General features: G+C 41.0%; 2 protein-coding genes across 3 annotated transcripts; one reads left to right on the plus strand and one right to left on the minus strand.

The window, feature by feature from the left end:
- Positions 1 to 17,650: 17,650 nt before the first annotated feature.
- Positions 17,651 to 42,808, minus strand: LOC100488596 (ras-like protein family member 11A-like). Of its 2 annotated transcripts, none has more exons than XM_031892397.1 (4): positions 42,508 to 42,808; positions 39,440 to 39,517; positions 33,360 to 33,442; positions 17,651 to 21,106 (listed from the first exon to the last, which is right to left on the minus strand). In XM_031892397.1, exons 1-4 carry the CDS (start codon positions 42,626 to 42,628, stop codon positions 20,639 to 20,641), a joined length of 750 nt encoding a protein of 249 aa, XP_031748257.1. In that variant the 5' UTR covers positions 42,629 to 42,808; the 3' UTR covers positions 17,651 to 20,638. The 2 variants fall into 2 exon arrangements, with proteins under 2 accessions (XP_031748257.1, XP_002931839.1); XM_002931793.5 differs by having other exon boundaries at positions 39,440 to 39,496; positions 42,508 to 42,805.
- A 4,120-nt stretch (positions 42,809 to 46,928) lies between these two features.
- On the plus strand, positions 46,929 to 65,525 carry usp12b (ubiquitin specific peptidase 12b). Its single transcript, NM_001113166.1, is given in 9 exon segments — positions 46,929 to 46,980; positions 53,627 to 53,707; positions 57,329 to 57,542; positions 58,569 to 58,795; positions 59,639 to 59,715; positions 60,775 to 60,858; positions 63,376 to 63,573; positions 64,516 to 64,594; positions 64,673 to 65,525. Coding segments are annotated over 9 exon segments (1,110 nt in total). The 5' UTR covers positions 46,929 to 46,932; the 3' UTR covers positions 64,775 to 65,525.
- The last annotated feature ends 6,564 nt before the right edge of the window (positions 65,526 to 72,089 follow it).

Consider the following 72,089-nt stretch of genomic DNA (forward strand, 5'->3'; position numbering starts at 1 on the left):
TTGACGGATACTGAACATTCAATGCAAATAAAATACAAAAAAGTGGCTAAAATAAATAACTATTTTAAACTAGCACTACAGTAAAAAAGAAAAATCTTCCCCATGAAAAAAAATCAAGGAAATGTTTATGGGTCCATCCACTTCAAAGGCCCGCTGTATACCTTGTGAGTAGATGCACACATTCACCCCCTGCTAAGCCTTTGGCATTACAGTGGTCTGCAGCACTGTACATATAAAGGGTGGGCTGATTAAACTTGCAGGGACGGTCAGACTTGGGACTAACTGAACCTTCTCGGGCCAGTCATGACCTTGCAGTGACCCGCTAGAGGAAACAGGAGTGTTCTGTTATACAATACCAAGGGAGAATCTACCCCCCTTATTTCTATGCACATTCATGTGAATAACAATTGGTACTGAGAGTGTGCAATCCCTCCCAGACACATAACAGACACCCGATCAGCAGGGTTCTCTCCATCCCATAGACTCTGTCCCTATGACATCATGGCTGATACCTCATACACCACAGGCCTTCCTGTGCCATTTGGTTGGTGTTTTACTGGCCTTTCTATCCCTGGAATGTTGGTAGAATACCCCGAAACGGTGCCAACCTTACCTATTTATCCTATCTTTTATATCGTGCTTCTGAGCCTTTCCTCCTAAAGTGTTATTTAGTACACTTACCAGTTTATGGATTTCTACGATTACATGACTGGGTAGGTTGCAGAGAAAGTTACTTTCCAAACCTCAGTCTCTCCATCATTTTCTTATAAACACTGTTGCTGCAATATTAATAAATCTATGCCTTAAAGGAGAAGGAAAGGTTAAGTCACTTGGGGGTGCCAAAATGTTAGGCACCCCAAAGTGACTTAAATCGCATACTTTTTACCCCGGGCTGGTGCCCCTGTTCAGAGAAAACAGCACCAGCCCGGGGTACCTGCGAGCGCTTCCTCTTCCGTATTTGCTGCGCGCGCATGCGCAGTAGAGTGAAAAAGCCGAAATTAAACATAGAAGTCGGCTTTTCACTCTACTGCGCATGTGCCGACCCAGGGATTTTGCTGGCAGTGCGAAGACGGAAGGAGGAAGGCTCGCTGCAGGTACCCCGGACTGGTGCTGTTTTCTCCTAACAGGGGCACCAGCCCGGGGTACAAGGTAAGCGATTTAAGTCACTTGGGGGTGCCTAACATTTTGGCACCCCCAAGTGACTTAGCCTTTCCTTCTCCTTTAAGTACAGGCCTGGACTGGGATTTAAAATAATCTCTGGCATTCCAAGTACACATAGACCCAAACAACCCCCCACCAGCCCAATAAATAGTGACTGTATATGGAATCTTACAGCAGCCCCTCTAGCTTTTCCAGAATACACAGCTTGTCAGTTTGGGCCTGCTTTAGTACTTAAAAAACTGCCAACTTGGTCCCATCAGACTGAGTTGGCATCTTATTGGACTGTTTATGGGGCTCTTAACGACAGACTGCCCTAGTGATATCTGGACCTACAGTTTTAAATATGTATATCTAAAGAGGTCAAAACACACGTGATATTAGCCTTAACCTGAATTTGCAGAACAGCCCTCCAGTAGACAGTCCCACAATTGCATTAGAAGGAAGCTGAATATCAAAAAGGCCAATGACCTTTTGATCTGGTCAGTGGGTGCAGCTTTAATGGCCACCCCTCAGGTTGCAGACCAAAGTCTGTCTTCTTTCAATGCTATCCCCCACATGTTAACCAAATACCCTTCATACATAAATATGACTGTAACTGACTGGATTGGATTGAATTATGATTCACCTTAATCAGAGCAGTCTCTTTAAAAGTTGTACTTAGCTGTCTCTTTATTTTGAAATATATTGTCCACAGTTTGGTTGAATCCCACCACTATTAGCACAGTTTTGATTTGCCTGAATACTTTGAATTCAGCTGAAGCAAATCTGGTTTTCTGGTCATCTGTGTAAAATTCAATAGAATCAAATTCATTCATGGTGTCTAATTCTAATATATTCATATAATAAACAAAAGCAGTGAATATCCTGTAAATGATATCCTTATAAATGGTGCTTAGTAATGTGATTTGTTACATGACTCACTAAAATGTGTGTATTATAATAAAAAAAGTATCCCCTGTTGAAAAATATGAGGATATTAGAAGTCACCTTGGAGTTTCATGACCTGTATAAAAGCACTCGGCCTTCAACCTTGTGTTTTTATATGATCATGGAACTCCTTAGTGACTCTTAATATCCTTACATTTTACAATAGGGGGTACTTTATACACTGTATATTTTGAGTTTTACTCAATAGGCAGTACAATATGCAGTTACAGAGGCTAGTGAACATTTTCCATATGTATCTTGTAACTTTGTTTTCAGCAGATGGGAAAGGTCTTAAAATAATGGAGAATCTCCGGATTAAAGAGTAACTTCAAGATTGCATACAGTTGCTGGCCTATACAGAACACCATGCTCTGAAGGCGCAATCTTACAATTTATGGTATCAGTCACTTAGAGGAAACAATGTGACAGTCTTATTGCTTGTGGCTGTATCCTGCCCGCCATTGTTTTGTTGCACTTTGCTCCCTTTCCCATCTGTACGCTCTGTAATTAACTGTAAACCCAAATAATGAAGGGAGAAGTTTATTGCCCCTTGTTCTAAAATCTGCCCCAGGTCAGTAGAGAAAGGTCTTTGCAAACAAGAGACAGGAAATGTATAGGAAGAATTCAGTCCGAAACCCATATGTCACCCATTATGACACACAGGAGATCAAAGGGTTAACCCCTTCCCTGCCAGGACAGCCTAGTATTTATTGGTGGCTCTGTGTTCTTTAGTCCAAAAGAGCCTATTCCCTTGTAACTAATTTATCTAAATTAAATGCAAGAATCAATATTACATCTGTCTAAACCATTGCTTTTTATTTATACAGGCCTAAAGAAATCACTTACAAATAATTAATGCTGACACTATAAATCCAGTGTAGAGCTATAATTTTTGTGTAATACTCTTTCAGCTGCATTGCAGAACTAGTACAAAAAACCCATGAGATTTATTTGGCTCATTAAATTAGACATGCCAGCAATTAAAACTGAGAAACTTGTTACATAGCAAGAAGACTGCAAACGTTTGTGTATCCTATTATTTGTAGATATATGGCCATGTAATATGCAGATTGTAAGCCTGTATTATGTTTGTTTAACTTGTAGACAGCAAGCCTTTGGTTATGTTATGAAATTAGTAACTGCAATAGGGCAGGAACTAGAGCCTAGGGCACAAGCATTTTTCTAGACAAGTATTCAAGAAATATTGTATTGCTGTTTTATTTGTATTTTATTTTCCAGATTCAATTAAAGGTAAATAATAGTGCCAGGCACCTATTCCTATTTTTTTTTATTATTCTTATACAGCACTGACTTATTCACTTATGTGGCTCATAAAATATGTACTACTGCATTTAAAGCCTTATATGTCCTGCATGCACCTGTACCCTGTGGAATCTCTTTGCGTGGACTTCTGCTTCTTATAAATGTAAAGTGTTGAGAGCAGTCGATTGTGAAGAAGGGAAGCAAAGATGAATTGCATTGAAGGCAGGAAACAGGTCTAAATTAAATTTCAAGCACACAGAGGCCCCCACAGGCCCAATAAATAGTGACTGTATATGGCATTTTACAGCAGCCATCTGACATTTATCAGAATCTACATATTGCCAGTCGAGGCCCGGCTGGCAGCCAGCCAGCTGGACACAGCACTCCTGGCTGTAAACCCTACAGCATGCTATCTGAGGGGTTTATCATTTGACCAGCTCCTTGTCTCTCAACTTTCTCACCACTAAGGCCTGTGGTACACATCAGGTGTGTGTGCACCTGTCACTGTACTCTTGGGACAAATTTGGACAGAAAATGCAAACTCAAGTGTTTTCTGGCCACAGTATACCACTTGCGCACAGTGCCATGCAGATCACAATCATTCCTGTCACTACACACACAGGAAGGGTGCCGGGGGCATTGGTGGAGAAAATGTGTTGTGTGCCAAAGGCACAATAATGCTGATGGGTCTCTGCAGCAAGTCTTTGTAGACTTTTATAATAAGCATATTGCAAGGCTATTAGTATTATTCTGTACTATGGATATTGTAATACCAGTATGTTTTGTAGTAATTTAAGCCTTTAGAATGTTGTGTTATAATTACACTGCAAGCCTTTAATATGTTTGTGTAATTGTAGTAGATTGCAAGCCTAGAGTATGTTGATGCAGTGTTCTAATAGCAAGACCGTGCTGTGTATGTTCATGTAATGGGTAACTTGCAGGCCTTTTGTGGGTTTATGTTATGCACATCAGGGGTCTTTTGAAGAAAGAATTCCTTTTTAATTTATGAAAGGGTAAGTGGTGGTTTTGCCTTGGGTATTAACAGGATATTATTTAGAAGTCAGTCTATTCATTTAAATACACATAACCACTGTTCTTTTATTAGGTATTTACCAAATGCCAATTCTTACTGTTTTCAACCACATGGAGTAAATCTCTGCAGATAAACACTTGCAAAAAAAGAGGTGGATTTTTTTTAATGTTTGCTTGTTTGTGCTGAAGCCCCGATCATCTAACCAGAAACAAATCCCTATGTTTATAACTTTTAACAAAATATATTGCAGTTATTTTATGTCTTATCCTTACAGTATTAAAGTTCACATTCACAGACTGATCTATTCAAAGCAACTGATTTCTGTCTTGAATAGCCAGCCATATCAAAACCCGTGTACTTCAATCGATTTGTAGCTGGTTTGTCCACATAAAGGTCCGATCTCCTGATATTTCCCATAAGTACTTGGAGGGGTAGCAGCAGACCGAGATATGACAGGGACTCTACTTCTGTTTTAGTCTGCTCATTGCTGAAAACACTGGTATTTTACAGTGATTACTGGCAGACCAGCTTGGTAACCCAAACATAAACCTGTGTGTGGCCGCCTTTAGTTTGACTTGGGGACTCTTACTTTCCATATGTTCCAGTTTGTATTTGCATATCACTTGCTTGTTTTCCGTACCCTGCTTGAGAACTTTTAAAAATGTGCTAAGAATAGACTAATCATCTAAGTTCTTATACTGTACATAATGAAATCCATTATTATTGTTTATTTTTTTATAGTTTATTATCATTGTCCCTACCCATTCAGCCAAGCTAGAGTGACGTTAGGCAAACAGTATATGTAGTGGATCCTGTGATTTTTGTAAGTTTACCTATTATAGTTTTAGGTTGAGCACTTGGTCCACTGCTCTTAGCCTGCATTTTTTTGAAGGCTGCTTTTCATGTTTTGAGCCAATCCCTGCTTGGCTTCGCTTCATGTAGCCGAACAGAGGCAGAAGCTCTATTTTTCAAAGCAGCTTTACTGAAGTGCGTAAAGGACCGGATCTGCTTGTCTTGGCCTGCAAAAGAAATGCAGACTGAGAGCATTGGACCAAACACTCTGTGTGCCCTCAGCCTAAATTGTGAAGACACACAAAGCTACTTAATAGCGGCTACTTGTCATGGCTACTAAATGCCAGAAAACACCCTGCCAGAGACAATACTGAGAATTGCCTCTGCTAAAACACACATAGAGACAATTATCAGTAAATGATCAGCATTGCCTATTTTAGCAGCCGTGACAAGTAGCTACTACTAGTAGCTCTATGTGTTCTCACCCTAAGATGTATTCTGGACAGCAAAAAATAATGGATTTACCCAAAACTGGCGTTTAGCTGGGGCAGCCACCCTAGGGGCAGGGGGGTAGACCCTAAAGTTTGACTTCATCTTTACAGATGTTTTTATGGCTACCTGATGATGGCATCAAATTTTGTGGCCTATTACCACATTTTAAATGCAGGAGGGTATTAAAAAAGGAAAATGTCTAGCCTGCACTAGATGCTGAAAAACACATCATGTACTTGAGTTTAGCAGTTGATTCTTTGGGAGCCAACAATTGAACTTAGTAATTTGAGAATTCAGTCTTTAGTTCAGCATCTTTAAAGCTGCTAAAAAGTGGAGAACAAAGTGAAATGTTTGTAGGCAGTTTGTAGCAGTAAGAGTTGCAGGAACTTTGTTTCTAATTCTTATATTAAACACTGTGGAGGTTATTTAACAATGTTCACGATGCAAGTGCAGGATTCAAAATCTGACAGAAGGTGCGGAGTTTTGGCAGGTGCAAGGTAGGCCTGTCCCTCTAGCAAGTCGCTAAGGACAGGGCTTGTTAGCACATTGTGCCTGTTGCACATGTGAAAGATGCATAAGTTAAGTTGTGGGAAGGATGGGGAACATCGCTGTTCCACTGCTAAAAGCTGCCAGTACTGTATTCAAGGGAAGGTACTTATTCTTTATTTTGGAACTCAAATGCCTGCACTGCCAGTGCAAAGTGCGAGGCAGAGAGCATATGTGCCAAAAACCTTGTTTTTTGCGCTTTGCACTCTGGCCTGCACTTGGTAAGTGCCCCATTGTGACTCTGTAAGAGAACAGTGGAGCAAAAAGCCTGGTACTGGTATGGGATCTGTTATCCGGAAACCTATTACCCAGAAAGGCCATTCCCTTAGACTCCATTATAAGCAAATAATTATGATTTCTAAAAATGATTTCCTTTTTCTGTGTAATAATAAAACAGTACCTTGTACTTGATCCCAGCTAAGATACAATTAATCCTGATTGGAGGCAAAACAATCCTATTGGGTTTAACTAATGCTTAAATGATTTTTTAGTAGACTTTTAAGCAAGGAGATCCAAATTACAGATAGATCTCTTATCCAGAAAACCCCAGGTCCTGAGCATTTTGGATAACAGGTCCCATACCTGTAATATCTCAGAAGCCACTAAAAATAAAAAAATGAATTGAAATTAAGGTGGGTTTCTTTCCTTTTGTATTTAGGTTTAGATCCCCTTTACTTAAACCTATTGGTTATTGATATATTGATGCCCCTGTTTTAATCTTGCTGTAAAACAAAATGTATGTAATGCATTGCACTTTTTTTGTTTTTTAAGACTGACAGCGACTCCACATGTTTAACATCAAAAGGTGTAATTTGCTTTTTTTCACTCCTGATCTGCTCTCTGTAGTCTGTAGTTTTTGATCCTATGCGACAGTGGCCTGCCATCTCTGTGGCTGTTTGATGCATCAGTACCAAATGAGGCACAGTGTGACACCAACGCTGGGGCCGCTCAAGGGGGTTGCACTGAGAAGACGCTGAGGGTGTTAAAAGTGTCAAAGGTCCCTTATCAGTGGAGTTCTATCTCATACAGGAACTGTCATGGTGTCCTTGAGATTGTCCTTTCAACCCCAGAATAGAGCAGCTCATTATGGCCATCCAGCTGAGGCCCCAAATTGATATTTGTATGTCATGATTTCACTAAAATCAGGCCTGCACAAATGTAGTTTACCAGATAGGTTGCCTATATGTGCAACAGGTTGGATTGTGCTGTTGTAATGAAATAGGAAGAGGCTGATCAGCAATGGATACCATTTGAGATGGTGTATGAGACATTGCAAATACTCATACAGCTAAAAAAGCAATATATATTTATATACCCTTGAAGCAATGTTTCTTATACTTGGGTACCCAGATGTTACTGACTAAAATTCTCAGCATCCTTCTACTTATAATCAAGCATCAAAGCATTATGTGAACTGTCCTCACATCTGGGGACCCTGAGTTCAGAAGCAGGGCGCAAGAGGGAATTTTGAGGGTATGATGTGTTCCAGTTCCTTTCGTATTTCTATTTGCATTCATAGAAAAAGCTGGAAGCTTTTATTTTACTTGCCATATTATGAGGCCTTCCTATTTAAGGGCTATGACACATGCAACTACTTGTACTTGTCATGGTTACAAAACGCCAGAAAATGCCCTAGCAATACTGCTAAAACACATTTAGAGACAAATATCAGTATTGTCTATTTTGTAGCCGCGACATGTAGTTGGCTACAAGTAGCTCTGTGTGTCATTGCCCTTAAAGCTAAAGTACTATCAACTACTGGTCTGTTGCATTGGTGTTGATGGATAAATCTATGTTTTGCCAAATAACATGGCAGCTTCCACTAACATCTTACTGTCTTCAGAAATAAATCAAAGCTGTTAGCTACAAATAAGAGATATTTTGCCTTAGTTATGTAATTTGTGGGCTTATATCACTGCACTACACTGGTCAAAAATGACTGATAAAAGTTACCCCATGTTCATTATACTATTTAGAATTCTGGTTTCTTTTGTGGTTCCCTTTAGCCTGTCTCATTGTAACCTTGTTGCTTATACTGTCTGACCATTCTGGTGACCAACTCCTGGTCTGTATATCTGCAGCAAATAATAGCAGCGCTGCTCAGTCTGTCTCTTCCTGTGTCCTTTCCCTGTTTGTTTTGTACCTGTGTCTGCCCAGCAGGGTAATCTCCTACCCCTGCTGTGCCAACAACTGTACCATCCTCCTCCCAAACAACTCTCCCTCTGTAGTGTGCATAACAATCCCTGTTTAGAGAAGCTACTGTTTGCACAGTCATGGGAATACAGGCACAGTGCTGCATTGCATACAATATTTACATATCACCCGTATAAATCTAGTACATACCCATATGTCTGAATACACGACAAGTTACTACTTGTCTAACTGAAAAGATTTGACAATAAGGTGAATTATATGGTACAATAGGTAAGAGTGTCAGTTATGAATGGATAACAATTTAAAAACTGTCCTTAAAAAAGCACTGATATTCAAGCGAAGGAGTATATTATGAAGATTTAAAGGTTTCTTGTCTATAAGATGGGACCTGCCGACTGGATATTGGCCATTCAAATGACTTATAACCCATAACTTGCTCAATGACTCCATGGTCTTATAGTCTGATTTAGAATGCAGACTTTGCGCCTTCCTATAATGTCTAGTTGTAAGACTGCCCCAAACGTAACAGTTGCTACAGCAGTAATAGCAAGTAGTAGTTTTTAATTGCAGTGTAATATATATCCAGTCGTAATATTGTAGAACATTACTCCACTTAAGATTCATTGATTTATGCCTGTCACTGGTTTCTAGGGTAAACAAGACCCTAGCAACCAGATAGCTGTTGAAATTCCAAACTGGAGAGTTGCTAAACAAAAAGCTAAATAACTGGAAAAAAACACAAAAAATTAAAACAAATTGCAGATTGGCTCAGAATATGAACGTGTGTGTCATGCTAAAAGTAAATTTAAAGGTGAACAACCCTTTTAATCTATTCAGCACTGGAATATCTTACATTATATTCACTTGCTTAATTATACACCTTAATATTATAGAATTAGCCCAAATGTTATTGTTCTTTGTAATGTATCTTGGCTCAGTGCTCTATAAACAAATACATCTGGTGACATTTTAGCACCGCTCCTTCTGCACAAATAGCAATTTGCACTTATTCATGGAAGCTGTCATAGTGGGATACAATAAAACCTTGTATGTAGAAACTAATGGAACAGTTCCCCCCAGTGGTCAGATTGAAAAATGTTAGTGTGCAAAATATGTGGGTAAAGTAGTAACTGAATCATGCTTTTTATTGTACACTGGTCTATATGTGATCAGGACTGAACCCTCAGAAACAAAAGCAGTTGCTGTTGAGTTATTAATTGCCCCTGTTCTGTACAATGAATTGTATCGATCATGTATTCAGCCCCTGAACAATAAACTATGAAGACTGGGCTCAACATGGAACTGGAAAGAATCACAGGAAATATAAACATAATTTAGATCTGCAAATGTAAATGCTTGTCCAATTGTACTACAGTCTGTGAGCGCCCCCTGCTGGCATTTTTTCTGTGAGTCCATTCAGTCTGGTTGTAAAATAAACCAGAGTATAAACAAACAGGGTTTGAGACTTTTTGGGTTTAAGCCCCCCTTTGCAGTAGGGGTGAACATCCTCTTTAATTTACTTTTGACTGGCTCTAAAATAAACAAAAACTAGGACTTTTGTTCCAGATTCATTGCATTAGTACAGGTATGGGGTCACTTATCTGGAAACCCATTATCCAGAAATCTCTGAATTATGGGAAATCCATGGAGTCCATTTAAGGCAAATATTTTTTTCCACTCAAATCATAGCAACTTTCAGAAATCACCCCCACTACACTGTTGCTGCCAGTAGGAATTAAGTCTGTGCAGGAGCTTTTCACATGATTCTCCATGCAGGAAATGGGGATAATTTGGAGTAGTAATTCGGCGCAAAACAGCTGACAGTGTGTGGTCTAATTAGACGACCAAAACTGGGGCACACTTTTACTTAGATGGCAGGGTTTACACCCCGGGGTCCTGGATGCCACTGCCATGTTTATGAGGAGCAACCAGACGGCATATTTATGTGCCCTTTAACTACTGATTCCCAAATGGTTTAATAAGAAACCAATATAGGGATTCCTAGATCTGACCTAGTATGTGGAACCCAGATGCGCACCATAGGAACATGCATGCAGTTCTATACCATATATAGTACTAAGCGTCTCACTACCCTCATTCATACACTGCCAATAGTGACAAAGTTATGAATGGGGAACCTCTCGGCAACCAGGGAGCCATATTTACTTATTTTACAGCTGAGTAGCAATCAACTATTCCCACAGGTGGGGTGCACACCTTGCCTCAGTTGGCAGTGTTCAATCATAGCTTTATTGATTTAATGAACTGGGCTTTTTGATTCCAAGGAAAGTGAAAAACTCCTTAGTTCATCTGGCATTTGCTTCATGAGAAAAAAAAATGACATCATAATAGCAGCATATTATGTAAAATTAATCTGATTTTAAGATGACCTAATTTTTTAAATTTTGCTTTTTTGCAGATGTCAGACATGAAATTTAAACTTTAATTTGATTGCTTAGGCTTGATAACCCTAGCAACCAGGCAGCAACTGGGAAGTCAGAATATTATAGTAAGAATAAGAAAGATTAGAAAGCGTAATAATCTGAAAAGCATTTTAAGAATGAAGCAAGAATGAAAATTGCTTAGAATATGCAGTGAACATATTCACAGTAGTGTGTTGCACCAGACACAGGTAAATCTCATTTGTAAAAATTAATGCAACTGTGGGTGCACTTTGTCGCAAATCCAAGTCATTTTGGGTGTTCAGTGTGCGAGTGGCTTCTGCACCTTATTCTTTAGGAGCAAGTGTACTACACCTATTGTGAAGGGAACCCTGAAGCTATGTGTAGTGTGTGGGCTAAAGTTTGTATTGGAATTACTGTTATTTTTTGATTCAGCCACCAGGTGGCACTGTGTAGAAGGGAAGTACCTATATAGGGGGAAGTACAGTGAGCCACCTCCAGACAAGGAGAAAAGGGGAATCAGGCAGGAGGCTGGGGTCTGTGGAACCCTAAAGCTGGCCATACACGCACCGATAATATCGGACGGAACCTCGTTTCCTACGATATTCGGTGCGTGTATGGCAAGTCGGCGAGTCGACCGATATCGCAGGAGGCTGCTGATATCGGTTGACTCGCCAATCGGCCAGGTTAAAAGATTTTGATTTTTTGCAAATCGCCACGTGTGTGGCCACCTTAACTGTCAAGAGTGTGGGGTGAAGGGATTAATGTGCAAGTAATGATGCTATATCACACTGGTGACTGATAATAAATCTTTTCTTGAGTTCATTGGAAGTGCGTCATGGACCTCCAGTTTATTTGTGCTATGGTGCGTGTTACTCAACCAAGTATCCCAAGGGGGCACGGGACACCACGCTGTATACTGTCTGATCCAGAGGTGGCAGTAACTGCAGGTTTCTCAGAAGTTGACTCGAAAGTGGCACCAATTGCAACTATATGGAAGTGCAAAGAGTGAAATTTGTACCTTTAACACACAACTGACTGCGGGGAAACTTGCAGAAGTTCAACTGCATGTATGGTTGTAAATGACTACTTAAGCATTGAGTCTGAGTAAGTGGGTTCTTATGTATGAAATGTGCACCACAATACTTACATTTTCTGTCTGCTGTGTCTGACCCCATCACTTTTCTAAATCCCAGCTCTTCGGACCACTGCTTGCCTGGATGAGCGGGTGGCCTCTGCTGTTGACTCTGCTTTCTGCTCTTCTTTATGCTCCTCCTCAATAGGAGCTCCCAAGATAAGAAACAGTTTCTTATAGTTGTAACATTACAAAATGTATATTGTTGCTGATCTTTAGAACAGAGTTTGTTACAAGCCACATGGTTTAGGTAATCATAGGTCAAAAGACCTGAGGCATTTATGTTTACAAATGATATTTAAGATTTCCAAGAGCATGTTGCAGATAAGATGCTGGGACGTTGAAGTAAATATTACTTATTTTTCTTATACCTTTTACATTTTCCAGAAACAGTATTTTCTATATACAGTATATACTGTATATATGTACGTATATATATGTGAGGACCCCTTACTATTAGGGGCTTTTGTGAAGCATAAATATGCATCCAGTGAGTTTTGTTGCAGGGCTATATTGTCATCTATGAATATTGTGCTGTTCATTTAATCAGGTTTATATGTTATATAGTAATAGTCTGTAATCTTATGCATATGTGATATCAAACTACTTTTAGCTTTATTTTCCAGCAAAAAAAAAAGGTTGGCATATTTTAGATTTTACCATGTCCTAAAGCAGGGGTGGGCAAACTACGGCCCGCGGGCCACATCCGGCCTGTTTGCCTTTTTAATCTGGCCCGCCGACGCCTGATTGGTTGCGCCCCGTGCGCGTGACGTCAGAACGCACGGGGCGCAACCGTATAAAACTTCAGATGCAGCGGGAGCCGAGGGACTGACACAGCCGAGGGAGGCAGGAGGTCGCTGGAGGATGGAGCCAAAGGAAGCTGTAGGTCGCTGTGGGGGGGGGGGGGAGCTGGTGGGAGGATGTTGAGGAGGAGGATGGGAAGGACGCTGGGGGGAACTGCAGGATGCTGGGTGGGATGCTGGGGGGGAGCTGAAGGATGCTGGGGGGAACTGCAGGATGCTGAGGAATAGAGCTGGAGGATGCTGGGTGGGATGCTGAGGGGGGAGCTGGAGGATGCTGGGGGTGAGCTGAAGGATGCTGGGGAGGATGCTGGGGTGGGGAGCTGCAGGATGCTCGGTGGGAGCTGACAGGCCCTATGATTTCTAATGGTGGCCCTGGGCGTAGCGCTGGTCCGGCCCGGGCCATCTGTAAGTCAATGTGGCCCCTGAGCCAAAAAGTTTGCCCACCCCTGTCCTAAAGTGTAAGTCCAAATGTCAGGCCTCAAAAGGGTTACACTGGACAAATTCTAGGCACTCGGTTTGAAGGGAGTGTACCTAATGCATTCATTAATTCAGTACATCGAGAAGAGAACAAAACAGAGCTCATAAGGGCACATCCCTCACAGATTGAAATTTAAAACCTTTATTAATAATGTGTTAAAGTTTAGGTCAAAGTATTTCTTACTTTAATTCATTCTTAGCACTTAGGGAGTTACATTTCCCATAATAGTTAATGAAAACTTATATAATGAAAAGCATCAATTAGCCTAGAATCATTCTCTAGACATCTGATAGGGATTTTGCCCTTATTTGCGCTGTCACAACACCTTCTAATTTCCTACTAGTTTCAAGGTTAGAAAGAGTTTTTCTGAAAGCTGTCATTACATTTAGGGGCAGATTAATTATACGGACAAAATTCACCACACATCGCCAGGCTTCACCACGTAAAACTGGTGTTCAGACGACGTAAAATAAAACACCTTTATAAATATTCCATTTATTTAACACAGCTTTTTACACCAAATTTTGTTTTACTCAGCATAATAAATAGGCCCCATATTCCATCCAAAATAATCACAGGAACTCATAGTTAAACCAGATGACTCAAATTTCCCACCTGCTCTGTCATAAATCATCCGTCGGTTCCCTCCTAGGTGTTCTGCTGGTGACCTGCTTATAAATGATGAAATCGTGCATTTAAGTAAACTCACAGAGGATGTGCATGCTGGGAGTCTTGTATAAATAACAGACTCACAAGCAATATATACGGGTGTTAGACATACCACCCAATGTTGTGACAGCGCAAAGCCCTTAAGTACAAAATCCTTTTCAGATGCCTAGGAAATGATGCTAAGCTATTCGATACTTTTAACTATATAAGTTTTCATTAAATTCTATGGGAAATTTAACTCCTTAAGTGAATTAATCAGTTAGAAGTACTTGGACCTAAATTTGAATGTGTTGGTTTTAATGCAGTGTTAATAAAGGTTAAATTATAAATCCCAGTCTGTGAGGGATGTGCCCTTACGAGATGTGTTTTGTTCTATTCTCGATGTATAGGGCTTGAACCTAAAAAAGACCAATACCACTGCTTTAGGGTAAGTTTTAGATTGAGTGTCAAATGTAACTTCTGTAATAGGATATGTAGCATTATATACATGAAAATAAAAAATATTTTATACAAACATGGATTCTGTACCCATTTAGAATAAGCTGTATGTCCTACTACCACTTGGGGTCGCTATATCTGTTCTTTAGATTTGGCTTCTTGGTCACAGTGACTTTAGTTTCCATGGTAGTTACAGTGAATATTTTTGTTTATTTTGTTTTGAGAAATGTCTGACTTTAACCCTTTCAGTGCTGGTGGTTTCACAGGAGAATCACAGACCAGACTAGAATATATATATTTTACATCATTCCAGACCCCCACAATATACTCTTTTCTCTTGCCCCCAACAACCTCTGTATTTCATCATGCTGTTTTATTTGCTTTTTTTGTATAACATATTGCTTACATTGTACTTCCAATCTAAATGCAGTGTTTTTTTTTACATTACATTTCATAGTTTACATTTTTGCATAATTTCCCAGTGATGCTATCAGAGTTTTGCCTGATCTCTGCTACTGATTTATGGGAATATGGCATGGGCAGGAAATGATGTGTTTTGCTCATTTCTGCCTTCTAGCTAATGTACGTCTGTTCCCAAGTGCAGAAGAGATGTATTAAAGAGATACTGACACCTGAAATTAAACTGTTCTTTTTTAAATATATCATAATATTGTCTTTGCATTTTGTTTACAATTTTGCCACACAAGTACTTCTTGATGCTTTTATTTTATATGTTAGCTATCTGATCCCCCATATTCAGCGGTAGTCCGTTAGTATTAGAAGCTATAACTGACAGACTGAGAAGGGACAATCAGGTTGGCTGTGTCCTCCCGCTCCCCCCCTGCATCCTCCCACTGCTTCCTAATGCTCTCCCCTGCTTCCGTCCGGCTCCCCCGTGTCCTCCTGCTTCCCTCTGCTTCCTCTGGCTCTCCCCTGCATCCTCTTTCTTTCCCCCCTGTGTCCTCTGGCTCCCCGTTGCTTCTTCTGGCTCCCCCCTGCGTCTTCCCGCTCCCCGTTATGCCCTTGTGTCAGATCATAGTGGGGGCCGGGTAAATTACCTTGGGGGACCATAGTCTCAGACATCTTACAGTAGTCCCTCTGGAGTTTGCCAGAATCTACAGATTGCCAGCCCAGGCCTGCATGGACCAGTTGGGCAGAGGGTGCACTGGGTTGGCCAGAAGGCTGAGCCGGAAGTTACAGTTTGTTCCCAGAGCTCTTCGGTTAGTTGTTGTGCATGTGTGTATGTATTATGGAACAGTGATCAAAAAAAAAAAAACATGATGAAAACAGATGGAAATTACTTTGCTATATATAAATAGCAAAGAAATACAGACAGTTTTCCTATACTTGCTTCCTTCCCTGCTTTCCAGAAGGTAATGGTGTGTCTGAAGCAGGTCCAAAATATGCTATTATCCAGATGGATGTACATTAAGGGCTGTATATATCATTTCGCAGTTCTGGCTCAATTTCAAACCAGACAAGAATCTGCAGGCAAACAACTCTTGTCAGGTTTGCAAAATATCTTTGTTATTTATTAATCTTGGTAGTACCGCAGGAATGAGTCCTGACCAAGATTTCTGGGGACTGAATAAAGAAGCCTGCTCTTGCCTATGTGAAGTGGGAACAGGCAGTGCAGTCAGTCTTTCAGCTCCTCTCTCACACTGAGTATTTCAGTAGAAATTCTGTAGCTGCAATGGAGGCAAACACATTGCATTGTATTAAATATGCAGTATGGTCTAAGGCAGTGATCCCCAACCAGTGACTCGTGAGCAACATGTTGCTCACCAAGCGCTTGGATATTTCTCCCTGTGGCCTCAAAGCAGGTGCTTATTTTTAGATTGATGGCTTGGAGGCAAGTTTTGATGTATAAAAAAGGTAATGATTTTGGGGTGCATGAATTACTGCCAGTGACAATGCACCCCATGTGCCATCACCATTAGAGTTGCACCAATGCCCCACTTTGCTGGTGTGGGGGTAGGAGTGGAACACCTTGTGGGTTGTTTTAGGATTATAGTCAGTGCTGACTGCAGGTTTGCTTTGTAAAACACATGTAAAAACATCTGCAGGTATTGCAAAAGAATACAGAAAAAAGACACTGTTGTTATATAGCCACAGTATCCACCTCTATGCCTATTCATGGTGTGTGTTCTGTCAAACACAGGGCTGCCATAAGAAACTTTGGTCCCCCCCCCCCCTGAACACAAGCTCACAGTACCAAAACTTTGGCAAAGTTCCTTGTGTGTGCAGTGGGGGACAGTGGAGTTTGTCCCTGCAAAGCTTCTCTGCATTGCCTTTTGCTCAATACCAGAGTTTCAAGGCAAGTTAATCAGTTTTCCAGGCAGTTTTTGCAGAAGTTATGTAAATTGCGTAAGTTTTGGCATAACTTTATATTTAACTTAAGTAATTTGTGTAACTTTCACAATGTGACTGGACTCCCCTTACAGAAGATTTCATGGGGCCCGGCACAACTGTACCCCTCTACCCCCCCTGATGGCAGCCCTGGTCAAACAACATTCATTTTGTTAGGTAAATACAATAGATTTGGAGTCCCAACGACCACCTGCTATTTATTGGTCTCTACCAGAATTGGTTTAGTCTGGAGGGAAGTCAGCTGGGGTGTTGTGAAGGAGGCACATTGTAGTCAGTGTGCTCTGGGGTAAATTTTAAATTAAGGAATGCCTTGGCTCAGAAGTTTTGTTCAAAAGATACACTGCAATGATATTTAGAAGGGCAGTATAACTCCTTATTCAACATAATTACAATGAATATGGGTTTTGTTGAACATACTGTCTAGTGTTTTAATTAACAATTGTTTTTTGTTTTTTTTTTATTCCTGGCACTAAACAGGGCAAACACTGACCCTAAATTACTTTCATTTTCCAACTTGCTGAGTCCTTCTATGAATTAGTAGTCCACAGGTAAACCCCCAGTTTAATGAACTCTTCCTCAACTGTGAGCCTGAGACACCTGCAATAGCCGACATAGAGAGACTTGTTTAAATAGAGCTCTGTTTCTCCGTGTAAACTAACTTTTATTAGAAGGGGAGGGCAGGGGCAGTATTAAAAGTAAAAGAAATAAGTTTTGTTATTCTTAGGGATTCTTTTAAAACAAAAATAATAGCTATAATACATTTTCAATACCAACACTATTTGTTGTGCTCATGTTGTACAAAGAATAATATAGGTGTATAATGTCCCTTTAAGACACAAGGACAACCTCTTGGCTAAACTTGTCTAGGGAGAAATGGTGGAAATGTTGGCAAGAGACAAGAAGATTAAATATAAACTATATTAAGTGGTTTATCCTGATGAAATCATGAAGCTGGGGCTGCAGAAAATAATCACTTCGATTCAGCTATAAGTAAAGCAAATTCAGTTTATTGCACTGCTGTTTCTGTTATTTTGTTGGGAAATCATTATTTTACATTTTGGTTCCAGTTGGGCATATTGGGATGAATAAACTGATGTTCGTTGTACAAAACAAATATAGAAAAACCAAATCCAAGCAATTTTCTTAATTTTGTTGACTATGTAAACAGGAAGAAATATGCATATGTCAGATTCTCACATGAGCAGAGGAACCCACAGATGTGGAAAAAAATATGTCCAACATTAGCGGTGGGCTTGTGAGACCCCCTGCTTGTGAGTCATATGGGAAAGTGCCATTCTGTCCCACAATACATTATCCCATTCTCTTACTAGTGCAGCTAGAATAATGGAAGTAAAGTGGGGGTTGCCAGTTTGCACTCATACTGTGTTAGTGTCCAAATAGTAGAGTTGTGCCAGGGGAAACTTGAGGGGCAGTTAGAAGAAACTAAGGGGTATATTTATTATAGTGTGTAATACAACATCACGGGTGATTTTTCCTATAGCAACCAATCATATCTTTGCTTTTGTGACCATTCACCAAATTGCTGATTGGTTGTTATGGGTAGCATCACTGGTTATGTTGGCTTACACACTATAATACATTTGTCCATAAATTCCAATTGCAGATGCTGCTACAAACCTTATATAGCTATATGAGCTATTCCGGTGATAAAAACGGTAACAAACTGTTTTGTTTGCTATGCCAAATGCTTTCCTACACAAAATTGTGTAGGTTCTGTGATGTATGGCCTCCCCAATGGGAGATATTTTATAGCCTAGCATATGAAATGGAGTTTCTGTGTCTTGACACCTTATTTATAGGGGAATATCAGGGCTAAAGTTACAATATGGGGGCCAGGCATTACAGTAATGCAGGGGCCCAGTTTTGAGGGGAGTGGGTAAATGGCTAATTACTTGATAAGGCATGTCTTAATCATGACCCCCCCCCTGCTGCTTTTCTACTCCCAGCATCCCTCAATAACCTCTGGTTGTAAATATCTGATATATCAATTATTCCTATTTATGCAGGTCAGATATAATTTGGGGATTCCAAAAGTTGGGAGGTAATTGGATGGATCAAGGGTAATAGGGGCATAACTGAGTGTGGCCTAAGCATCCTAATGATCCAGTTCGGAATCTTAAGGGTTCACCTTCAACCTTGTAACAGTTGTTACATTTTTTTCTCTTATATATTTAACAATGTTTTTTTCTTTGTAGGGCCCATGCTGATGCTGGCCACTCAGGCCAACCACCCTCTTTGCCTTACCTGAAGAGGAGCAGTGAACTCCTGGTGGGGCCAGGTGTCAGTGAACACTTCTACTTCTAACCATTTGGCCTATTCCATGGTCATTCCCTATTTCTGTACAACAGGGGTCCTCAAACTTTTTTAACATGGGGCCCGACTATAATCCTCAAACTACAGCCCCCCCCTCTCCGCCCGTCCTCAAAACTCAAACTACGGCCCGCTCCCTGCTCCTCGCTGCGCCTGCAGACAGGTAGTAGCCAGGGGTGAGGATGCAGTGGGAGCCGGGTAAATCACCTTGGGGGGCCGGATACATCCCATGGGCCGTAGTTTGAGGATCCTTGCTGTACAAGAACAAAGAAGAAAAATAGATGGCTTTTTCTCCAGCTTAAAACATTTCAGTGTTACAAAACTGTAAAGCTTTCCCCATTAATAAACAATAGAGTAGATAGACCAGGATCTCTCTTAACGGCATTGGCCAAAGGTTTATTCTATTTTAACAGTTGAGTTTTGTTAAACTCCTAAGGACTCATTTACTAATGCATATAACAAGCACAAATGCAAATCAACATGCTTTTTGCCAACAATACAGTTTTTTTTCCCCAAAATTCTGACATAATTGCAGGTATTACATAAGTAGTATCTGCCGCAACCTGCACATGATTTACAAATAAGATTTAAAAATGACTATATCACATGCAAGTTGCGCTTGAGGTTCGCTGGCCTCAGTGAGGGTTTCGTTAGCGTGCATGTAGAGTTGTGTGTGTAGGTGCAACATGCAAAGGGGGGACTTGAAGTACTACCTCTTTACGGAAAGTGTTAATTCAAGGCTCAGTCCACGTGCCCTGTACTTTGCCCCTTATTCAAAAGGAGGAAGCAACCAGGGTTTTGGCACAAGTTTCAAGTATAAAGTAGTTCTGAGGTTTGCTCCACACTTGGTTTAGTAAATGGGTCTTATGGAACCTATACAGGGTTGGACTGGGGGGTGAAGGGCCCACCAGGGCTGCCGCTCCAGGGGCTCCACACCCCCCAAGGTGCATCCGCTGGCCACGTCCCCTGCCACGGCCTGTAACCCCCCCCAACAGGGGCCCCAGCCACTGCCTGATATCCTCCCCTGATCGTGCGTAAATAAAACACGTCAGGGGAGGGTCACCTGCAGGCGGGGGAGTGCCAACGGGTTGTCCCAGTCCAACCCTGAACCATGAGCAGTTAAATAGTATAAACTCCCACCCATCAGCAGTGGCTTAAAACTGATGGAATGCTGGGAACTGTAGTTAATAAATGCATATAATTTTGACACCGATGGCCATCTTTGGTAGGAGAGGAGCCTGGGCAAAGCAAGTTCTGTAAGGGTCTATTTAAGGACTACAATGTCTGATGATAAAAAACTACTGCCATTTTCTTTTCTTTAAAAAAAAAAACAAATATCTTCTAGCTATCTATACCAAATATCATCACAGGTAGTGCAATTAGGTAAAACAAAAACACTCTACTGGTTTTACACATTGTTGGGATTGCTCAGTCTGAGACAAAAATAATTGATCTGAAAACCTTTATAAAAAAACAGCATCAAAATAAAAAAGTCAAGTTATTATAAATATAGCTGCACTGCACAGGTGTACATACTGAAGGTGGATTGTGGCTTCATTTGTTTCCAGAACAACCCGTGCCAAAATAAAAGCCACTTGCTCTTAACTGTTTAAAATGCAGCCTCTCCAACAAGGTGAATAAAGGTCAAAGGGTTGTTGTAGCCTTTACTTTGGATGACAAAACCTGTTTAAACCTTCTTTTTAATTCCTGCATGTTTGGTGACCTTGGGCGCCCAAGATGAAGGCCTCTTCTCTTTTCCCCATTGCAGCTAAAGATCATCTTTCCCACTTCTTGGCACAGCTGGTAGAAAGCACCATATACCCCTTCATAATGTTCTCTGGCAGATACCTCTGCATAGAATCCTCCCACTTCATTGGCCAGTAGAAGACCTTCATCAGGGTCCACCTGCCTGGCTCTCAGGAGATCGGCTTTATTCCCCACCAGAAGGAGCGGTATCTTAGTATTGGGGTGGATTTTGCGCAGGTGCTGGTACAAAGGTCTGATTACCCGGAAGCTATTATAGTCTGTAATAGAAAAGACAAACACATATCCATCCGCCCAGTAAATAGATCTGTTGATTTGCTCCTGGCATGAAATACTGTCTGTATCGTCCTGTGGTAGAGAAAAAGACATTAGAATACTCATCAAGTACAACATTCAGTGACAGCCCCTAGTATCAGGCATGCACAAATATTCCCAGGTTTGGTTGGCCAGTTTGGCTTATTTATACTATACTGTTTGCCAATTGGCACTTTCAGAGGACTGTTTTGACAGACCATCCTGATCATGATCATCCAATAGCCCATCATGGTGGGTAGATGGGCATTGGTAGATGAGGAAATGCTAATATTTACTCAGTTCCACTAGATGGCATAAATATACAAAAGGTACCACATTCTGAAAAAACCCTCCCTTGATTCCTACTAACCTCCGACCTATCTCTCTGCTCCCATTCATCTCCAAACTGCTTGAGCGCCTAGTTTACAACCGACTGACGCTATTCCTCTCTGACAATAACCTCCTGGATCCCCTACAATCTGGTTTTAGACAACACTCCACCAAAACTGCTCTAACCCGACTAACAAATGACCTCCTATCGGCTAAAGCCAAAAAACACTACTCGCTACTAATACTTCTCGATCTCTCTGCTGCTTTTGACACTGTGGATCACCCTCTTATCCTCCAGACTCTCTGCTCTCTTGGCCTTTGTGACACTGCCTTATCCTGGTTTTCATCTTATCTCTCAGATCGATCCTTCAGTGTCTCTTACAATGGGGAATCATCTTCTCCCCTGCCTCTTTCTGTCGGGGTTCCCCAAGGCTCTGTCCTGGGCCCCTTACTATTTTCTCTCTATACCTCCTCACTTGGCAAATTAATAAGTTCTTTTGGCTTTCAGTACCACCTCTATGCTGATGATACTCAGATCTATTTTTCCTCTCCTGATCTCAACCCAGAGCTTCTAACTCGCGTCTCTTCCTGCCTGTCCGCTATCTCCACTTGGATGTCCCAACGTTACCTTAAATTAAACCTCTCTAAAACTGAAATGGTTCTCTTTCCCCCATCCAAGGCCCACATTGTTCCTGAGGTATCTATACAGGTTAACAATTCTACCATCACCCCATCTTCCCAGGCCCGGTGCCTTGGGGTTATCCTTGATTCTGCCCTGTCCTTCACTCCTCATATCCAATCACTTATCAAATCAAGACTTTGCAAGGGCTACCCCCCTTCTCTGGAATTCGCTCCCACAAACTATCAGACTTTCTCCCAATCTCTCTGCCTTCAAGAGATTTCTAAAAACACATTTATTTAGAGAAGCTTACCCTAATCTAGTTTAGCAACACCCTGTGCCACACTTCTCACAACTCTGGTCATGCCCATTCCCACACCTTGTGTCTCAACCCTTTCTCCTTGTAGATTGTAAGCTCTTTTGGGCAGGGCCCTCTTCACCTCTTGTATCGGTTATTGATTGCTTTATATGTTACTCTGTATGTCCAATGTATGAAACCCACTTATTGTACAGCGATGCGGAATATGTTGGCGCTTTATAAATAAATGTTAATAATAATAATTTCCACCGACTACTTTTTGAAACAGTAAGAGGAGAGGAACATTCCATCTAGAAATATCCAAATTGGGGGTGTGAGCTTTAGCCAGAAGCCCAGGTTACCCCTCCTAGTCTATCTTGATGTCTGCTGACAGTATCCCTTCATTATTCTAGTTGTGGATTAAATCAGGCTGATCCTTCAGATGTTACCCAATTCCATGGCCTGACAGGTTCAGATATCAATCGATGGGGCTCAAATGCAGGGCAAGAGGTTGCAGACTCAGTCAAGACTGTCCCATTTGGAAGCCAATGACTGACCAAGTATGACTTTTAAATATGGTGAATGAAAGATTTGGTTTCAAGCAGGAAGAGAGGCATCTGGCCACCCTATACCTATAAAAGCTAATGGCGGTGGAGGATCAAGGCTGAGACCAACTCTCAGGTCAGGAGACACTTATCCCAAGAAATGCTACCATGCAAGGAGGTACCAGCCTTAAAAAATATGACCAAATGTAAATAATTAGGACCATGGGGTTTACCTTGACATGGTATGGTGGCTTGTCAATTTTATGATCATAACTGTTTTTGAAAGTATATGCACTTGCATAGATAAATAATAAAGCAATAAATTACTAGTGAAACAGGGAATGTGCACTGATTAATTCCCTTACTTATGTATGATTGTAGCTAATTTGGCCAGATCAGTTGCACTTTCATTTTACTTAAGGTGGCCATACACAGGCATATTTCAGCTGCCGTTTCGGGTTCCTAAGATTGACTCGGCAGCTTATCTGTCTGTGTATGGGGCCCTTCGACAGGCCGCTCCAACCTATATCTGGCAAAAAATTGGGCAGATGTTGATTAGACAGGCTTCATTTTTCGTTGGATCAGGGGCCGCATCGGCTTATTGATGTAGGGCCACGTAAATGAGCCAATACGGTCCCCGATCCAACGATTCCCAATATGACTTTTCCTATCCCCTTGATTAGTACGATATCACCCACCCAAGGTGGCATATTAGGGGAAAGATCTGCTAGTTTGGAGTGCCCCAACACCCCCCTTTTTGAGCACTTTATACCTAATCCAGCAGAGTTGTAGGCAGTTTCCCAACCATAGTGCTATCCATGACTACTGCAAAAATATATGTAGCATGCTTTTTTTTTTTTAGTTTGTGCTGCCTCATTCAAGAAATAGGCAACATTTAACAAATTATCACTTATGCGTACACATTTTAAGTGCTCCCTAGAAAGTATTTTTAACCAATCCACTGATTTTTCTGCCATGAATTTGCGTGTGACCTGTAACTGATTAGAAATGCATTATAACCCCTTGTGTGATTGTGCACAAACCCTTTGATAAAATAAGTTTGGAAAAACAAAAGGAATCTTAGTATTGGCAAAGGGTTTTCCTTTCTTTGCAATACAGAACAGTCTGCAGGGCATTGCTGTTGAGGGAACAGATCAGAAGGGGTTATACAACTTTGTTTTCAGAACACCCCTCCCAAGGGGTTTCAATTAAAATAAAGCAGATGCTGTGTATGGCCACGAACCAGTGTTATAAGCAGTAACATATGTTAATACGTGTTACACGCAACAAGCACACACACCATACATTTGTTTTGGAGATGGTACTGATCCAGTACATGGTCCAGGGGCATAAAGTGATAATATGAGGGAATATGGCTAAGGAGGGGCTTGGTAAATCACCTGATTTACATAAACATTGCATTTACATTGAAGGTTTTAACCCATCGGTGATAAAGCTGCACTAATGATGGTATCCTAAGCAGGGGCATGACCTATAATAGTGTACATGGAATGCCAATGCAATGCCAAAAATTCTTGAAAAAAAAGTATTTAATTCTCACCAGAAACATAGAATTGTTCAACTTATCAAATGATGCTGCCCTACCTGATGTAGCAATGGCAACACACTACTGGCAATGGCAACTCACTACTCGGGATGAGAAGAGGCGCCAGTAGATCAGTGCTGATGCCACAGCCAGGGAAAGGCCCACTGCAATTTTTGGAAAATCCACCATAATCCCTGCCTGGTAAAATCAAAGAAAATAATGGCACAGTGCTCTAATAAAAAGTATTCCAGGATGGGGCTCCTCTTCTCTAAAAAATGCACCGGCCAAAGAACTTCACTTCAGAGCACCACTATCTGTTTTGAGGTTTTTTTTTTTTTAAAGAAGCATTGGCATGGGGTCACTACTTTAGTGCTTAGAGTTTAAATTTGGGCCACAGTTCCTTTAACCATTCACATTCCAATCATGTCTGCCATACTTTTCTTGATTTAACCTTAACATCAACAAAAGCTGAAATTTCAATAACAGATGGTATACAGGCCCAGACTGGCAATCTGTGGCTACTGTAAGATGCCATAGACAGTCACTATTTATTGGGCTGGTAGTTGGCTATTTGGGCCTCTGCATACTCGAAATGCCAGGTCCTATTTTGAATTCCAGCCCAAACCTTATGGTAGACTTCATATCCATTGCAAAAAAGTGGCATCTCAAATAAATAATGAAAAGGGTATGTCAGATTATAAATTTGCTCCTTTTATAATAAAATAAGTTTCAAATGTAATAATTCCATTTGGTCTATGACTTCTGTTCTAAAGCAGTTTCAAGTTAATAAAGCCATGTAGTGTGTACCCACTATCACATCCGGGGTATAATTCCCATAACAAAGGGGCAGGACTGTTCCCAGAATAAGGCCAAAGAAATACATGCATTCTACTAGAGTTAAAGTCAAACACTAGAACATTCATTTTACAGTAAAAGCAAGGAACCAGGACATGATAATTTAAAATGTGAGCAAAACAAATGCAGTGCCTTTTATACATAGGTTATTCTTGTGGGTTTTATTTAAAAAAAAGAAAAAAGAAGTGACAGCTGAAGGCTCCGGGGGGGGGGGGGGCTGGGTGACACTCTGCTGGTCTGGGCTTAACAGGTGAGGGGAGTTCTGCTGTTGGTGACCTCTGTAAAGAGACCATGGAAGCAGACATTGCATTAGTAACAGTTCATGGGATGTGCATGGCTGCAGGTCACTGTATGACAGGCCAGGAATGTGAATTACAGCCTGACCAAGTCTGAAGATTATCCTAATTTGGCCGTTTCCTCTCTGGTATAAAATCTGCCCATGGTTCATTCCTAATATCTCCAGACTGTCAGCAGCTGTTTGTGTCAGGCCTGGGACAGTTCTTGGAGTCAGTCGTGAGAACATAATGTTTTGAGCCTCAGAAGGGTGACGTAAGGGAAAACTCTCCCTGTCAAAGGTTATTGCCTGCAGTGTCAGATACACTTCTAATTAGTGAGAGCTCAGCTCTGCCAAAGCACTTTAGCTCACAACTGACTTCTCCCAGTGACCTCTAGTTTAAATACCAACCAATTTAGGGGTTAAAAGTTAAATAAAAGCAAGGACTCGCACATATTTACATTATACAATTACAAATGTCTCCAAACCATGTACAATGTGCAAGTCACATCCTGGTTACTCCCTCTTCTTAAACTGAGTAGTAGATGATTAGTCTAGCTATAGTTTTGTGCCATTATTAGACCATTCTAGGTTAAAGGCTCATCCAGGTTATACATAACTGGGTTTCACAAGAGACGAATGTGAGGGCTCATTCAAACTATAGCCTTGGGTCCAGTTTGTATGTTCTTCCAATGTCTGTGTAAGTTTCCTAAAGGTACTCTCCCTCCCACACTCCAAAATATCCTGGTAGGTTATCTTGCTCCTTATGGAACCATTATGTATCTGTGCGCTTGCAAAATGAGAGGATAACCTGACTGGGGCAGGGACTGATTGGAGTAATTAGATACACACTGAAACGCCCCGTCCAGACCTGGGTGTGGTAAGTGATGTGCACATTGACCCACAACCCACGGGACTCACAGTTGTACCCTTAGGTCAAGCAGTTTAGGGATCTGGCACACTAGGAGATTTGTCGCCTGCGTTTTTTCCCCCCGGCGCTTTGGCGAAAAGTCGCCACGACAATACACCTGAAGAGATTTCATGCGAGTTGAGCTCCAGGCGATCTGCTACCCATGGTACCACTCAACAGTTACCCCTTCCACATGTTTACTCAAGTTGCTCAGAAAAGGGTCTGTGTGCGATTTGAAACAGCAGGCGACTTAGCCTCGTATGTTTTGATGCTGGTGATTTCCATTGGTTTAGCATTGGCGTCTTGTCGTTCGTCTTGTCGCCAAATCGCTCTTTTAAAAATCGCCGGCGACAAATCTCCTCGTGTGCCAGAGCCCTTAGGGCTGAAATTTGAGCGCCCATTGCAGGTTCAGGTTGGGTGCAGGTCAGACTGGGTGAAGTACATTCTTCCACTGCTCCCAAAGTTTCCCTGTTTTGGCGCACACATAAGTAAGATACAGAGTGGAAAGACGTAGGTGCAGGCTGAGTGCAGGTCCAACAATTGCAATATTTTGTTAAGGTTTTTTTGGGTTAAGGTCACGTGCCAGTTGGGTTTTTCCTGACCCGCACATCACTAGTTTGGTGGCCTCCAGCTGTGTAGCATATTTTTGTCATTGTCTTACAGAGACAAGTTTACAAAATGGAAGTGTATCTTTTAAAGTTAAATGTACCCTGTGGGAGAGTGTGAAACATCTAATGTTGGCATGGCTATCTGCCAAAACTTTGTAGCTAAAATGGCAGTGACACACCAAGCTACTACTAGCAGCTACTGTACTTGTCATGGATACAAAAATAGACAATGCTGATAATTTACTGATAATTGTCTCTGTGTGTTTTAGCAGAGGCATTTCTTAGTATTGTCTATGGCAAGGTATTTTCTGCTCATTTAGTAGCCGTGACAAGTAGCTGCTACTAAGTAGCTCCATGTAAATGGTAACATGAATCAGAAGTGGACCATTATCTCCCTCATGACATAGGGCTAATTGACATCTCTAGGTATAGGAAGCAAAATAAAACCAAATCCTCTGTAAAGGATCTATCTATCAGACCCTGGATACCCACAAGAACACAAACTTTTATGTCGCAGAAATTGCTCCAACTAAAAACAATTTACTTGTGCATAAACCTTCTTTCGCCCAAGTGGATATTCTTTCTCTGATCCTGCTGGCTTCACTGTAGGTCTCGTAGATCCCTTTAGCATTTATTGTTTATCCTGAAGGGCAGTCGCCCTTAGCCAAATACAACAAATCTAAATAATTTTAAGTATAAAGCAGTAAAATGGCACACATTGTTTTTCACTCGCCTTGAGTAAATAAATCAGATCGTATTATAAACTGTAGCTGAAGTGGTGAGTGGGCCAGCTGGAGAGCGAGAAGTACGTCAGCCTCTGGAGGAACACGTGCGCTGAGGGGATTGTCTATAACAAATCTCTACCATCTTTTCTCTCAGCCAAAAAGAGCATTTTTGTGGTTCTTTTCAGCTAATATTGCTGTACCAGCAGTGAACTCCCTGACTTCAGTATTACAGAGTGGCTGGTCCTATGTAAGATAAGCTACTTCTGTGCAGTAACAAAGTAAATACATTTGGATGCAGATCAATGAGGGAATTCTTTCAATGTATTCTCCTCAAGGACCTATGGCTAGTTGCAGTAACTTAACAAGAGATCCATGGGTCTCACAAAGCAAGCCTGCCCCACAAAGGTATGGGACTGCCATCAGTAGGGGACAGGAAGTGGACAGCCAGGACAAACACATACCTTCTGATCATCTGTGGATTCTGCCAGTGCCAGAGGGGCTGCTGTAAGATGTCATAGACACTCACTATTTATTGGACCTTTGAGGGGGCTGTTTTGGCCTCTGTATACTTATTTTAAATCTCAGTCCAGACGTGTGGATCCCAAAAGGGCAGGGTTTATCAGAGATGGTGTATTACTTGCAGCATCTGCCATAGGCAGACATGTTCCCTTTAAGCTGATGCTAATAGGCCAATCTACTGGCCCTACTTTTCTGTGTGCTTCTTAGTCATATTATTTAATTGGCAGGGCAGTAGGAAGCACTTCAGTTAATTTGTTTAGTAAGTCAAACCTTCTACCCTAATTTCTTGGCACAATGCTGTCTCATTATAAATAGATTATATAAGAATCATCATTCTGACATTCCTTCCTGTAAACTCTTCAAAGTGAGGTCCTTAACTCATTGTTTGCATTATGCCTACTTGATGTCTGCCGTGCAAGAAATTTTCAGATTGGTTTTGCAGCTGCTGAGAAACTACAGCTTCCAGCATTCACTTTAAACTCATCTAGAAGGTGGAAAAATGAGAACTGTTTGTGCAAAAGTCATTATTCTAATGCCCACACACTAAAAAAAATCTATTTTTAAGCCTATCTCTTGGGTGCCAGCCCCTATAAAACAGCCGGCAGCACTTCAGCTATTGTTTAATTCAGGCTCAAAGAATCTTCATATAGCCAGGGCTGGATGGTTACAGGCTGGGAATCCTTGGATTTTAGAGATGGCTGTACACTCTACGTCAGCATTCCATATGGTGTGACAGCGCCTATGAAATATCACTGCTAGATAGCTATTCAGTCAGTGTGCAAAAAAATCTTTGAAGGGGCCTGGTGCACAGTGATCCATACCCAGCCCACCATCCTCCCGCCTACAACTACAGTGGTAATGCTACCAAGGTAATACTGGGATTACTGTCATGTTATGGCTGCCAGGGTTCTCTTGTATCCAGGCATGTGATTGCTCATCAGAGCGGGCACATACTAAGGAGCATGCATAAACACCCTCTTGAGCCAATGAGTACCTGCTTACACCTAGTACCTACTCTGTGTACCATCAGGTTTTTAAATATTAACTTTTTGCCTCTGGGCAGGGGACCTCTAGCATTCGACCTGCAGCTATCGACATGGTTACTGAGTGACTAATTCTTGGAGGCTGTTCTCTGTTTTCTGCCAAGGGAAACTGTGCAGTGGTTTCTATCTGGGAAACTCTCCAGAGCAAACTGTGTGGTACTGACTAAACCAAGTCAGCAAGGTCCTGCTATATAACAGCATGGCAGCACAACATATACTTTCCATGTCAACAGCCAATAAAAGATGTGTCAGCTCAGATTTCATTATTTATCTTTTACATCCTAGTGAATTTATGTAGCTGGCAATGCACCAGATTCCCTTACACTGCTCTAAACATGTCCAAAGAATAAGGCTAAGAGAGAGAGAAACCCAGGAAAGCATGGGAGAGGGATGTGGAAATTATAATGGAAGACCACTGGCAAGAAGCCACAAAAGCATCACTATGGGTGTCTGGAGCATACTGTACATGAGAGGTACTTAATAAGATAAAAATTGCTCTTTCTCAACTCTGCTAAAGACGCCACACTACTGCACACACTTTGGACCTTCCCCATCCTCCAACCTTTTTGGTCCAGAATTCTGGCATGCATAAGCCAAAAACTGAAGTACGTCATTTCCCCCAACTGTAAAGTCCACTTATTGAATATATTCCAAGGCTGTCAGATGCAGAGCATACAGAAAAGATTACAAGCCAAAGTTCTGTTTCAAGCCAGGTGACAAATCACCCTCAACTGGAAAAATCCTCTTCCACCCACCAAAGACTCATGGCTGACAGCTATGGCAGAGGCCATATCTCCCTTAGAAACAGCACTCAGGATAGTATAGAAAAACTATGGCGCCCATGGTCCTCACTGTCATATCCCACTCAATAATACCCTAAGAACCTAAACATCTGGTACAAATATGCAAGAGTTAACCCTACCCACATTGTATATACGGATGTATGAATGATGGAATAACTGTAAGTATTCACTGTTATTGCTTGTAAATATACTAAATGTCAAAGTCTGTACCTCAATACTGTGCAACGTGCTGTAATGTTCTAATTTTCATTTAATAAAAACTTAAACAGAAAAAAACATCAGCCCTTTGTATAGGACGCCCATCATGCCTTTGGATACAAGGGGATCCTGTTATACAGAGTTAGTGAAGTCACTGCCTGTGAAATTGTGGCTTAGATGAAACCTGCTGACCATATTTCCAAACAGCTTTAACTCTGATATGAGCAAAGCGGTGCCTGACAAATAGTTTGATCCAGGTCTAGTAACCCATAGCAACTAAAAAGATGTTTGTGTTAAAGCAGCAGACTATTAAAGGGGATGTTGACCTTAAAATTAACTTTTAGTATGTTGTAGACAATGATATCCTGAGGCTATTTGCAGTTGGTTTTCATTATTTACAGTTTTTCAGTTACTTAGCATTTACTTTAGCAGCTCTCCAGTTTGGAATTTCAGCGGCTATCTCGTTGCTAGGGTCTTGTTTACCTTAACAACCAGGTGTGAATGAGAGACTGGAATATGAATAGAGAGGTACTAAATAAAAAGATAAGGCTTAAAAAGTCACAATAAAAATAAAATGCAGCCTCAAAGAACGTTTTTTGGCAGCACTCAATAGTAAAAATCCAAGTCCAGCTCAGCCAATCCATAACTCTTCAGTAGCATGGGAGTAGGAGAAACAATAGGTTAGCTGAAAGCAGTTCTAATGTGTAGCGCTGGCTCTTTCTGAAAGCTCAGACTCAGGCACAATGTGCTGAGATGGCGCCTACACACCAATATTACAACTACAATAAATACATTTGTTGGTTCAAAAATAACATTTTAAATGAAAGAGTGAATTATTTGCTATGTTAACAGTGTAATTTAGTAAAAAAATGACACCATAAAAATCATGACGGAATACCCTTAATGTAAAAATAACGATGAGCAAATTTTGCATAGAGTGCATTGAAGGATCAATTTCATAAATAGTGCCAATATTTGCACTTTGCACATAATATCATTTAGTAAATTAGCCCTTCTGTAGGCTCCTGAAAATCTGTATAGCAAACCTTCGGGCAGCAAGGCTCTGAATTACCTTGACTGACCTTCAGCAGCCTCAGTACTTAAACTGCACTTAGAAGAGATCACATTACTGAGGATGCAAATGTCCCGTTAATGTTCTACTAAAGTGGCCAGTTAGATAAAAAGGCAAGCACTTCATAATAACTTTTCCATTTAGATACATCTAGAATGAACTAAAATAATATTGGGTATGTTGTCAGTTTATCTCCTGACTGTGAAGACAGCACAGTGCCTATAGGAGCACTAAGGATAATATCTCTTGGAAAGGGAATGCAGTAGTGCGGCAACTTTGCCCCCCCCCCATTAGGTTTGGGCTACAAAGGGTATACTTTACCAGTTGGACAGCCCTTTTTTAAATCATTACTGCCCACTGTACAGCCCTCTGTTCTTGTTGACTCCAACTCAGAGTTGGACTGTCATTGCTTGGGGATTTATCTCCACCATATAGCCATGTAACACCTATACCATTTTGTAAGCTTTACATCTAACAGTTTTAAGAATGGCCCCTAGAATACAGTTGCTCTGGTGGGCCCAAGAAAGTCCACCAAAGGCTTACCTTCAGTGCTGGGATTGTAGTTCAACAACAGGGTCTATTTTTTTATACCTACAGATCATAAACTAATTTGATGAACATAAACCCACTGCGAAGTACATGTTACTCCTTTGCATAAGCTATACATTAGCAGCAAAGCATTAATAAAAATATATTAAGACAAATGAAAGCCATGGACTCCTGCTCAGTATAAAGAAAGTGAACTTCCCAGAAAACACTGCTTTGTTTAAATAAACAGCAAACGCTGCTTCGTGTATCTCTTGATGCACACATATGGCACCATGTAATTTATCATATAACAGCACATAAACAAACTCATAGTTCGAAACCCTCAAACTAAAATCCAATTTAAAGTGGCAGTATACCTTAAAATGAACTTATAGTATATTGCAAACATCAAGACATTGTGCAGTTTGTCTTTATTTTTTATTTATAACCTGTATAGCAAAGTGAGGGCTAACCTATTTATTATTTATTTTTTTGAGGTTATTGAAATATTTAAACTTTTTTGTTCTGTAACTCTTAGGCTTGGAAATCCAACTGCCGTATGGTTGCTAGGACCTAACTGACACCATTTTCAAAACCTATTGCAATGAGCCAGGTATCTTCTTTCAGTTTCTAACTTGCAGAACAAAGTTGAAAGCCAGAGACGGGCACCCAAGGCAACCTGGCCAGCCACCTTGCTCCTGCATACTCCACTCCAGTCCTGTCATGGCGGGTTGGCCGCACAATGACATGCGGCAGCAGGGGCAAGACTATGGGGACAATTTACTAATCCATGAACGGATCGAAAGTGTCCGAATGCGTTTTTTTCGTAATGATCGGTATTTCGTGATTTTTTTGCCGCCGTCGCAACTTTTTCGTAGCCGTTATGACTTGCATGAATTGTCGTGACTTTTTCGTAGCCGCTGCGAAAAAATCGGAGAGGTTTGCCCGCTGTTTACTAGTGCTCAATACGAAAAAGTTGCGACAATTCGCGCAAGTCGTAATGGCTACGAAAAAGTCGCGGCAATTCGCAACGGCTACGAAAAAGTTGCGATAATTCACAAAAAAGTCGCGTTTCCAATCAGATTTTTTCCCATTCGGGATTCGGATTCGTGGATTAGTAAATCAGCCCCTAAGGTTAGGCGGAAGAGGTACCTGTTTGGCATCCCACCCCCCATCATTTTGCCCTAGTCAAGTGCCTCTTCTGCCTACCCCTAGTTACGGCCCTGTTGAAAGCTAATCATGGATTGGTTGCTAATGTCCTATTATAGCTGCCATTTTGTACCACCACAAAAATACTCAGCTCATCTATTGTATATGAAAGATACACAATAAGATAAACCCTCATGCTCCACTGTTTAATGACAAAGATATATATATATATTGTACACTGTTAGATCTGTTACTAAAATGCTTACAGATACCATAATGGCTTACCTCCATTGATACATAAGGTGTGTCCTGCACTTGGAGAGAAATTTGTTCCCCATCAATCGTAACCTTTCTGGAATATAAGGCTCCTGAGTAGTAATCAAAATAAATACAACAAATCAGTTATAAATTTGCTTTACTTACATCACTAAACACAACATTGGAATTCTCTTTAACATCCTAACGGATATTATGCTGTAAAGTGGGAAGGCTTTTTCAAAATTAGTGCTTTAATAAGTTTTTATTAATCAAGACGTGTCCTAGAAAGCACATAACATAGATGAAATCATTATTTGGTGTGACCAGATTTTTTCTGTAGCACAACAGGAATTTTCTTAGGTACACATGCTATTTCTGTACTGCAAACCAAGTTATTGGTGACTTATCGTCTCATATATAAGGGTGCTTGGGACTGCCACCCCGAACCATATCTGTCAGAAAATAGGCTAGCTGTTTATCGAGCAGGTTTGAAAATCCCATTGGCGTGTTGACGTGATCCTCACCTGGCAGGTCCCATACAGTAAGATCCAGTTGTTGACAAGTGGCCAAAATCAGGCCGGTAACCTAGCCAAACAAGTGGATCTCCTCCTGTATGTCCAACTTGATTTCATTTTTATCTGCTGCAATCAGATTTTGTGGCCATCTGGTCTTAAGTTTGATGGCTTTTATGGACAGCACATGTGGATACCTTTATGTCACAAAATTGCTGCTTAGCTTAGTCCTCACTAATGCAGGAGGACCGCCTTGTGTCTTGTTGCTATGCTTACTTCTGCCAAATTTTAAAATGTGAATGTTAGACCACTACAACTACTGAGACCTCATCTTTTCAGAATGGTTATTGAAGACATTTAAGTATCTTACTAGGGGTCATATACAATGTACAAGGAAAAGTGCAAAGTGCAACAAAAAGGTGCAATTTAGCATGTTTGCACTTTGCACTGTGTCCCACACAAAAAATAAATTGCACTCTGTGCTTCAAATTGGAGCAAGGAGACCTGTAGACACTGCTGTGTTCAGCAGCCCTGTATTCATGATGGACACAGGGGTGGGACATATGTATCCCCCCTCCCACTCCCTACCTTTACTCTAACTTGAATGTTATTCAGACTCAGGGTATGGTTATGGGTGAAGTTCAGGGTCCTGTAACTTACATGTTTAATATAGTTTTTTAGTATATATACAGGATAGATAGATGATAGATAGATAGATAGATACAGTGGTGTGAAAAACTATTTGCCCCCTTCCTGATTTCTTATTCTTTTGCATGTTTGTCACACTTAAATGTTTCTGCTCATCAAAAACCGTTAACTATTAGTCAAAGATAACATAATTGAACACAAAATGCAGTTTTTAAATGAAGGTTTACGTTATTAAGGGAGAAAAAAAACTCCAAATCTACATGGCCCTGTGTGAAAAAGTGATTGCCCCCCTTGTTAAAAAATAACTTAACTGTGGTTTATCAATTTCAATTTTCAATTTCAATATCAATTTCTGTAGTCACCCCCAGGCCTGATTACTGCCACACCTGTTTCAATCGAGAAATCACTTAAATAGGAGCTACCTGACACAGAGAAGTAGACCAAAAGCACCTCAAAAGCTAGACATCATGCCAAGATCCAAAGAAATTCAGGAACAAATGAGAACAAAAGTAATTGAGATGTATCAGTCTGGTAAAGGTTATAAAGCCATTTCTAAAGCTTTGGGACTCCAGCGAACCACAGTGAGAGCAATTATCCACAAATGGCAAAAACATGGAACAGTGGTGAACCTTCCCAGGAGTGGCCGGCCGACCAAAATTCCCCCAAGAGCGCAAAGACAACTCATCCGAGAGGCCACAAAAAATCCCAGGACAACATCTAAAGAACTGCAGGCCTCACTTGCCTCAATTAAGGTCAGTGTTCACGACTCCACCATAAGAAAGACACTGGGCAAAAAAGGCGCAAACCACTTTTAAGCAAAAAGAACATTATGGCTCATCTCAATTTTGCTAAAAAACATCTCAATGATTGCCAAGACTTTTGAGAAAATACCTTGTGGACCGACGAGACAAAAGTTGAACTTTTTGGAAGGTGCATGTCCCGTTACATCTGGCATAAAAATAACACAGCATTTCAGAAAAAGAACATCATACCAACAGTAAAATATGGTGGTGGTAGTGTGATGGTCTGGGGTTGTTTTGCTGCTTCAGGACCTGGAAGGCTTGCTGTGATAGATGGAACCATGAATTCTACTGTCTACCAAAAAATCCTGAAGGAGAATGTCCGGCCATCTGTTCGTCAACTCAAGCTGAAGCGATCTTGGGTGCTGCAGCAGGACAATGACCCAAAACACACCAGCAAATCCACCTCTGAATGGCTGAAGAAAAACAAAATGAAGACTTTGGAGTGGCCTAGTCAAAGTCCTGACCTGAATCCTATTGAGATGTTGTGGCATGACCTTAAAAAGGCGGTTCATGCTAGAAAACCCTCAAATAAAGCTGAATTACAACAATTCTGCAAAGATGAGTGGGCCAAAATTCCTCCAGAGCGCTGTAAAAGACTTGTTGCAAGTTATCGCAAATGCTTGATTGCAGTTATTGCTGCTAAGGGTGGCCCAACCAGTTATTAGGTTCAGGGGGCAATTACTTTTTCACACAGGGCCATGTAGGTTTGGATTTTTTTTCTCCCTAAATAATAAAAACCCTCATTTAAAAACTGCATTTTGTGTTTACTTGTGTTATCTTTGACTAATAGTTAAATGTGTTTGATGATCAGAAACATTTTGTGTGACAAACATGCAAAAGAATAAGAAATCAGGAAGGGGGCAAATAGTTTTTCACACCACTGTAGATAGATAGATAGATAGATAGAGGTTTTGGAGTTTTTTGAAACCACAAATAAACTCTTTTTCATTAAAACCATGAATGTCTAGCCATTTATTAAAAGACCAGAATTGAAAAAGCATAAACAAATTAAAATGTGGAACAAAAACGAAACACGAAAACCACAATTTTTTGAGTTTTTATGATTTCATGTGAATTTTTGTTGAATTACAAACAAATCCCCCCTGAAAACCCCTAAAACCATGAATGTAATAACAATTGTTAAATTTGAGCAGGACAGCTCCCACTGAATTCTACATGAAGTCAGTGGGATGGAGTATTTTTACATTTGTGTTTTTCATGGTTCTGACATATTATAAATGGCAAAAAATTTCAATTTTTTTAATACAAAAAAATGAATATTAGCACAAAAACGTGAATCGTGGAAACAAGTATGAAAGTTAGTAAATAGCCCCCATAGTTTTTGCTTTTTGTTTGCATTCTCCATGAGCAGCACCCTCAGCCTCTGTATTGTTCTACTGTAGTGCATGGAAACAATTCAGCCAAGGCAAGCAGGATGGCTAAACATTGTATGATTTTCCTTCCCATTATTCTAGTTCATCCTTGCATCCAGAGACGGCTGTGGAATCTGATAGCTGGGGATTTTAAGTTTACAATATATGATGAATGAAAGGTATAACCAGGGGTGGTCTTGTCAGTGTGGCGAGGCACTTTGCCTAAGGCAGTATGATTTGGGGGAAGCGTACAAACCAGTATGTGTTTTGGCAGATCTTTCTCTGAGGCTCTTAAACAAATCCAAAAACCCGGTTTGCCTGTGCAACTAACATGTCTACACAGACATTTCCTTTTCATTAGAAGTCTGCTGAGACAGGAAAATTCCTTTTGTCATATGTGTTCACTGTCATATTTTGATGAACCCAGTGACCCTCATGCTCAGTTGTAAAGGCTACAGGTATGGGATCTATTATTCAGAAACCCACTATCCAGAAAGCTCAAATTACTGCAATGCCAGTGTCCATAGAGCCCTATTTAAACAAAGGTTCTTTATTTGTGTGCTTTGTGCTCTGAAATAAAGGAGAATACCTTGTATTACTGTTATCTGAGCTGCATAAATCCATGTCAGTGGCAAAACAAATCCTATTATTTAAATATCTTTCAATAGCCTTAAGTCATAGTGCTCCACATTCCCGAAAGACCCCTTATCCAAAAAATGCCCAAGTCCCAAACATCTGGATAATAAATCCCATACTTATATGCAGGGCCGCCATCAGGGGGGGCACAGGGGGGACAGTCGTCCCGGGCCCGGACGATTTTAACTTTAAAAGGGGCCCGGCCGTGCTAAAGTTTTCTTAGTAGCTCGGGCCCCCTTTAATCAATTCCGGGCCCTGTCATTGGTAGTCAGCGGGTGATCCTATTGGTCGCGCCCGTGCGTACATGTCACGTCAGTACGCACGGGGCGCAACCTTATAAAAGGGCCTGTCTTCTTTTGGCACTCAGAAGTGCAGAGGTGTCGTCCAGGAAGGACCTCCCCGGAGCAGTCCGAAGCCACCGCGAATTAGCCGCCGCCGGGAAGGAGCCGCCACCACTGAAGACGCCGGAGGAGCCGAACAAGACACGGGGGGCTGTGCTGTGCTGGCTACCAATGTACTAGGGGGGGCAAAGCTGGCTACCAATGTACTAGGGGGGCACTGCTGGCTACCAATGTACTAGGGGGGCACTGCTGGCTACCAATGCATTAGGGGGGCCCTGCTGGCTACCATGTATTAGGGGGGCCCTGCTGGCTACCAATGTCTCATGTCTGTGAGTCCTTTGTACTGGTGGGAGGGGGGCCAAGAAAATTTGTTGTGAGGGGTCCGTGATTTCTGATGGCGGCCCTGCCTATATGTGTAAAAGCTTTCCTTCATAATGAAAGAATATGTACTTCTAAGCAACTTTAAAATCATTTGTAAATATAGTTGCTATTTAAAGCAGTTTCTGTCTGGCACATTTTCTGCACTCCTGGTTCTGATATCTGAAAACCTGTAGCAGAAGCCAGCTAATTATTACAACCTGGGGTAGAACTGACTTCTCCTACATTTTTTTTTAGAGTTAGAACCACGGAAAGCAATAAGATGCATTTAAATTGCAATTATTGTACATTTACAATACATTGAAAACCACTGGAAATCTGTAATTAATGTACATTTGAAAGTTTCTAATTATGACATCTTGCATTAAGCTAACAGGGAACTGCATGAAACACATAATTATGTTATTTAGGTTATGCTGACATCTGACACAACACCTAGGGGCCCATTTATCAAAGTCGAATTTCGAACATTTAAAAGTACAATTGAAAAAATTTGCATTAAATCCAATAATATCTGATGAGCGTTAAAAGTGCGAAAATTTCACATTGTGGTCGTACCAAAATACTGCGGTATGATCCGAAAGTTCCGAAATTTATATATCCGAACGATCGTAAACAGCACCAAAAACTTAGTACGAAAAAGGAAAATTAACGAAAAAATCGCAAAAAATATCCACAGTTCTAAAACTTAAAAATATGAATTCTTTGTAATTGTACTAATTCGTACATTGATAAATGTGCCCCTTAGTTTACAGAAAGCCTATAAATTGTGACTGTCCCTGAATTAATTGAAATCTAAGCAAAATCAAGAAATGTATACTGAATATGATAGTATTTCCATTTCACTATAACAATTTTTGCAATAAATTTACACTAAGAAATGCGGGTAAGAAATGCAGTGTAAAATAACCCATCTTTTTTTACACTTTGCCTTTCTTTCTAAAGAATGGCCACAAGTCTCTGCACTCCATTTCTGAGCAATGAGACCTACAGCCACCCCCTTGAATATAGTACTGTTGTGCTTTTGGCAGCACTGTATTTATGAGGCGCAGGAGGGGGTTAGTATGTATGCTTACCCACTCCTGCCACCTACACATCCCATAACTTACACATCATTCAGACGCACAAGTAAGGTAGTGGTGACAGCCGCAGCTGCAATGGGTCTTGGAAAGGACCCCTAATATGCTTACACTAGTGATTTCTTAGTGCAGCAAAAAAAACAATATATGACACATAAATGCTATCAAATCTTAACATCCAATAGGATATGCGAAACACATCAACCACAAACCAGGCCTTTTGGCATATAACCAATTCTACAGTTTGGGGAGATTATTAAAATGTGTATATTATCTATACTAAATCAAACACATATGCTGTCAGGTAATTTGCCTTTCCATTCGCAGCCAAACTCACCAGCATTTGCCTCATAGTCTCCAATAAATCTCTTGGTGAGAAATCTGACGACCAGTGCTGTGTGAAAAAAAAAAAGTACTGTAACCATATCAGTATAGAATCTATATGCAAAATATATTCAAAGTAAGAATGAAAAGGGGTTGCAGGGTGGATATTCACAGGTAAGTAAATAATTACATGCTAAACATGCCTGTACCCTTTTGAAAAACTCGTTACTTGACTACAACTCCCAGAATCCTTTAACAGGCAAAGGCTGTTGGAGCATAGTGCTTTGTAGTTCAATAGATCAAGAGGCAGTTTGCAGATTTCTGACTACTAATAACACACCTCTCATTCAGTTTGTTGCACACGTACCTTTTACTTGAAGAGCTCAGGAAACATTTTCTATAGATTACTTTATTGCTGTTGCTGCTGCAAACCTCTTTTTCTTTTGTAGGGGACTCAAGGTTTTGTTACCCTTTATAGTAGGCAGTCCCCTAAGGTTTGGGACAGCTAAGTGTGGTCCTTATTTTCTGGCAGTTTAGTAACTGGCCAGGAGATGTCAGAATTCTAGTCTTTAAAAGGGGAAGCCAACATGTACTCAGCCTTTTTGGATCCCACCCAGCTCGATGTAGGAGTAAAGGTCCCCATACACTATAAGATCTCCTCGCTTGGCGATGTCGCCAAGCGAGCGGATCTTCACCCGATATCCCCACATATCGGGCAGCAAGTAGCTTAAAAAAAAATAATCCGATCGTTTGGCCCTGGGGCCAAACGATCAGATTACATTTGCGGCCATGGGGCAGTCGGTTCGGGGACCGCATCAACGAGCCGATGCGGTCCCCGATCCGACTGGATTTTCTAACCTGGCCGATGGAGATCTGGCCAATTTCAGGTCAGATATCGGTTGGCCAGGCCGCTCGGTTCTGCCCATACATGGGCCGATTAGATCCAAGGGACCGATATCGGCAGCTATAATCGGCCCGTGTATGGGGACCTTAAGCCCTCAGCCTGTCATTGGTACCTTTAATCAAGCAAGAACTGCTAGAAGCTATATTTATTATTAACTGCTGAGTATTTAGTATAATTTGTGCATATCCTTCAGGAGATTGTATTACATCCCTGTAAATAAAGAGTTATCATTTGTTTTAGGAACCACTGATGCCCAATTGATTTATTCAGCCTGGGGGTTATAGTCCAACAACACACTTCCTCCACCAACTCAACAAGGGCCCATCCTAAGATCAAATTGCATGTGAGGTGTTTTGGGGGGGGTGTTGTTAGAGCACAGGACACCCCTTTTACTTATAACATACAATTGAAAACACAATAGTACTGGACACTCTTTGAAGCAGATTTTTCAAGATGTGAGATTAGAGCCCACCATAGAAAAATTCACCCACTTTCTATTCCTTCCTGAGTTCGCCCACTGATAAATATGCTTTTAAAAATCCCATAAGAATGAATAGAAAGTGAATGGTTTTTTTGTGGTGAGCTCTAATCTCACATTGCCGCTAAAGGGTTTAGTGTGTGAAGAGGTGCACAGGTCTATCTTCTGAATTGTCTGATTTTGTGCAGGTCACATAACCTAAAGCCATGGTCACACTCTACATTTATGCTACATACAAACCTCACCCATTCCCTTCAGGTCCGTTTGCATCCCTTTTAAGTTCACTAGGTTGCCCTCTAGTGGCATCACTGCATCAATTATATTATCCTTACTATGGGCCTGACTGTAGCCAGTAGTGAAATTATATTATAAGTGCAGATTTTGGCATTGGTCAAGTTTCATATGGAAGAGTCATGTGACCAGAAAGACAAGTGGAAGGCTAAATATATTTATTGTTTTGCTATAATGAGCTTTATGGTTATTTGCACATTTGTCATTTTAATAGAAATGAACTGGTCAGACCATCAGAGTAACAGGATTTCCAGTGGGAGTATACTTTACAGATGAGTTAAAAGGTTTAACCCATTCACTGGGAAAATAGGACATAAGATCAGAAACTAATACAGTTCAGATGCACAGATCTAAGTGGTTTATAGATCTAAATGGAGATCAGACAAGAAGTCCCTGAGGATCCTTCCGTTGTCCCAACTCCCCTTGTAATCTGCATGCAGTCAAAATTTGGGCTGTAAATAACCTATGGTCGGGAGTTGTTCAAAACTATGCCTGTGGGATATTAGACTCACCTAAAGGTAAAGCCCTGCACCTGCTGAGGGGCCCTAACCATTATTATAACTGTGTACAATGTATATCTGTAATTTCCCAAAACCAAAAACAGTTGCTGGCTGTCAGTGTGATCTTGAGAAGTGTAGTTTGGGCTACAAGTTGCCCAACCCATCTTTTGCATCCCTGATCTTTCAGTCCCATAGAAGCAGTACTGAAGAATTACTCTGTGATTAGGAACTCGCTTGTCACAATCTGCAGGTAGCATCATACACATACAGTATCACTGCCACCACAAGGTTTGCTACTTATTCCTACATACTTATAACATATAAAGCAATAGGCATGTTCATAATAAACTTTTCCAATCTATGCAAACATGACTTCTGTCATGGATACATTGGTTGTAAATGTTAATCCTAGCATCTTGCAACAGGATGTAATGTGCGTGTGTATATATATATTCTGGGGTAGGCAGAACATGAAAATTGAACATAGCTATTTCTTCTAGGCCAATGGGTATGGGATTTACTATTGGGAAACCTGTTATCCAGAATGCTTTGAAGTTTGGCAGTGCCTTTTACAATAGTATTTTCCTTTTTTTCTCTAATAAGACACTACCTCGAACTTGATAGTAACTATGCTAGGAAAACTATACTACTGGATTTTTGTAAGTTTTTTAAAGAGTAAAGGGATGAGGGAAAGGGTACAAAGGGAATAAGGTGATCAGACAATGATTCCGGTTTATATGTGTGAGTGTGAACAAATACACAGGGTTATACTGTTATATGATAGCATTAGCAAGGTAAAGAAATCTATTTAGCAGGTCCCAAGCATTCTGGATAATAGATCCCATATTTATACATACTTACAATGATACTAATATAACTGTTTACAAAGAAAGTAACAGTATTCTTACCTGTTTTCCCAACACCACTTCCCCCCAGCACTACAATCTTGATGTTCTTGTTAGGGACACAGTCCAAGATCGGATACTCGGGGATAGGAACAAGGAGATAGTTGTTGGAATACTGGGACATAGTCTGTTGCACTGAGGCAGACGCGCTAATCCAAAAGGAGCGTTAAGGGTCTCTTTGCCCTTTAGGTCCCTGAACTGCAGCTTCTTGAAGCTTTAAACATTGTTGGGAAGTAGGTCAGACTCTTCTCCTGCGGCTCAGGACCTAATCAGAGGCAGAGGGGAACATTCTTCCTCCACTCTGAGTGAAAACTGATTCCTCCACTCGCCAGCCAATCACAACAGGGGACTTGACATTCCATGGGGAGGGCTGCTAGGAAATGTTGATTTTAACTATGTCTTTCTCAGATCCTTCCATCAAACTCATTCATTGTTTTTACACATAATTTTAGTTGACAATGCGATGAAAAAGGTGTTAAATTTAAAAATACAAGGAAATTAAATTCAGCCTAATGAATTCTAAACTAAAATGTGAAATGCTTGACATTTTTTAAAGTGACATAAAAAAACATACCATTATTGTTATAAACGTTCTTGGCTCCACCCGTTGTTTTCTGTTAGTCTGGCTGTTTATAAAGGATCTGCAGGGCAGAACAAAACAAAGAAAAGAACCAAAAGACAATGAAAATGCTAAATATTTTTCAAAAGAACAAAAACTTATATATGTATCATATGTGACATTGGCACAGCTCTAAACCTGGTACGAATGCCACATTTTATTATTATGCCTTAAGTTGCTGCACAAGCAGAACTGTCCCACAATGACAGTCCGCAAGTGCAGTGAACAAAGTGCAACTCTGAACAAAAAAAAACCTGCCATGTTTTTCTCCACAATTCAGCATTTTTGCTAGAATTTCAGCGTTATTGTATCTGATTTTCCAAAATGAACACAATGGCATGCACATTTCAGAAAAAAATCGGACGCAGTTGCACTAAGCACAGCACAATATGAACACAATGACACTAGAATTCTGAGGAAAATTGCTGCATTGTAAGGAAAATACATGGTAATTGCAGTCATTGCCGGTGTTCAGGGTGCAAGTGATATCTGTGCCCAAATCTATAGGTGCAAGTGTGCTGCGTCTATTGATGCTGGGTGCGAAGGGAACCCTGGAGCTACTGCCTGGTCAGGAGGTGACAGTATTTTCAGGTTTTCCCTGCGTCGATAGGCACAGCAGTGCTTGATTTAGAACTATATGGAAGCGCAAGGAACAAGTATTATAAATATCATGTCTCACTTTCACACATGCGATGGCCAATTTTGTGTCTGTATGTTTTTGGAATGTGGGGAAAAAAACCAAAGCAGCTGGAGGAAACCCTCATGGACACAGGGAGAATATAAAAACTCTTCACAAAGTATGCCCTGGCTGGAACTGATGACGCCCAATGCTGCAAGGTAAAAAACACTAAAACATTGAGTTTGATTGCATGAATGACAACGTACAACTGACAGCATTTTCTTTAGAAAAAAAACAGAGTTTTGCAGCTGCTGTATTCTTTTACAAGAATTGCTGCTATTTCACCAACCAGTTTTAACTGATGCCAATGTTATTAATAGAAAAGGATAAGAGGGGAAAATGTATTTTTCCAGAAAAGGTGTCAACCCTTGATCTCCAAAGCAGTGCGGTAAATCTGGCTTATTTATCTGTTCCCGGGCCAACAATTGTGTAACATGGGGGCCTATACAGAACAGTCACCATGGTCTGAGGACATATTCTACTTGATTAAACTGATTTCTGAGAAAAGCCCAATCTTGTATCAGGAAGGTGGTTGTTTGGACTCATACATGGTATGATTGGCCACCAGTTTAGCCAAGATGCAGCTTATGTCTAACTATGTACAGACTCCTTAAGAACTAACACCTGGCATCACTTGCATAAAACTGTTCTAAGAGACACTGCTTATAGATACAAGCAGTCATGATTGTGAGGGATTCACAAACCTATTCTAATATCCAACTCTCTCATAACTAATATATCTCAGCTAAACCCACACATTCAGGAACAGGCTACTCAGGAGCTCACAGACATAGGAAAAGGCAAATGGGTTAAGCTAAACTTTTTTCTTTTCAGTTTGGGAAATTGTTCAAGCTTCAGTGGTTTAATCCGAGTCCTTCTGAGACGCCCTACTAGAGGGAGACAGAGAACAATAGGAACAAACCAAGGAGCAGCCTGCCCAGAAACATTAGTCTTTTCACACATGGCCCGGAGATTCTGAAGTCATTTTTCTTTAATTCCCACTTTCAAGGCAAATTCCATCACTGGCATACTAATGTGCACTTGTACGGGTGCTGCTCTGGTTTCACTTGCGGAATATAGGAGAAATGTGCTTGTATGAGATCTGTTGATACCCAGAACAGCTCCACAGCCATGCTGCACAGTGATAAAGGGGCAGGCAGGCAGGCCTCACTACACAGCAGGAGGGCTGCAGGCTTGGCATCTCTATTGAACATGTGTTCCCAATAAAGTCTACATGTCATGTTCACTAAAACCAACAGGTAGATTAGTAATTTGCCATTTGTGAAAATCAGGGAAACAAAGTTAAAATGTAATTTTTTCCCCCCAAAGTTTTACACTCACAGAGAGCTGCTGACATGCTCAGCACATCAGTGCATATGGAAAATACATTGACCAATACTCCATAATAGAAAAAAAAATACTTTATTCCACCATCCTACTGTGATTCCACAGCAGCAAAGAAATGTATTGTTGTTTTTATTACGGAGTGCTGCTCCACGTACCTTCTAAATGCACTGGGAGATACCGATCACACAGTGAGTGTGGGCTCATCTGCAAACTGAACTTAACTCAGTGAAAAACATTCCATTTAATTAAGAAAGTTACATTTATTGTTGTTTTTGTGTTTTAACCTAACATCGCTGCTATTAAATAATCAATGTTGTACTGTATATAGTACCAAATCTATAAATATCACCATATTGAGCTGTGGGGACGATATATCGATGACGTCAGTATGGTATGGAGTGGATCTGATGTATTAGGTCCTCCCCTTATTTAAAATTTTGTATGGATTTTAGTTGGGATATGATTAATTTCCTAGATCTTAAAATCAATATTATAGATGGTAAAATCTTTACTTCTACTTATCCTAGTCTTTTTTCTCTACATACTATACTCTATCCTTCCATCTATCAAGCTTCCTTGTTCCCATACAGAAATAGGGAATGACCATGAAATAGGCTAAATAGTTAGAAGCAAGAGGGCCCACTAGGAGTTTTCCTGGTATCCTGGTAGGCCAGTCCAACACTGTCTGCCCTGCCTCTATGCCTAAGGCAGGCAATATATGATTGATAGCTAAGATTTTTAAATGCCTTTATAATGGGTATGGATGTGTTAAAAAATGAACTTGGATTTCATGTTTAATTTCATTTTTTTTTAATTATTATACTTTTATTATGCGGTTTTTCATGTCTGGATGACAGGTCCCCTTCCAGGCACTGTTCATTGGGCTCCACTAAGCAGCTGCTATGTGCAGAGGGGAATTCTCTTCAGCGTATTTCTAGAAAGGGGATGCATAATTGGGCTGGTGTGTATTGTAAGGTACATGCACAGTAACTGGGGGTGCTTTGTATTGTAAGGTAAGGTGGTGTATGTTTGGGTAACATGTATTTTTAAGCCAATATGTATTCAGTAGCTATTAAAGTGTGTATTGTAATGCAAGGGGGTACAGTTGTAAAGTAGGCAGACCCTGAGCCACCCATAGTTTCAATACATTTATGATAATGTCTAATTCCTAAATTCATTCTCTTGAATCCATATGTGCCTTGCACTGGATTAGAAAACAAAAAAGAGAGGGTTTTGGTGCACCTTGCACCCACATTAATTAAACTATGTAAATGAAGGGGTAGCCAGGGGTTTCTGCATGAGCCCCCACCCTGCCCCTCAGGAATACATGGGGGGGGGGGGGGCAGAGGTCTTTTGCTCTTAAACACCTCTGCCTATGGAGCATAGTGCAGGGCCCTATAGAAGTGCAAAAAACTTGGTGCTTTACTCCTTTTTTTGCACTGAACTTTAAAGTCAGCCCTAGTGTGTATTGTAATGCAGGATTGGATTAGTAACTGTGAAATAGTATTAGGTAAGTGAGTGTCATTTAACACATCATAGTTAGCTAATTGCTATTATTCGGGCTACCTCAGAGCAGTATTATTTTAACAGCTCCACTCACTGTCTGTCACGTTTCTGTGCCCGGAACCATAATAGCGCGGCCCCTTCCTCTTCCTTCCATGTTTCCGGCCGGGGAGTTCTCAGTGCTGCACCCAGACGGGCGGATCGCTTTCCCGGCGACCCCGCTGCGGCTGTCACAGGCCGAGCTCCGGTTCATCATGGCTGCAGCGGCGGAGGAGAGCGGATGGACGTACTGATGACCGTCCGGAAGATCGCCTCGATCTGTACGATGGTGAGCGGGCCTTGGGGTGTGCATCCTCATTGGACCTAGGGAATAGATGGGAACCCCGGGGATCACTGAAGGGACAAGGCGGTGGCTTTTAGATGTCTGGGCTGGAGTGGGTGGGATAGACTGGCATGTGAGACAGTCACTGGCACAGCTCGTACCAGCGGGAATTGGGCTTGTGAGTGGGTCAGGGGGGGTCAGCGGCCTGTGTTTGTGCTGGAACTGGGGAAGAAAACCACGATTCACCCAGGGCCAGGAGAGTACTGCTAGAGGAGAGACTACTGGGGGCACTTATAGGGGAAGACGGGTTTAGAGACGGGGGGACCCCAGGATGAGGCAGGGAGGATGGAGAAGGGAGACTCCGGGATGAAGCAGAATAGGGCAGGGAATACAAACTCTGCTGGAGAATAGAGAGGGGCGACTTTGGGATGAGGCATCATGGTGCAGGGAGTGTAAACTCTGCAAGGAAGGTGGAGAGGGGAGACTCTGGAATGAGACAGGGTAGGACAGCCAATATAAACTCTGCATGGAGGATGGAGAGGGGAGACTCTGAGATGGGGGAGGAATAGGCAGAAAGGATGGAGAGGGGAGACTGGGGTGAGGTAGGATAGGGCAGGGAGTATATATTGTGGAGGGATGATGGAAAGGGGAGACTTGGAGATGAGGCAGAATAGAGCAGGCAATATAAACTCTGCAGGGAGGATGGAGAGGGGAGAATGAGATGATGGAGGATAGGGCAGATAGGATGGAGAGGACTGAGATGAGGGAGGACAGGCAGAGAGGACTGAGATGAGGGAGTATAGGCAGAGAGGATGGAGAGGGAAGATAGGGCAGAGAGTATGGAGGGGGGAGACTGGGAAGAGGCAGGATAGGGCAGGGATGATGAATAGGAAGACTGTGGGATAATGCAGTATAGGGCAGAGTTGATGGAGAGGGGAGACTCCGGGATGAGGCATGATAGGGCAGGGAGAATGGATAGGGAGACTCTGGGATTAGGTAGGATAGGGCAGGGAGGGTAGAGAGAGGAGACTGGGATGAGGCAGGATAGGGCAGGGAGGATGAATAGGGAGACTCTAGGATAGAGCAGGGAGGGTGGAGAGGGGAGACTGGAATGAGACTGGGACGAGGCAGGATAGGGCAGGGAGGATGGAGAGGGGTGATGCTAGGATGGGGTGGGAGAGGGGTATGCACCATATTCTATTCAGGATTTGCCCGAATTGAAGCCTTTTTTCATCAGGTTTCCGATTTGACTAATCCAAGTGTCTGTCTGGATTCACCTGAATTCAAACCCTAAAAACACATGGCTTTCAGTCACATTAATTATATTGCAAAAATTTTGCTAAAATATTTTATTAACCCTTCCTCACACTAATAAGCGGTTGGATTTAGTTTGGAATTTGGCGAATCCCAAAAAAAGTTGATTCAGTGCATACCTGCATGACATTACTATATGAGGCCAAAGGGCAAGTGCATCTATACAGGCTGTGGAATTCCGAGGTGACTTTTAATAGGTGGGGTACATGATTATGTTTCTGTGAGTCATGTGACAGATATTACATCACTAATCACATTTATAGGGGTATGTTTTTATAGGATATTCATGCAGTTTGTGTATGATTTATCTGTTATCCCCCTGCTACCATTTATGTGTTTATTATTTTTAGGCATGCTTTTTCAGAGATGACCAGAAGGGTGAATATTGTTGACTGTACACTTTGTTGGCTGTTGTTGGCTTTGAGTAAATTAAAACATTATGTAATCATGCAAACGGGGAGGTTAATGTAAATGCAGAGTTTGTCTGAAATTGTGCTTCTAAGCAACTTTCCAATCTGCATTAATTATAAATCTTTAATCATTTCAAAGTTATTGGAAATGTAATTGCTATTAAAAGATGTATCTGTCTGTCTCTTGCTATTCTCTGCTTTCTATATTGGTTCTGACTCTTGAACTAATGTAACAGTCGGCTAGCTGTCCTCCAGTGACCGCTCTATATCCCACATTGCAATTACATTTAAATATACTTTACAAATCATTGAAAATTTGTAATGAACTGTTTTTAATTTTACTCTTAGGATAACAAATGTTTTGTCAGTGTGACTACATACTCTAATATGCCTTACAGAATATTTACTCTTAACACGCCTGAGGAAGAGTGAGACATAGCTGCCTTTTGGCTAATGGCACAAGGGTCATTTACTCACCTGAGCTTAAGGATCTATTCATGATATACTGTATGCAGTATATAGAATATAAATATCTCAATATAAGGCTGATTGGTAATTCAGATATACATTACATGGTAGCTCCAAATTCAGTGCATTTAGCACAAAAATGTAATAATCTGCCCTATAGCATCAGATTATATTACAGGCCAGACTTGTTTTCTGCTTGATGATTTGCTGCTCAGAGCACCCTGAGCATTTGAGCGTCATCCAAAATGGCGACCCTCTGTGACAGATCAGAAGGCCTGGGTCATTACTGTTATAGAGATGCTGATCCTTTAGGTTGGTCCATTAAACTCCGTATATAACAAATGGCATTTCTAGCCATATTTTTGGCTAGAAGGTTTAGTTTTCCTTTAGAGCTTCAAAACCATGACAAAGCACCATATAAACTTCTGTTTGAGCTTGTCCCATGGGCAGCTTAGAAGGTTAGCATTGACTAAAAGAAAAACAGTAAAAAGGGCAGTTGGCATGGTAGCTGTATGACCTGGTGGTAATGAGAAGATGTAACTTAAATACTGTAAACTACAAAACTATATCCGGCACTAACCATTTTTGTAATGGTATATATATATATATATATTTGAATAAAAAGTCCAGGGAATCTGCTAGTTTTAAGCTGTAGCCCATCCAGCTGTTTAGCTGCACTTCTCAGGACCCAAATGACAGCCGGAGTGATGCCCCAGTAGTGGCAGATTTTGAGGTACCGTACTGAAATCCCTTTAGTGTGATGGTAAAGTCAAACAGCTAATAGGAATGTGCGTCATTGAATACCCTGGCAAGTAAATCATACTGTAAATTCCTGAACCCACCTTATAAGGTATGTGTATGTGTTTGCCATACAGACTAACCCTGTCTGCCATGCACAGCTGCGTTCAGCTTTATTGTCCCTAATACATTGTAATTATTGTTATATAGTGCAGTGCTGGAAAAAATATTCCAGGCCTTATGTAATACGTTGCCCGTATGCTGGATTTCACTTTTACATTTACAGTGCCAGCTGTAAAAGATCAAGACACAGAACATAACCCCCAATCCCCTAGAAAAGTCACAATCACTTAAAGGGCCAGTTAATTTTTTTTTTTTTTTTTTTAAATGCCTGAAGCACATATTCTACTTTTGGGCATTACAAAATTGTAGATATATACAACAAATTGGCACTGTCTGTGTTTTAACATTTTGCCTTTACTTTACATGGTGGAACTAGTTGTGCAGAGCTGTGCGTATTTAGTGCTGAAACAAAATCATTGTCTCAGATTTTGTCCCTGAGGAATATTATCAGACTCTTGTTTGTATACTCTGCTCTATTTTCCCTAAGTGACAGAGAGAGTTCAGTCTATTATAGATAGCAATACTTATAGTTCTGGGATGATTTTCTAGCCACCTTGTGCAACTATAACCTGCCACTTATCTCAGATGAGCTGAATATTGTATCAAGTTATTGCTATTATGTATATTATATAGCTCTTATTTTCCCATTATAAAGTCTTTGGGCATTATTATTTACCTTGTGACCCTAGTCTTTTCATATTATCTAGGAAATTGGATGGACAAAGTTGATCAGTGGAGGCCGCCTGCATTAGAAAGGCTTTATTTGCTAGCACTGGACTCGAGCATAGTTTCCTAGCAGTGATCAATGTTATAGAACTCATTAGTATTACATTAAATCAAGCTTGTATATACTGTACTGCCTTGCAACAGTGACATCTACTGGATACACACAGTAATATTTCCAGTTGCAAGTGGAGCAATGCAGAGTACAGGTATCGGATCCCTTATTCAGGAACCCGTTATCCAGAAAGTTCCGAATTATGGAAAGGTCATCTCCCATAGACTCCATTATAAGCAAATTATTCAAATTTTCAAAAATGATTTCCTTTTTCTCTGTAATTATAAAACAGAACTTTGTACTTGATACCTACTAAGATATAATTAATCCTTAGTGGAAGCAAAACAATCCTATTGGGGTTATTCAATATTTGAATGATTTTTAGCAGACTTAAGTTATGGAGATCCAAATAACAGAAAGATTCCTTATCCGGAAAACCCCAGGTCCCAAGCATTCTTTATAACAGGTCCCATACCTATACAAATGTATTATGACACCAGTACTAATTAATCAGTAGCTGTATTCAGGCACCTTGACCAATCAGTTTTTGTTATCCATTAAAAAAATTTTCTCCAGTGTCACAGGGTTGCTGGGGTTGGTTTTTACTTTCCCAACAGGAGCCACCTATCATATGGTTTCTTTTGCTTTACCGCTAAATAACAGATACACTAACCTTCTTTAAAGCTGCAGCTGGCTAGAATTTAAAATTGCATATACAGTTTGGTAGAATCATTTCAAGGCTTGGTATATAATGAGAGCAGCAGACACATCCCTATTCCAATGTTTATACTATCTGTGGTATAGATTATTCCATTGTTTGCACAAAGCACTCTCTCCACATTTGTTCCTGTCTATGGGCATTGTCTGTAATAACCCAGTGCCAGCTGAGTTTCCGTCCTGCTCAAGATCACAACGGTAATTTAGCAAAATGTGTCTGCGGAGCTTCCATGTATAAATATCTTATCTATATAAGCCTAAGAGCAATAATAAAAATAGGTTAATGCCACATATATATATATATATATATATATATATATATATATATATATATAATATGCATGCATGCATGCATGCACAGGTATGGGAATTTATTATGACTGCACATCTTATAGGTATACTTGATATTTTAGCACAACAGCATATTTACAATATAATTTATGTAAGAACAACCTCAAATAATGCTTGTATATATTGGTATTTTCTCTTGATGCGTGAACATCAGAGGCACATTAACAAATTTGTGAACTTCACTCTGATTTGGCTTTTTGAAAACTCTCCTCTCCTGTGATTGGTTATTTTTGTTCTAACTACTCTGTGGTATTCTATGTTACTTTACTCTTTGATTAAGAGCTCTAAGCATAAGAACGTATATATATTGGGGTGAATTGTTTTCAATTAAACATTTTTAAGTGCATCTTTCAAGTTGTCATGGTTCATATGTTGCCAATCTGCTAAATTTTAAGTTAAGTGTATTCTAACCATCCACAAGCTGAAAGTCTGCGGCATGTGCCCCTGTACCCCCCCCTCCCCCCCCACCATGAGTTCATCCCATTTTATTACTGGAGCCCTAATTGATGTGTATATGCTTTATAAATACATGTTAATAATTGCCAGAATCTTGGATGTCAAGTGTCAGGCAAGCTGAATATTACAGCTGCAATACTATCTATCAGTTCCATTAAGCAAAAAAAATCTGCCTTTTAAATATGAAGTATGTTAAATGGCTGGAAATCAAATTGCCTGCAATTCAGTTATTGGCTGCAGAATGGTGGCATTTGCTCAGATTGAGGACTCTCAGAGGATCTATTTTTATCCCCACTGAGCTCTCTTAGTGGGTGGAAATGTTTATAGAGAAGCCTATAGTTCTGCCATTACATCGCACACTAGCACACTTCTACTAAACAAATAGCTCATTATTTATTTGTCCTTTCTTTATTTAGTAAGCTCAGTGTTATGCATGGCAGTACTTTATTTGACTTGTACAAGTGTGGTTCTTCACCTGCAGCAAGGTCAGAACTGGCAATATTCGCCATTTTTATTTGTAAGTCTATTATTAAATCCAACTAGCATTGTTCCATCCAGTGTCGGACTAGCCTACCAGGAAAAGTCCCAGTGGGCCGTCTTGCTTTAGCCTATTTCATGGTCATTCCCTATTTCTGTATGGGAACATGGAACAATAGAGTATAGTATGTAGAGCAGGGATCCCCAACCTTTTATACCTGTGAGCCACATTCAAATGGATAAAGGGTTGGGGAGCAACACAACCATGAAAATTGTTCCTGATGGTGCAAATAAGAGCTATTATTGCCCATTTGGTAGCCCCTGTGTGGACTAGCAGCCTACAGAAGGCTTAGTTTTGCATTTTACTGGGTTTTTATGCAACCAAAATTTACCTCCAAGTCAAAAATTAAAAAATGAGCACTTGCTTTGAGGCCCCTGGGAGCAACATCGAAGGGGTTGGGGAGCAACAGGTTGCTCACGAGCCACTGGTAGGGGATTACTGATGTAGAGAAAAGAGACTAGGTTAATAAACAGTTTGAGGGAGGAGAGGAGGAATTAAAGTTGTGAGTGCGGGCCCATTGTCCAGGGTTTTCTGGTGGCTCCCTGCCATCTCAGTCCGACACTGGTTCCATCAACCGACCAATCCACGATCCAGTTTCCATGGGACAGTTCTGCTTTTTTGTGTTTGGGTCTTAGTGAGAGTATGGCTAAGGAATCCTGTCCCTCTTACACCTTCTCTTATATTGAGAACATTAGGAGTTAGGGTTTGTTTTCTATACAAACTCTCAGACCTTAACATCTGACTTTTCTCTTTCCCCAGGGCACCAATGCCTCAACATTGGAAAAAGAAATAGGCCCAGAGCAATTTCCTGTAAATGAACATTACTTCGGTTTGGTCAATGTAAGTATGGGCAGGTATTTCTTCTGTACCCTTTTCACCTATATGAGATCAAGGATGTCAGTGTTCCGTTTGTTAGTCTCCAGATATGTTGGCATACTGTACCCTTGGTTATGAGCACAGATTCCTGTTTTCAGACAGTACAGCTATAAGTTTGGTGAGATCTTTGTTGCACATTGGCAAAATCAACCCTGCCATTCCACCAATTGTCCCTCTGTTAAACATTCCCTGTCAAAAATGCATCTATTCAGTGTACCCACATTGTACAGCAAGTAAACTGTTTTCTCTGTAAGGTAGGAGATGTGAGTTCTGACCACAGTCAAAGGTGATAAACCCTAATATAAAGAATAAATTAACTTACTGAAGTTACTGGTGAAAAGTTGTGTCCTGTCATTTTTGAGTTTATGCCTCAGCTGGGACATTTCTTGATTTACCCAGTGATTAATAGAGGTAATAATAGTGATGCTTACAACTTTAAGGTACCTGGTTATGTTGGGTACCCCTTTGTACCAAGTATCAGTACTGCAAACAGAAAGGTTTAGCCTAAAATGTAGTATGTATTGACTGTGCTGCATATACTATCACACCTAAATTCAGTATTTGTAAGGCAAACCACCCCCTTATCTACTTATATGTCACTTATCCCCCTCAAAGGGGGATAACTGCAGGGTGGATACCTGGTCACAGCAACATGTACCTGTAGAGCAAGATGGTCTGTATTCATCTGGCACAGGTACAGTGCTTATGTGGTATCCTTGCAGTCACCATTATAGGAACCATCGTAAGAACCTGTGTTAAATGGCTGGCAGGTGTCTGGTAAAAAGAACTGAATCCTTTGCCCAAAAGTATACAAACATCTTTCTACTCTAGTCAGCTTTATTTAGCCACTTCTTCCATTATAACTTCTTGTCCTCGACAGGTTAGATAATCATTAAAGTATTGTTTGTTCCAGATGGCTAGGAAAAGAACACAAAGCTGAAAATGGAGAGTTTCTTTTGTTTTATTGCCATGTGGGTCTTATAGAGATTTTGGAAGCTTAGATGTATGTCAACGGATATATGTCAGTGAATATGAAATGAAGGACTCTATAGAGTTGTCTCTTTTGCAGATCCACTCTCTGTCACTATTTAAGCTGAATACACTTTCCATAATTGCTATACACGCAGGGGAAACCTTCAAACAGCCAATTAAGAAATTCAGTCTGATCTCTAGTTCCAGCCCCACACCAAGTCCTTTTGAGTGGCCTTTTCTCTTTATTAGTGGAAACCTTGGGGAAGGACAAACATATCACCCTCTGATATAAATAGAGACACTAAATATAAAATCGATGACACATAATCCCTGTTTATATATTGTGTCCTGGCATTATATAAAAATTTGGTGCTATAACACTGCTGCACAGCCTAATAGATACTGCATATAAACCACTGTATCATGTGTCAAATTATGTAGCAATAAAAAGAGGCACTGGAATCCTAAATACATCTTTGTTTGAATATAGCACAAAAAAAGTGATAAATGATTATTTTGACTTTACCCTTTTTACTTACCTATCCCTCACCCTGTCATCAGGAGAGTTCAAATAACAATAATATACTTAGTATCTTCTCCATTTCCCGCAGCTGCATCTTTGATTTACAGATAAGGAGGAGTTTATTATATAGGCTGTCTTAAGTATAAAATGGCTCAGGAGCTGGAAGCAGGGGTTAAAGTCAACAGCAGGATTATGTGTTGCCAACCAGCCCTTTCCCAGTACACCTCCAGGTCATATCTTGGTTCCACAGCAAAATGTCAGCACGTCTCGTCCTTAAATGTTCTTTGCACTCTGCTGATTCTGGTGTGTGAAACGGCAAATCTGTAATGTTTCTGAGAGAGGCCCAGAACGGCAGCCATTTTATCTGCATTATATTTAACACTTATATTTTATCACTTCTCTATATACAGGAGTATCACTTCTCTATATACAGGAGTTTATTAAAATACAATACTACTTCTCCTGTTCCTCTCTTTTTTAATATGTGTTTATCTTCATTAGATTCTTACACAACAGTGGGTTGTTTTTTTTATTCAAGCCTCCCTTAGGGGTCCTCAGTTGGCTCCAAACAAGGTTATAGATATCAGAAAACACTGAACTACCAGCCAGTCAGCCATAGTTCCAAGTACATCTTGTCCATCTTGGACAGCAAAGTAGTGTTAGACTCAAAATCTCATGCTAAATAATCTTCAATGTGGGCTTCCTAAAATATCTAGGGGAGCAAAAAAGGCCTCCTGCATTCCCATGGTTTGGGAACAAGAAATTGTAAGTGTTAAAGGGAACCTGTCACCCTAAAAAAATAATTTCAAGTTCTTTTCTATTGTGTTTGTCAAGCAAAATAAACTTTAATTACTCCATATATTAAAAATATAAGGCAAGCTTTCTGCCTGTGCTCATGCACTCATTATACAGTTAGATGGTGAGGAGGGAGGGGGTGCAGTGACATCTAGGAAGGGCTGAATGGAGGTAGGACGAAGGCATGGAGGTAGGGCAGGCAATATATGAATAACAACTAGGATTTTTTAATAGCTTTATAATGGGTATGGATGTGTTAATAAAATAAGAAAATTGGTTGCATTGGTTACAGCTCTTTCAAATGAAATATTTTATGTCTGGGTGACAGGTCCCCTTAAAGGGAAACGAAAGGTAAAGTCACTTGGGGGTGCCAAAATGTTAGGCACCCCCAAGTGACTTTAACCGCTTACCTCGTACCCCGGGCTGGTGCCCCTGTTGGGAGAAAACAGCACCAGCCCGGGGCACCTGGAGCGCAGCGCTTCCGTGTTCTGGCTTCCTCTTCCTGAATGCCAGCGGTGGGCGCATGCGCAGTAGAGTGAAAAGCCGACTTTAATGTTTAAGTTCGGCTTTTCTCTCTACTGCGCATGCGCGCGCAGCGAAACAAGAGGAAGGAAGCGCCGGCAGCTACCCCGGGCTGGTGCTGTTCCCTCCTCACAGGGGCACCAGCCCGGGGTAAAAGGTAGGTGGTCAAAGTCACTTGGGGGTGCCTAACATTTTGGCACCCCCAAGTGACTTTGACTTTCTTTTCCCTTTAAACAAAGAGCTACATGTGGTGTTGTCCAAACTATTGGAGTCAGGATCATAAAGTGACCTTTGCAGCTGTACAAGGTTCCACCATCTCTGAAAATAGCAGCAATTAGTAAACTCTTAATTGAGCTGACTTTATTTTTTTGTGTATATATTCAGTGAAGGTGTATCATGCTTACTGAATGATGGTGGGTGCTAAATTGCTGTGCTGGTTCAGTGAACCCATGACAATCATTGTGCTCAGTTCCTTGTCCAACTTTATTCATGAACTGGGCCAGTTAGCTGACATATTACAGGCTCAAGGCCCAATCATAAAAAACGTGAGACTCAGAAGTCTGTAGAGCCTATCAGCAGGCAGGGGGCTGTAAACATTACTTGGAGGGCTAGATATACCTTATATCCCACCCCCACTCCCCTATTGTACAGCCTTGAGTTAAATAATGGATTGCATGGGTCTGCATAGAGCAGCGCCAGTATATGGTGTTTATGATGGCGACTGGTTGGCAGAATAGTAAATTTTGGTACATCTCTTACATCTCTCCTTCTAGTTTGGAAACACCTGTTACTGTAACTCTGTTCTACAAGCACTTTATTTTTGTCGTCCGTTTCGGGAGAAAGTTTTGGCGTACAAGGTCCAGCCGCGGAAGAAGGAAAGCTTGCTCACGTGCCTGGCAGACCTCTTCAACAGTATTGCCACGCAAAAGAAGAAAGTGGGGGTCATTCCTCCCAAGAAATTTATCTCCAGGCTAAGAAAGGAAAATGGTATGCAGATTTACTTCATTTGCCTAAGCTATAGTGTACTAAGAGGAACAATTCTTGTTATTGAGATCATCTACACATTCTTTTCCTACATAATAGGGTTGGAACTGTTATACTGCTTACCCCTTCCATACATAGCTAGAACAGCTTTACATGCATGTGACTGCTAAATGTGTTGCTCTTTTTGAAATTATATAGAAGAACATACATGTCAAGCATTGGGCCAGCTGCCTCTTACATGCACATTTGTAATATACGTGTGTGTGCGTGAGAAACCCAAAGTGGTTAGCGGCTTTTTCCTGTCTGCATCCAGTATCCAACTTCTCTTGGAAACAATTTGGACCATGACTAATTATTGTTTAGATGGGGCTGAACTACATTTACCCCTCAAGAAAAGCTATATAAAAGATTTATTGTTTTTGGAACCTGCTGTGTGTCAGTAGAAGTAGTTTTATATGAAGCTTTCTTGCATAATTTGTTTTTGTGCCAATATTTAACCAGTTCATCTGATGCAGAGATCCCCAACCTTTAATATCCGTGAGCAACATTTAAATGGAAAAAGTGTTGGGGAGTAACACAAGCATGAAAAAGGTTCCTGGGAGTTCCAATACGAGCTCTAATTGGCAACTTAATAGCCCCTATGTGGACTGACAGCCTACAGAAGGCTCTGTTTGGCATTATACTTGGTTTTATGCAACCAAAACTTCCCTCCTAACCAGGAATTCAAAAATAAGCACCTGCTTTGAGGTCACAGGGAGCAACATCCAAGGGGTCGGTGAGCAACACGTTGCTCACGAGCCGCTGGTTGGGGAACGCTGATCTAATGTATGTGATTTGTGATATGTGATTTTAGAATGTAATGCTGTCCCCTTGTGGAGACTATAGACTTAGGTTTTTATTCTATAACTGGTTAAACACATATAACATATGTGAGTGTGTAATTCAGATACAGGAAACTGACAGTTCCTTTTTCTAGAATGCATCGGTACTAACAACTGCCCCATTTTGTCCCCCTCCACCACCTTATAGAACTTTTTGATAACTACATGCAACAGGATGCCCATGAATTTCTGAACTACCTTCTGAACACTATAGCTGATTTGCTGCTGGAGGAGAGGAAGCAGGAGAAGCAGAATGGCAAATTACAGAATGGGACCCTGGAGGCCCCAGAGCCTGAAAAGTCTGACCTCACCTGGGTACATGAGATCTTCCAAGGAACACTAACCAATGAAACCCGATGTCTTAACTGTGAAGCTGTGAGTGCCACTATAGCTGGTGGGGTGGTTTGTGCTATGAGTGCAAAATGTTTTCATTTCTCTGTTCTATTTGGACCCCCACCTACTAAACCAAGTTTGTAGTTTCTTGTCATCCTTAAGATGGCAACACACAGGCAGATTTCAGCTACCAATTCAGGTCTTTCAGACGGATTTTGGTGATAGCCAAATCAGTCTGAATGACCCGATTCTGCACCCCCGGCGGGCCTACCCGACCAACATCTGACCTAAAATTGGCCAGCTCTTGATGGGGCAGATTTGATTTTCCATCAGATTGAGGGCCGCATTGGCTCGTTGATGTTGGCCATAGGGCCAAATGACTGAATTATCCCAATATTGCCCACCTCGGGAAAAGATACACTTGTTTGGCTCTATGACTACAGGGCAGTGTTGCACATTGTTGGTCTGGTCTAACAGGATTATGGATTTGATGTATCTCTAGTCTCCCTGACAAGTGTTTATATATAAGTGGTACAGTTGGGAGCCATGGGAAACCTGGAAGTGTCATGGCATTAGATTAGCCGGCCCTAGCCTGTAACCAACCTTAATAGCAAAAATGTAAGAGTGTAACTACAGATAACTCTTTGTATCCCAATTATGGCACCATTATAGCCTAGACTTGTGGTAAGGTGATATCACTTTAATTATTCAATGTGGGGAATTAAATCACCCTTTACATCTAAGTGTTATTTGTGTGACAGCAGCTGAGCCATACACCCTTCTAAAGATAAAGCTCAGCTCAGCTAAACCACTAAACAACCGCAGGTTTCATCTACTTAATGTAAATGTCATGCTGATATTTGTGGTTTTTGTGCTCTTCTCAAGGTTAGTAGCAAAGATGAAGACTTCCTGGATCTCTCTGTAGATGTGGAACAGAACACTTCTATTACACATTGCTTAAGGTATGTCACATGTTGCCACTAGTTTCTGTTATGGGAAAACATGTTTTTTTCAAAACGCATCAGTTAATAGAGCTTCTCCATTCTTTTAAAAGCACAAACAGATTTTTTTATATTTAATTTTGAAATTTCGCATGGGGCTAGCCATATTCTTCTGTTCATTTCCCCCAGGGTGCCACAACCATGCGACCTGTGCTCTGATAAACTTCAGTCACACTTTACTGCTGAGCTGCAAGTTGGAGTGATATCACCCCCTCCCAGCAGCCAATCAGCAGAACAATGGGAATGTAGCAAGATAGCAGCTCCCAGTCAGAATCAGAATAGCACTCAATAGTAAGAAATACAAGTCCGGCTTGGGACTCCTCCAGTTTCATGGGAGTAGGAGAAACAATAGTTAACCTGAAAGCAGTTCTAATGTGGCGCTTTCTGAAAGCTCAGACTCAGGCACAATGCACTGAGATGGTGCCTACACACCAATATTACAGCTAAAGAAATACATTTGTTGGTTCATGAATAAAATTTTAAATGGTAGATTGTTATTTGCTATATAAACAGTGTAATTTAGAAATACAAAGTACACCATAAAAATCATGACAGTATCCCTTTAAGTAGCACATAGTGAATATTACCATATCTAAATGATAATTGCACATATGGTAAATCATAAAACACAATATGTCATGTGCATAAAGCCCTCAGATACAGTCATGAATGAAGGTATTGTAGAATATAAACTGTAACATGCAAATGCATTGGGAATTCCACATAATATGGGCTGTATGCCATCTGCAGGCAAATTCACATACCTAGGAGCAAGCAGTGCAGTAACCCATAGACACCAGGCAGACGTTGTCTCTCATTATTCTGACTGCACCAGACTGATAAGCTAATTAGATGCTATGGGTTATTGCAGCATGGCCAATTTTCTTCTGTTTTGTTTTGTTTTTTTCCCCTCATTTTTTGAGTCTTTGATAATTAACGGCAGGAGGAGACCAGTTAAAAGACGAATGTCACTTTGAAATGAACTGTTTCTGTTATGTTCTGTATGTTCTGTTTGTACAGGGGGTTCAGCAACACAGAAACACTATGCAGTGAATATAAATATTATTGTGAGCAGTGTCGTAGCAAACAGGAAGCACAGAAAAGGTGAGTCTGAAGCATGCCGCCATGTGATCAGTAAGCTAATGTCTGCTTCTTGCCGCAAATGAAATTGTATTTGTTTATAATGCTGGAAGAAAAACTTGAAATCCCAACATATGGCTTCTCAGAGGGATTCAATGAATTATTGGTAAAACTAGCCCCACTAAAAAGGTCTGCGAGGGGGGTGTTGTGCCCACAATGGTGACCTATTTAGACACACGAGCCTTGTGAGCACTGTGTGCCGACAGTCCCTCTCTCATCTCTCCTGGCTTCACATGCTGTCCCAACTTGTGATGAACCCCTCGCACCTCTGGAAACACCGAACGTTAACTTAAAATGGGCAAGCGCTCACAGTGAGCAGGTTCACAACCTGCAGCCCGGCTGAAAAGGTTTGCAAACTCTCCCACCCAGACCCCACTGAAAAAGAGCTCCTGCCAGTCCTCCACATAGCCAACCTTGTGGGACCTATTGGAGGCAGTAAAAGAAAGCAGGACACCAACCACCTTGCAGTGTAAAGGGATAAAGGTGGATCTTTCTTTCCTTTTCAATACCCTTTGCTGCAGAAACCAGGATCTCAGCCCTGCAAGACTCAGTCAGTCCTCTGCATAATGAAATGCCATCAGTGCAGCAACAAATTCAAGCGTTATTGAAAAAAACTGAGGACACTGTGCTGTGAGCAGCCAGACTTAAAGGCCCGCTTCTTTAAAGTGGTGCTGCAATATCCTACCGTTAACACCCCCACGCTGATGACTGGCTTACTAGACGAGGACATCCGCTCCCCCTCCAACAGTAAGGGTAATGCCACCCAATAGACACCAAGGACATGGTAAGGATCCTGCCAGCCAGAGTCTCCATTTCACATTACTAACTTTTGTTGGAGCAAGTAGACATCCCTGTCATATACAGCACAACCACCTGTTCCACGGCCCCATAACTTGGCTATGAACAACCTGTTTACCCTGAGGAGTAGGGACCAAACAACCGCCCCCTTGATCCCACCTACACCAGGCCGTCCATGCCAGCCACTACTCCTGGCAGGCCTAGGGATCTTTATAGACATCACAAAGACCGAGCGATTAGTACCATGGGTCACTGACTGAAACAGCTCCTCTGCCTCCATAGTGTAACATAGGCCTGACCCACATGGTATCCTGTGTGATTTTAAATTCTGCAGCCTTGCCCCATCAAGACCAATCTAGGGGCCCCAACTCCAAAACTATATACTGCATGCATAGATCAAGGCTTTGCTCAACGCACAACAAACTATTACATATCCCAACAAAGAATAAACACCTCATACACAATATCCATTTGGGAGGATAACTCTCCCACACAGTGAGACTTTCTGACTTGGCCCAGACTGGGGGGGTCATAAAGCTTGCAGACTTGGTCCACGGTGCACAGTTCCCTACCCACCAAGAGTTGCCCCAACTTTGGTCTCCCTAGTCCTAGAGGAAACACTTGACTGGCCCATCTCCAGGATCTATGTACACCTCTTGGAAGCCAATTTCAAGCCTTTTGAGCATGCCTACCATCTGTGGACCAACTCAATTCCCAGTCTGTCCTCAGACCAATGGGAAAAGGATACAAACGGTATCTACAACTTTCTTATTTCCCTACCGGACAAAATAATTCAGTATAAGTTTCTGCACCAACTTATATATTACACCTCTCAAGCTTAATAGGTTTGATAGAGGGCAGAATGATTGTTGCCCAAGGTGTTAAACCCCTAAAGCTGACTCTCCCCAAGCTTGGAGCTGTCTTCCTATCACTCAGTTCTGGGTTGCACTGATGGACATCCTGGCAACAGAGGTAGCCTTACCTAAAGCGATGGACCCAGCAATTTGTCTCCTAGACACGGTGGATGACCTCCTTCCTACTAATGCAGCCAGGACAAGGTTTAGGTGCCTCACACAGTTATAGTGAGGTGGATGGGCATTAAACATATGAAAATTCGGGGGCCTACAGGAAATTCGTTCTGGGGGACATGGTGTGACTTAAGTATGGGGCTTTAAGGCCACCAGACCAGCTATCCACTTATTATACATGTGTTTCTATGCAACAGAGCTTTTTTTATAATGTTCAGCTTTAAAGCCGGTCATACACTAAAAGATCTGCTCAGAACCTTTACCCTATTTGGCTGCCAACACAGTGGGCAAGACAGAATAATCTGACCAGCCAGATATCTCTTTAGCAGGTCTTGAGGGAGAGCCCTATTTACTGGCCAATAAGAAACCTACTCTGAATAGACAATTTTACTGCTTTTGTTGGCCCTTGCATGGCCACCTTTTCTGTATGTGTAGATTATGTATCGTATTGAGTACAGTTTTTTTTGTCAGTGACCACAGACCAAAGGACAGAGCTGTCTTTCACTTGCACAGAAATATATTGGTAATCATTAGAGCACTTATTTATCTTTATTGTTATTCCCTTTATTTTCATACATGATTTCCCAAGTGTTTGGCTCATAGTCATTCTGTTGTAGGCGCAGATGACTAACTTTTTCTTTTGATTTCTTTTTAGAATGAGAGTAAAGAAGTTGCCTATGATTCTCGCTCTGCACTTAAAAAGGTTTAAATACATGGACCAGCTGCATCGATATACCAAACTGTCCTACCGAGTGGTGTTTCCGTTGGAGCTGCGACTCTTCAACACCTCAGGGGACGCTACCAACCCAGACAGAATGTATGATCTTGTGGCAGTGGTAGTTCACTGTGGAAGGTATGTGTGGTGTCTCCTCTAACAAGAGAACACCCTAACAAAAGTTGGCAGTGCATGCATTCTGTAATTCATCTGCACAGTATGGAAGCTGGTAGGGCTACCATAAAGCTATATGGTAAAAATGTTGCTAAACCTCTGCTCAAATGAGTTTACCATGTTTTATTCTAAAGCCATGTGAGCCATATATAATATTATCAATTGATCAATTAAACAGTCCTTCAGAAAATGCACCATGTGCACCATGTCCCTCTTATATGCATAGTAAATAAATTATGTGTAGCTTTCATTACTTAAAGGAACAGTCACACCAAAAAGTGTTTTAAATGGGTGGTTCACCTTTTAGTTAACTTTTAGTTTGTTATAGAATGGCCAATTCTGACTCTTTGCAACTTTCAAATGGGGGTCACTGATCCCAGCAGCTAAAATGTTATTGTTGTTGTTACTTTTTATTACTTTTCTTTCTATTTAGGTCCCTCTCAAGTCCCTCATTCAAACCAATGCTTGGTCACTAAGGTAATTTGGACCCTAGCAATCAGATAACTGTTAAATTCCAAACTGGAGGGCTGCTGAACAAAAAGTGAAATAATTACAAAACCACAAATAATAAAAAATGCAGACCAATTGCAAATTGTCTCAGAATATAACCACATCATACCAAAAGTTAACTCAAAGGTGAACAACCCCTTTAAAGTAATTTATAATGTACTGTTGCCCCACACTGGTAAAAGGTGTGTGTGTTTGCCTTAGAAACAGTTTATATAAACAAAGTTATTTTGTAGCCATTCAAATTGAAATAGGGATAAATGGCACATAGTACATAGCAGATAAGCTCTGTAAAACACCAAATTTTGAGATTCATAGCATATGGTTAACAGATAAAAGTCTTGTTTGTGTGAATAAAAAGTGTTTTGTTAACTTTGACCCTGCATTTTCCCCCCACAGTGGACCAAATCGCGGACACTACATTACCATTGTAAAAAGCCATGGATTCTGGTTGCTGTTTGACGATGATATTGTGGAGGTTGGTTTCCCTGATGCTACTTTTCATACTTCCACAGTACCATGGAAACCAGAGTAATAATCCTCTCTTACTTTTCAGAAAATCGATGCGCAAGCCATTGAGGAATTCTACGGCTTAACATCTGACATTTCCAAAAACTCAGAGTCCGGCTATATCCTGTTCTATCAATCTAGAGACTGAGGCCCTGGCTGATAATGAGACGCATAGAAAGCATATAGTCCTGAAACAGGAATGTAATGAATGGGTTAGATATCAAGGGAGCAAAGACGTGAGAAGAACATGAAGATTCCAGTAACTGTCTGTAATTATGGCCGCAGGGTGATCCTAAATCGTCCGCTAATCCAGGCTGCCAAGAGAAGCTTGGAAATGCTCCTCTGAATTTTATTTTAACCCCTTCTTGAGCCGGATTCTCAGAAAATAGAAGGATTAAACTTTCTGTGTCCCAACATAACGTCAATTTGGCATCGGGAGGCCAGAGGTAGAAGTTCGATTGGACACCAGACGGATTCTGGGAATTTGATCTGTGCAGACTCAGGCTAATAAAACAGCACTTTGGAGAATTCCAAATCATGGTGCTCAAGGAATCTACAATTAAAGAGTTTATTGTTTGGTTATGTGATATTCACACACTTTCATTTGTTTGAATCATCTTCAATCATTTCCACCTTACTCTACTTTGCTGTAGCACCCCTCACAGAGGAAGAGAGGCTGCTGCTGCTGCTGCACATGTACATTGCTTTGGATACCTTTCATGACTTTATTTTCCAAATTTCTAGCACCTTTAAATGTAATTTGAAGCATCCCCATTGGGATAATGATTGTACTTAGAAAGCTTTGGTCCCTATTAATCATCTGTGAATGAGAATGGGGGATTACAGGAGGCACCTGGGTGCTTTGTCCTTTAGCTCATTAAAGTGATATTGACACCAAAGGAGATTTGACATACCCGTGGTTCTTTACTGTAAGATGTGGCGGTGTTTACACATAAGAAATTGTCATGCCTGCCTATCAAAGCAGCTGTGCTTACTTTGTGAGCTGTGTCAGCTAACCATTTGCCCCTTGTCACATGTCTGTGGCTTGTACATGACAGACAGGCGGCATTTCAGTGTTAATAGACTACTGCCTCCTGTCTGTTAGACCTTTGTGCTACCTGCTGGCAGGGCATAGGTAAGTAAACCCTGCCCCCTAGTACCTGGCATAGCTCTCAAATCCAATGTAGCCACGTGCTACAGATATATAACTGGCTGTGCTGGCAGGCAGGAGTATTTTTCAAAATAAAGAAAAATTAATGACTTCAGGCACTGTAAATAATATATCTAACAAAGCAATTATCCACACTTACATTACAAGAATATGGATATATCCAGGGTAGGGTGAGAACCTTGCCTCAGATGGCAGGGAGTGGCCAGTTACCAGGGGCGGCTAAAAGCCTCCTCTGGTAACTTTAAGAGCCAAATGTAAAGTTTTTTAAAGTGATGCCACTCCCTCTGGACCTGCTTTGAGACTAAAGTTGTAAGCACAGAGTGGGAGAAGGGGGGGCATTGGGGCTGCTGACTCAGGCAGGGCTGGATATATCCCATGGAAGCTTTTTTTGCTCTTAATAGGAGTTCAATATTACAAATTTCTTTTATTATGATGTAGAATAGGGTTCTCCACCAGTGGTCCAGAATTTGGTCTCTAGGGGGTTGATATGACCCCAGCTTGTTCATTGATTTGTTTGTATAACACCATCGTTTGCCCTTTATTATTTGGTATGTAAGGTTATCAGGCCACTGCATGGAAACTGTTGAATTACATTGTTACATACACTGACAATCTAAGATATTTAGCACTTGATCTTCATTGGGTTTTTTTATTTTTTGTTAATTATTCAGCTTTTTTTTTTGTTCTGCAGCTCCCCCCCCTGATGCTAGGGAAACAAAGTTCAGAATGAAGTGTGACCAGCGCAGGTCTGAATAGAAAGGTCAATGATAATATATGCAAATCAAGTTTGACAGTCAGGTATGTGACAGTTCACTTTGGAGTGAGGCAACATAGAAAGTGAAATAGAAAAGTAAATAATGAAGATTAATTGCTTAGATGTCTTGTGTCTGTAAAGTACTCAGTGTTAATATAAAGCCTGGCATACACAAGATTCCTAAGGCTCCCCATGGCACAGAGTAGAAGTGGGAATTGCTCTGATCTCTAGGCAGAAATAAAAGGGAGATTTCAGTATTAAGATCACATAAGGAGAAGGAGAATGTATGGCATATTTATCTTGTTATATGTGACAACACTTCAAGGGGGCATATATACTCTTTTGCAATTTACATCTTTTGTTTTTGTTTAGATTTTATTATAGTTTTGTTTGGCAATGCAACTTAGAGCAGGGATGTCCAATCACCGACTATTGTTGAACTACAACCCCAGTCAAACCTTTAGTATTTTTGACCCTTAATAATATTTGCCCTGCATATATGTAGCTGTACTCCAGTTATTTTGCCCAGGAGAACAAAATAACAATATATTTCTAACGCAGACAGAGGTACAGCAAATTGTTGCAGGAGAAGAGGAACCTTCACTTTACTGGATTAATATGATTGGAGGCGCCGAAATAATATTTCAATTTTGCCCCAGTTTTCCACAATGGGTACTGGAAGGCTTAAATCTACTTTTGCCTCCCAAACTGATCTAGTACTGCATTGCCTGGCTGCGGCTAATTTTATCTATGCATGCGGGGGCTGCTTTACTACTTGAGTACCCACTTTACAATCTGCCTCTCCTGTGCACAGTCATCAGTTTAGTCATTCTTGTCACTACCAGAGAGTCCTCAAGCACTTTGCTGTGCCATGTATTACATGCCCTTCGGTGGCAAAAGAGTTAGCGGGAATCTTACCCCACCGGGGATGGGTATGAGATCCTATACCTCTATACATAAAATAGTCTCAGCATATGGATGTGTGTGCTCCAGGGCTAACACTTGCAAAGGGGGGGTGTGCATGCCAGTGCAATACCTGCTTGAGCCATACTGGCTCCTTAATATTCATTCCTATGTAATGGGAGATGCCACATGTGAATTTAAAAAGTCTAGCATTGAGTTAGATTTATCTTGATGGGTATCGACCCACCCCCCTCAGGCAAGGGCAGCAATTAGGACAAAACCAGCAAAACAGGAAAATATAGCTTATACATAGGATATATATACACTATATATTTTTCTTAAAGTATTCCGTAAGTTAGGATGCCATAGTCATTCTTCTCTTTATGCCAGTGTTTGTGAGTGGAAGGTGCCATGTTGCTTGCTGTGCTGGCCTATCTACAGCCTTTGGTAGTTCAACACTAAAATAAAATAGCTGCTGCTTTCCTGTTTGGCTCTGTGGGGAAGCCTTTAGTTTAGCCATCTTGGTTGCTCCCTCCCATAGGTATTAGTGCATAAATACAGGGAAAAGAAGATATGCCTTCTATCCTGCAGTTATCCTCTTAAACCAGTTTCATATTTGCCTAATTTACTTGACCTGTCACACCAAGATATGAAAATGCGTTAAGTGTTTGCTTTCGAAGCTGTAATTGCATTATATAAAGATAAGCTCCTTCTGTAGAAGTAGAGGTAGTTATACAAAGAACTGAAGGGTCCACAATTGCGTAGCAGCAAACATATAAAACAATATAGAATTCAAAGGTTTTAACGTTTAATGACTGAAATAGGGGCCATGGGTCTCTGCTCCCCTCTAGAATGAAAACTTCTGTTGGGACCATTACTAGCGAGACTGTTGTTTGCACATACTAGGCAGATACATGTAATGTTTAAAGGTATGTTTGGGTTTTATTTTCAAGCAGTGCCGGCCTATTAGTCCCCCTTCACACGTTGCTTTTTATAGAGGTTAACTTACACTATATGAGCTCTTTGTAGGCCATTCCCACTACATCCATTCCATTAATCAGAGCCTCAGCCATGTTAATGGGTTCTTATACTAGCTACCCTGCCTGGCCCCTAGAAATTCTGTATCTCTACCATCTGGCCTGGTTAGTTCATTTTCCAATATCATGTATTCCGTAGCACGTCCAAAAGGAAAACTGTTAAGTCTTTAAAAGACTGAATTGCAAAAAACTGTGCTATACAAGTGTGTGTATATAATGAATATATATTTGAGGCTAATTAGAAAAAGAAATTTATTAAAACCTGCAATTGTTTTTTTCGTCATACCAGTGTGTTCTTTGTGTATCCGTGTGCAGATGTATTTGCTTTAAGACTAAAAATGAATATACACAAGGGCATGGATAACCTGCAACCTTGCACCTTTCTATGGTAATGCATTCCCTCAGTCAGTGCTAGCCTTATACTGCAAAAGAACCATAAATAACCTGTAACACATATCCCTATAATACACAAGAACCATGAGTATCCTGTAAGTGATGTACTTATAAATGGTGCTTAATTATGTCAGGTTATAATCAGTGCTCAGTGATGTCACTGGTGTCACATGACTCATTAAAACTTGGCTATTATAAAAAAAGTACCCCCTGGTTGTAAAACATTAGGTTATTAAACATTTCTGTGGAGTCCCAAGACTTGTATAAAGAGCACTTGGCCTTTAGTCTTGTGGCATTATATGTTAATAGAACTCCTCAGTAGCTTAAAGTATACTTCTGTTTTACAATAGGGGGTACATTATTCACTATATAAACAATGTTTGGTGGTATCACATGACTAAATAAAACTTGTGACTTGTAAGAATTATAGTAACCCCCCCCTATTGCAATATATAAGAATTTTAGAAGGTACTTCAGAGTTTTATGACCTGTATAAAAGCATTTGACCTCCCCATTGCTTTATGTGGTCATGAAACTTCTCTGTAATATTTTAGTTTTATAGTAGGGTGTACATTGCTCTCTTGTGTGTTATATATGGAATATAGTTTTTAAGAAAATACATTCTTTTATTTGTCATGTTCTGACATTAGAGAATGGCAAATAAAAGCTTAAGCTTCCTGATATTTTGCTGGCAAAACTGAAAATCTCCCCAAATACATTTTCTCCAAACAACTCTTCCTGCATACAGTTCTCTACCCAACTGCTATCTCTCTAGTAAGTCTTTCTTCCATGCTGCTATGTCCCCAAAACCCCACTTTCCCAATCAGCTATGGGGCGCAGTGGGACAGTTTGACATGTGTTGTAACTTGTGCTTTCAAATCACAGGTAAGGCCTCGGAACACATGCTAAACTGCAGGGCTGGGTGGAAGACAGAAGAGGACATGAAGTGGGAGATATAGTCGTAAAGTCTGCTGCCACTAAGTTAACTGACACTTGCATTGTACTTAAGTACTATTGTATTTGGGGATAGCTCTGGGTGTACATTTCTCTCTCTGTCCAAAACCATAAGAAGTCTTGTGTCATTGTAATACTGCCTGTTTAGCTTTTCCCACTCGCCGAGACTCCTACACTAAAATGGCTTACTGTCTTCTTCACAGCCATAATGTGTTCAACATAAGGTTTCCATGCACCAACCTCAAGCTATTAGTGTGATAATATCCTGCCTTATTCCTTCCCTCTAGTGCTGCCATACATGGGCATATTAAGTAGCCAATCGCAACCCTTCCCAACTGCCTACCCAAAAGATATCTGCTCAAAAATTGCCTAGATATCTATTAAGCAAGTTTGAAAATCCCATTGAGTGAAAACCACATTTTGCATTGATGCAGTCCTCTCCTGTCAGCCATGCAAAGGTGCCCATTATCATCGAATTCTTTACCCAGGGGCCAAATGACAATTCAGGCAAAGATCTGCTTGTTTGGCAACCTTGCCAAACAAACAGATCTTTATGTGTATAGCAACCTTAAATGGAAGCGTAAACTAAGATCTCAAAAATGCCAAGGGTGGATCATTTTCACCCTAATAACATAGTTATGATGATAAATGACAAAGGGGGCTGCCCTTAGAAATTATTGGGCCTCTGCTAATTAGTTGGCAAAGCCTATGCCTATCCAGGCTTCCACGAGGTGGGCAACTAAGAATAAGGCCCCTGTTTAAAAACAAAATGTTCAGCTAAATAGATCACACCATTGCCCATCTGCTATAGCCAAACATGGCCCAATTATTTGCAAACCCCTGTAAGGTCTGCAAATCTGGACCATATGTTGTAAGTTATGTGTCTGTCCAGGCGCCTTACAGGAATCCCACTTGTCACCACTTGATGGCAGTCCTGAAAAAAGAGACCAAAAGGAACACCTAAGCCACTCCAGACCTAGGAATACTGCTAGGAGCAAGAAGACCCAGGTACAGCAGCTTAAGCACAAGACCATCTTTAGTGGTGGCAGGGCCATGGGTAATACACAATCTCTTCTACTGTTCCTTAGATGAGTTTGACCTGTAAAGGGCAATATATCAGCAGCTGATACTGGATCTAGGTTGGCTAATAAAGATTAAGTATGGTATTGTCTGTCATCTTACCCTACGTCTGCCCTGGGGGGGGGGGGCACAACTATGAGCAGGAGCCTATTTTGTATGAGTCCGTCTATGGACAGAGTAATTAGAGACAGAACAAGGGAAACCCCTGTGCTTATACAATGAGTGTTAAAGTTCCAATCTAGACTGAAATGATGGCAGGATCACTAACCTCAATGCCAAACTACAATTCCCACAATTCATTGGAAATAAAGGATTGTTAGGAGTGGAATTATAAGTAATATTGCCTGGATATTGGGAAATAATCATTACAATGGACCATATACACTGCTATTAGCTTATCACATGCCTCTATTCACCCCCCCCAATCAGACAATTGGGAAATATATTGGGAAATAATCATTACAATGGACCATATACACTGCTATTATCTTATCACATGCCTCTATTCACCACCCCCTAATCAGACAACTCCCAGGGATGCCCACAAGAGCAGGGCATTTGCATCTGCTGTCACAGCTACAGTCCTGCTGGGATTGTTCAAGGGTTACTGTCACCCCAGGGGACAAGCCGTGTCTTTTGCACCCTTTAACGCTCTGCTGAGCCTCCCTAACCCCCCACAGGCTCTCCCACCTGATGTCCTCCACTGAGCGAGCATAAGTTTAAAGCGTCAAGGGAGGGACCGTCGGCCAGGGGAGCGTCGGCAAGGGTCAGGTCTGGGCCAACGGCACCCTAGTGGCCACGGCGACCCACAGGGTTTTTTCCTGGTGGCCCAGTCTAACCCTGTGATGAACTGAATTTGTTCCTTCCATTCCATTTATTAATCTTCCCTGTCACAAATCCATTTAATATTAAAGAGTCACCTGGGTCATTTTCTCAACAGATATGTGCACATTGCAATCTGACAGGTATACTAAGGCTTTGTATTGCGGGATGGGGGGGTAATCTATACATGTATGGGATCCCTTATCTGAAAATAATTTAAATAAAAATACTTGGCTTTTTCTCTGTAATAATAAAGCAGTACCTTGTATTTGATAGTAACTACACTGCATAAATCATATTAGTGGCAAAACAATCTTACTGGGTTTATTTAATGTTTAAATGATTTTTA

Source organism: Xenopus tropicalis, chromosome 8 (assembly GCF_000004195.4).
Source record: "Xenopus tropicalis strain Nigerian chromosome 8, UCB_Xtro_10.0, whole genome shotgun sequence".
NCBI classification, from domain to species: Eukaryota; Metazoa; Chordata; class Amphibia; order Anura; family Pipidae; genus Xenopus; species Xenopus tropicalis.

Bases quoted from the DNA above. Each gene is read 5' to 3' on its own strand.
- LOC100488596 (XM_031892397.1), bottom strand. From the start codon at position 42,628: ATGTCCCAGTATTCCAACAACTATCTCCTTGTTCCTATCCCCGAGTAT. The intron at 39,518-42,507 runs GTAAGAATACTG...ATATGGTTACAG, and splicing joins AAGTGGTGTTGGGAAAACAG to TACTTTTTTTTTTTCACACA. The intron at 21,107-33,359 runs GTAAGCCATTAT...TCTCTACCACAG, and splicing joins CACCTTATGTATCAATGGAG to GACGATACAGACAGTATTTC.